The sequence below is a fragment of the Triticum urartu genome, chromosome 5, assembly GCF_003073215.2.
Source record: "Triticum urartu cultivar G1812 chromosome 5, Tu2.1, whole genome shotgun sequence".
In the NCBI taxonomy this organism is placed as follows: domain Eukaryota; kingdom Viridiplantae; phylum Streptophyta; class Magnoliopsida; order Poales; family Poaceae; genus Triticum; species Triticum urartu.
The window spans coordinates 654,173,536-654,244,951 of record NC_053026.1 but is presented as its reverse complement, the minus strand read 5'-3'; the positions used below and the strand labels follow the sequence as shown (position 1 = coordinate 654,244,951).

Here is a 71,416-nt window from a genome sequence, read left to right as displayed (position 1 = left end):
TGGAGAAAAAAATCAAATAGAAGGATTCATCGCGTTTTACGATACGGAGCCGCCACCACCTCCTGTTCTTCATCGGGAGGGCTGATCTGGAGTCAGTCCGGGGCATCGGAGGGTGGAAATCATCGCCGCCGTCATCATCAATCTTCCTCTATCACCAATTCCATGATGATCACCGTCGGGAGTGTGTAATTCCATCGTAGGCTGGTTGGACGGTGATAGGTTGGATGAGATTTATCATGTAATCAAGTTAGTTTTGTTAGGGTTTGATCCCTAGTATCCACTATGTTCTGCGATTGATGTTGTTATGACTTTATTATGCTTAATGTTTTTCACTAGGGTACGAGTACCATGATTTCAGATCTGAACCTATTATGTTTCATGAATATATGTGTGTTCTTAATCCTATCTTGCAAGTTGTAGACACCTATTACGAGTTATGATCGCATATCCCAAGGTGACAATAAATGGGATTCTTTCCGGTGATTAGCGTAGTTTGAGGAGTTCATGTATTCACTAAGTGCTAATGCTTTGTCCCGATCTCTATTAAAAGGAGGCCTTAATATCCCTTAGTTTCCTTATGGACCCAGCTGCCACGGGAGGGTAGGACAAAAGATGCCATGCAAGTTCTTTTCTATAAGCACATATGACTATATATGGAATACATACCTACATTACATTGATGAATTGGAGCTAGTTCTGTGTCGCCCTAGGTTATGGCTGCTACATGATGAATATTATCCAACACAATTATCCATTGCTGACCCAATGCCTACGAGCTTTTCACATATTGATCTTTGCTAAGTTAATTTTCTCATTGCTACTGTTACAATCACTACAAAACTATTGTTGCTACTATTGCCACTGTTACCGTTACTATCATACTGAAGGAAATATGCCCTAGAGGCAATAATAAAGTTATTATTTATTTCCTTATATCATGATAAATGTTTATTATTCATGCTAGAATTGTATTAACCGGAAACATAATACATGTGTGAATACATAGACAAACAGAGTGTCACTAGTATGCCTCTACTTGACTAGCTCGTTAATCGAAGATGGTTATGTTTCCTAACCATAAACAAAAGAGTTGTTATTTGATTAACGGGATCACATCATTAGGAGAATGATGTGATTGACATGACCCATTCCATTAGCTTAGCACCCGATCGTTTAGTATGTTGCTATTGCTTTCTTCATGACTTATACATGTTCCTATGACTATGAGATTATGCAACTCCCGTTTGCCAGAGGAACACTTTGTGTGCTACCAAACGTCACAACGTAACTGGGTGATTATAAAGGAGCTCTACAGGTGTCTCCAAAGGTACATGTTGGGTTGGCGTATTTCGAGATTAGGATTTGTCAGTCCGATTGTTGGAGAGGTATCTCTGGGCCCTCTCGGTAATGCACATCACATAAGCCTTGCAAGCATTGCAACTAATGAGTTAGTTGTGAGATGATGTATTACGGAACGAGTAAAGAGACTTGCTGGTAACGAGATTGAACTAGGTATTAAGATACCGATGATCGAATCTCGGGCAAGTAACAAACATACCGATGACAAAGGGAACAACGTATTTTGTTATGCGGTCTGACCGATAAAGATCTTCCTGGAATATGGGGGAGCCAATATGAGCATCCAGGTTCCGCTATTGGTTATTGACCGGATACGTGTCTTGGTATGTCTACATTGTTCTCGAACCCGTTAGGGTCGCACGTTAAGGTTTCGATGACAGTTATATTATGAGTTTATGAGTTTTGATGTACCGAAGGAGTTCGGTCCCGGATGAGATCGGGGACATGACGAGGAGTCTCGAAATGGTCGAGAAGATGTAAAGATCGATATATTGGACGACTATATTCGGACATCAGAAAGGTTCTGAGTGATTCGGGTATTTTTCGGAGTATCGGAGAGTTATGGGAATACGTATTGGGCCTTATTGGGCCATACGGGAAAGAAGAAAAAGGGCCTCAAGGGTGGCCGCACCCCTCCCCTTGGTATGGTCCGAATTGGACTAGGGAAGGGGGGCGCCCCCTTCCTTCCTTCTCCTTTTCCCTTCCTCTTTTCCTATTCCATATGGGAGGTGGAATCCTACTAGGACTAGGGAGTCCTAGTAAGACTCCACACTTGGCGCGCCCCCTCCTAGGGCCGGCCTCCTCCTCCCTTGCTCTTTTATATACGGGGGAAGGGGGCACCTCTAGACACACAAGTTGATCCACGTGATCATATTCTTAGCCGTGTGCGGTGCCCCCTTCCACCATAATCCTTGATAATATTGTAGCGGTGCTTAGGCGAAGCCCTGCGATGGTAGTACATCAAGATCGTCACCACGCCGCCGTGCTGACGGAACTCTACCCCGACACTTTGCTGGATCGGAGTCCGGGGATCGTCATCGAGCTGAACGTGTGCTAGAACTCGGAGGTGCCGTAGTTTCGGTGCTTGATCGGTCGGGCCGTGAAGACATACGACTACATCAACCGCGTTGTTATAACACTTCCGCTGTCGGTCTACAAGGGTACGTAGATCACACTCTCCCCTCTCGTTGCTATGCATCACCATGATCTTGCGTGTGCGTAGGAAAATTTTGAAATTACTACGTTCCCCAATAGTGGCATCCGAGCCTAGGTTTTATGTGTTGATGTTATATGCACGAGTAGAACACAAGTGAGTTGTGGGCGATATAAGTCATACTGCTTACCAGCATGTCATACTTTGGTTCGGCGGTATTGTTGGACAAAGTGGCCCGGACCGACATTACGCGTACGCTTACGCGAGACCGGTTCTCCCGACGTGCTTTGCACAAAGGTGGATAGCGGGTGACAGTTTCTCCAACTTTAGTTGAACCGAGTGTGGCTACGCCCGGTCCTTGCGAAGGTTAAAACAGCACCAACTTGACAAACTATCGTTGTGGTTTTGATGCGTAGGTAAGATTGGTTCTTGCTTAAGCCCGTAGCAGCCACGTAAAACTTGCAACAACAAAGTAGAGGACGTCTAACTTGTTTTTGCAGGGCATGTTGTGATGTGATATGGTCAAGACATGGTGCTAAATTTTATTGTATGAGATGATCATGTTTTGTAACCAAGTTATCGGCAACTAGCAGGAGCCATATGGTTGTCGCTTTATTGTATGCAATGCAATTGCGCTGTAATGCTTTACTTTATCACTAAACGGTAGCGATAGTCGTGGAAGCATAAAATTGGCGAGACGACAACGATGCTACGATGGTGATCAAGGTGTCATGCCGGTGACGATGGTGATCACGACGGTGCTTCGAAGATGGAGATCACAAGCACAAGATGATGATGGCCATATCATATCACTTATATTGATTGCATGTGATGTTTATCTTTTATGCATCTTATCTTGCTTTGATTGACGGTAGCATTTTAAGATGATCTCTCACTAATTATCAAGAAGTGTTCTCCCTGAGTATGCACCGTTGTGAAAGTTCTTCGTGCTGAGACACCACGTGATGATCGGGTGTGATAGGCTCTACGTTCAAATACAACGGGTGCAAAAAAGTTGCACACGCAGAATACTCAGGTTATACTTGACGAGCCAAGCATATACAGATATGGCCTCGGAACACGGAGACCGAAAGGTCGAGCGTGAATCATATAGTAGATATGATCAACATAGCGATGTTCACCAATGAAACTACTCCATCTCACGTGATGATCGGACATGGTTTAGTTGATTTGGATCACGTAATCACTTAGAGGATTAGAGGGATGTCTATCTAAGTGGGAGTTCTTTAGTAATATGATTAATTGAACTTTAATTTATCATGAACTTAGTCCTGGTAGTATTAGCATATCTATGTTGTAGATCAATAGCTCGCGTTATTTTCATATATTTATTTTGATATGTTCCTAGAGAAAATTGTGTTGAAAGATGTCAGTAGCAATGATGCGGATTGGATCCGTGATCTGAGGTTTATCCTCATTGCTGCACAGAAGAATTATGTCCTTGATGCACCGCTAGGTGACGGACCTATTGCAAGAGCAGATGCAGACGTTATGAACGTTTGGCTAGCTCAATATGATGACTACTTGATAGTTTAGTGCACCGTGCTTAACGTCTTGGAATCGGGACTTCAAAGATGTTTTGAACATCATGGACCATATGAGATGTTCCAGGAGTTGAAGTTAATATTTCAAGCAAATACCTGAGTTGAGAGATATGAAGTCTCCAACAAGTTCTATAGCTAAAAGATGGAGGAGAATCGCTCAACTAGTGAGCATGTGCTCAGATTGTCTGAGTACTACAATCGCTTGAATCAAGTGGGAGTTAATCTTCCAGATAAGATAGTGATTGACAGAATTCTCTAGTCACCATCACCAAGTTAGTGGAACTTCGTGATGAACTATAATATGCAAGGGATAACGGTTACAATTCCCAAGCTCTTCGTGATGCTAAAATCGACGAAGGTAGAAATCAATAAAAACATCAAGTGTTGATGGTTGACGAGACCACTAGTTTCAAGAAAACGGCAAAGGGAAGAAGGGGAACTTCAAGAAGAACGGCAAGCAAGTTGCTGCTCAAGTGAAGAAGCCCAAGTCTGGTCCTAAGCTTGAGACTAAGTGCTTCTACTGCAAAGGAACTGATCACTGAAAGTGGAACTGCCCCAAGTATTTCGCGAATAAGAAGGATGGCAAAGTGAACATAAGTATATTTGATATACATGTTATTGATGTGTACTTTACTAGTGTTTATAGCAACCCCTCGGTATTTGATACTAGTTCAGTTACTATGATTAGTAACTTGAATCAGGAGTTGCAGAATGAACAAAGACTAGTTAAGCGTGAGGTGACGATGTTGGAAGTAGTCCCAAGATTGATATGATCATCATCGCACACTCCCTATACTTTTGAGATTAGTGTTGAACCTGAATAAGTGTTATTTGGTGTTTGCATTGAGCATGAATATGATTTGATCATGTTTATTGTAATACGGTTATTCATTTAAGTAAGAGAATAAATTGTTGTTCTGTTTACATGAATAAAACCTTATATGGTTGCACACCCAATGAAAATAGTTCATTGGATCTCGATCGTAGTGATACACATAATCATAATATTGAAACCAAAAGATGCAAAGTTAATAATGATAGTGCAACTTATTTGTGGCACTGCCGTTTAGGTCATATTGGTGTAAAGCGCATGAAGAAACTCCATGCTGATGGGTTTTTGGAATCACTTGATTATGAATCGGTTGATGCTTGCGAACCATGCCTCATGGGCAAGATGACTAAAACGCCGTTCTCCGGAACTATGGAATGAGCAACTGACTTATTGGAAATAATACATACTGATGTATGAGATCCGATGAGTGTTAAGGCTCGCGGCGGGTATCATTATTTTCTGACCTTCACAGATGATTTGAGCAGATATGGGTATATCTACTTAATGAAACACAAGTCTGAAATATTTGAAAAGTTCAAAGAATTTCAGAGTGAAGTGGAGAATCATCGTAACAAGAAAATAAAAGTTTCTATGATATGATCGCAGAGGTAAAATATTTGAGTTACGAGTTTGGCCTTCAGTTAAAACAATGTGAAATAGTTTCACTACTCACGCCACCTGGAACACCACAGCATAATGGTGTGTCCGAACATCATAACCGTACTTTATTAGATATGGTGCGATCTATGATGTCTCTTACCGATCAACCACTATCGTTTTGGGGTTATGCATTAAAGACAGCTGCATTCACGTTTAAAAGGGCACCATCTAAGTCCGTTGAGACGACACAATCTGAACTGTGGTTTGGCAAGAAACCAAAGTTGTCGTTTCTTAAAGTTTGGGATTATGATGCTTATATGAAAAAGTTTCATCCTGATAAGCTCAAACCCAAATTGGAGAAATATGTCTTCATAGGATACCGAAACGAATTTGTTGGGTACACCTTCTATCACAGATCCGAAGGCAAATTCGTTGCTGAGAATGGATCCTTTCTAGAGAAGGAGTTTCTCTCGAAAGAAGTGAGTGGGAGGAAAGTAGAAAACTTGATAAGGTAATTGTACCTGCTCCCTTATTGGAAAGTAGTTCATCACAGAAATCTGTTCCTGTGACTACTAGACCGATTAGTGAGGAAGCTAATGATGATGATCATGTAACTTCGGATCAAGTTACTACCGAACCTCGTAGGTAAACCAGAGTGAGATCCGCACCGGAGTGGTACGGTAATCCAGTTCTGGAGGTCATGTTACTTGACCATGACGAGCCTACGAACTATGAGGAAGCGATGATGAGCCCAGATTCCGCGAAATGGCTTGAGGCCATAAAATCTGAGATGAGATCCATGTATGAGAATAAAGTATGGACTTTGATTGACTTGCCCATTGATCGGCGAGCCATTGAGATTAAATGGATCTTCAAGTGGAAGATGGACGCTGATAGTAGTGTTACTATCTACAAAGCTAGACTTGTCGAAAAAGGTTTTTTGACAAAGTTCAAGGTGTTGACTACGATGAGATTTTCTCACTCATATCGATGCTTAAAGTCTGTCCGAATCATGTTAGCAATTGCCGCATTTTATGAAATCTGGCAAATGGATAACAAAACTGCAATCCTTAATGGATTTCTTAAAAAGGGGTTGTATATGATGCAACCAGAAGGTTTTGTCAATCCTAAAGGTGTTAACAAAATATGCAAGCTCCAACGATCCATCTATGGACTGGTGCAAGCATCTCGGAGTTGGAATATACGCTTTGATAAGTTGATCAAAGCATATAGTTTTATACAGACTTGCGTTGAAGCCTGTATTTACAAGAAAGTGAGTGGGAGCACTACAACATTTCGGATAAGTATATGTGAGTGACATATTGTTGATCGGAAATAATGTAGAATTATTCTGTAAAGCATAAAGAAGTGTTTGAAAGGAGTTTTTCAAAGAAAGACCTCGGTGAAGCTGCTTACATATTGAGCGTCAAGATCTATAGAGATAGATCAAGACGCTTGATAAGTTTTTTCAATGAGTACATACCTTGACAAGATTTTGAAGTAGTTCAAAATGGAACAGTCAAAAAGAGTTCTTGCCTGTGTTACAAGGTATGAAATTGAGTAAGACTCAAAGCCCGACCACGGCAGAAGATAGAAAGAGAATGAAAGTCATTCCCTATGCCTCAGCCATAGGTTCTATAAAGTATGCCATGCTGTGTACCAGATCTATTGTATACCCTACACTGTGTTAAGCAAGGGAGTACAATAGTGATCTAAGAGTAGATCACTGGACATTGGTCAAAATTATCCTTAGTGGAATAAGGAAATATTTCTCGATTATGGAGGTGACAAAAGGTTCGTCGTAAAAAGTTACGTCGATGCAAGTTTTGACATAGATCTGGATGACTCTAAGTCTCGATCTAGATACATATTGAAAGTGGGAGAAATTAGCTAGAGTAGCTCCGTGAAGAGCATTGTAGACATAGAATTCGTAAAATACTTATGGATCTGTATGTGACAGACCCGTTGACTAAAATTATCTCACAAGCAAAACATGATCACACCTTAGTACTGTTTGGGTGTTAATCACATAAATGATGTGAACTAGATTATTGACTCTAGTAAACCCTTTGGGTATAGGTCACATGACGATGTGAACTATGGGTGTTAATCACATGATGATGTGAGCTCTTAGTGTTGAATCACATGGCGATGTGAACTAGATTATTGACTCTAGTGCAAGTGGGAGACTGAAGGAAATATGCCCTAGAGGCAATAATAAAGTTATTATTTATTTCCTTATATCATGATAAATGTTTATTATTCATGCTAGAATTGTATTAACCGGAAACATAATACATGTGTGAATACATAGACAAACAGAGTGTCACTAGTATGCCTCTACTTGACTAGCTCGTTAATCGAAGATGGTTATGTTTCTTAACCATAAACAAAAGAGTTGTTATTTGATTAACGGGATCACATCATTAGGAGAATGATGTGATTGACATGACCCATTTCATTAGCTTAGCACCCGATCGTTTAGTATGTTGCTATTGCTTTCTTCATGACTTATACATGTTCCTATGACTATGAGATTATGCAACTCCGTTTGCCGGAGGAACACTTTGTGTGCTAACAAACGTCACAACGTAACTGGGTGATTATAAAGGAGCTCTACAGGTGTCTCCAAAGGTACATGTTGGGTTGGCGTATTTCGAGATTAGGATTTGTCACTCGATTGTCGGAGAGGTATCTCTGGGCCCTCTCGGTAATGCACATCACATAAGCCTTGCAAGCATTGCCACTAATGAGTTAGTTGTGAGATGATGTATTACGGAACGAGTAAAGAGACTTGCCGGTAACGAGATTGAACTAGGTATTAAGATACCGACGATCGAATCTCGGGCAAGTAACATACCGATGACAAAGGGAACAACGTATGTTGTTATGCGGTCTGACCGATAAAGATCTTCGTAGAATATGTGGGAGCCAATATGAGCATCCAGGTTCCGCTATTGGTTATTGACTGGAGACGTGTCTCGGTCATGTCTACATTGTTCTCGAACCCGTAGGGTCCGCACGCTTAAGGTTTCGATGACAGTTATATTATGAGTTTATGAGTTTTGATGTACCGAAGGAGTTCGGAGTCCCGGATGAGATCGGGGACATGACGAGGAGTCTCGAAATGGTCAAGACGTAAAGATCGATATATTGGACGACTATATTCGGACATCGGAAAGGTTCCGAGTGATTCGGGTATTTTTGGGAGTACCGAAGAGTTACGGGAATACGTATTGGGCCTTATTGGGCCATACGGGAAAGAAGAAAAAGGGCCTCAAGGGTAGCCGCACCCCTCCCCTTGGTCTGGTCCGAATTGGACTAGGGAAGGGGGGCGCCCCCTTCCTTCCTTCTCCTTTTCCCTTCCTCTTTTCCTATTCCATATGGGAGGTGGAATCCTACTAGGACTAGGGAGTCCTAGTAAGACTCCACACTTGGCGCGCCCCCTCCTAGGGCCGGCCTCCTCCTCCCTTGCTCCTTTATAAACGGGGACAGGGGGGCACCTCTAGACACACAAGTTGATCCACGTGATCATATTCTTAGCCGTGTGCGGTGCCCCCTTTCACCATAATCCTCGATAATATTGTAGCGGTGCTTAGGCGAAGCCCTGCGACGGTAGTACATCAAGATCGTCACCACGCCGCTGTGCTGACGGAACTCTACCCCAACACTTTGCTGGATCGGAGTCCGGGGATCGTCATCGAGCTGAACGTGTGCTAGAACTCGGAGGTGCCGTAGTTTTGGTGCTTGATCGGTCGGGCCGTGAAGACGTACGACTACATCAACCGCGTTGTTATAACGCTTCCGCTGTCGGTCTACAAGGGTACGTAGATCAGACTCTCCCCTCTCGTTGCTATGCATCACCATGATCTTGCGTGTGCGTAGGAAAATTTTGAAATTACTACGTTCCCCAACACATACTACTTTGCTACTAAATATTTTGCTGCAGATATTAAGTCTTTCAGGTGTGGTTGAATTGACAACTGAACTACTAATACTTGTGAATATTCTTTAGCTCCCCTTATGTCGAATCAATAAATTTGGGTTGAATACTCTATCCTCGAAAACTATTGCGATCCCATATGCTTGTGGGTTATCAAGATCTTTTTCTGGCACCGTTGTCGGGGAGCATAGCTCTATTTTCTGAGTCACTTGGGATTTATATATGTTGATCACTATGACAAATCTTAAAGATACCAGAACCAAGATCGTTCCCTCTGAGACGAGGGGAGGTAAGGAACTGCCATCTAACTCTGTACTTGATTCACCTTCTGTTTTGAATAAGCTTGAAACACCACCACCTGCTATTAATTATGATATGTCACAAGTAATTGATGATGCTACTTATTCTATGAATGATGCTTATGATGATGCTAGTACTTTGCTTGATAAGACAGTTCCACTAGGTGAATTTCTTGATGATCAACTTGCTAGGGTTAATGAAATTGAGAATACTGAAACTGGTGATATTTCTGAAACTGATGAAATTATTGAAACTGAAAACTTTGAAACACCTATTAGATCTAGCACTCCTAGATATGAATTCCCCGTTATACCTGAGGGTTATGTTATGGATGGAGAGGTAGCTAGAGACTTTCTTGCTTGTAAGGATAGAGATGATCTTAAGAAATTACTAGTCAAATTAAAAGAAAAAGCTTTGAATGCTAGAATGAAATATGATCCTAAGTTTGCTACTTCACCTATCTTTGTTACTGATAAGGATTATGAATTATCTGTCGATTCTGAGTTAATTACTTTGGTTGAATCTGATCATTTTCATGATTATGAATCGGAAACTGTTGTGGCACATCTTACTAAATTAAATGATATAGCCACCCTATTTGCTCACGAGGAAAAAAATTCGCTATTACTATTTTTTTAAGTTGTTCCATTTTCTCGTTAAAGGGTGATGCTAAGCATGGTATAATTCTCTTGCTCCTGGTTGTGCGCGTACTCCCCAGGATATGATATATTACTTCTCTGAAAAATATTTTCTTGCTCATAAGAAACAAACTTCTCTATAGGAAATATTTAACTTTGTGCAAATTGAAGAAGAGAGTCTCCCACAAGCTTGGGGGAGGCTTCTCCAATTACTTAATGTTTTGCCTGATCATTCTCTCAAGAAAAATGAAATACTTGATATCTTTTATAATGGACTAACTGATACTTCTAGGGACCACCTAGATAGTTGTGTTGATTATGTTTTTAGAAAAAGAACTGTTAAACAAGCTGAAGAACTATTGAATAATATATTGAGTAATGATAATGATTGGACTGTCCTCGAACCACTGCCCAAGCCAACTCCAAAGAAAAGAGGTCTTTTATATCTCAGTCCTGAAGATATGCAAGAGGTAAAGCAATCTATGAAAGAAAAATGTATTAAATCTGAAGATGTTAAGAATTTACCACCTATTAAAGAAATACATGCTCTTAATACCCCAACACGGGTTTTAATTTTTTTTCCTCTTGTTTATCTGGTTAATTTGCTCTTTTTTCCCTTTAATATGATTTTTCCTTTTGCAATAGTAGAAATACATTTTTTTTGTGTATATGAATATTTTAAACAAATACATGTTCAAGTTTTTTTCAAAATAATTGGAGAGCACTTTTCCAATATCCGGTGGAAAAAATTTAGTACGCGATGAACAATTTTTCATGCAATTTTTAATAAAAGGTCATTTATTTTAGAGAAGTTTTAGTTTTTTTTTAAAATATTTCTTTTAAATGTGTCCATAGAACTTAAAGCTCTTCACATATTCTTAAAAAATATTCATCTAATTTTTAGAAAATGTTCGCACAATTTTCTGAAGAAAAAAAATCATGTAACAAAAATGATGTATATACTATATACATGTGTGTGTATACATGTGTGTGTGTGTGTGTGTGTGTGTGTGTGTGTGTTGACCTCTGTCCTTTGGTAATTGTTTTTTGGGAATTTTCCTTCGCTACTTTAACAACCTCACGCACCAAGTTCATAGCTCGCCAGCAAGCAATAGCCCAACCCAGATCCATCGAGGGAGACAGAGAAAAGACAGCAATGAACAAGCAAGCCCAGGCCTATGCCCAAAGAAGGAAAACATGCTACAACAGCTAGTAGGGATGACGTCAGCCCGACTAAGACTTTGCAAAGTATCTGAGACCTAGACATACCTTTTTTTTAAACTAATATGATCGTGTGCAGGTTGGATTCCTCATATACTTTCTAGAAAAAGAAGAGGCTCTTCATAGAGGTGTCAATGTGTACATACTTTATATTTTATGTAACGTTACATATATCTACTTTTAAATCTCAATGTCAATCTTTATGGTTATCACAAAATCAACGGATATAAGATGGATGCCATATAAAAAACTATGAAAGCCTCCTCCATTTAATATTAGGTAAAGATAAAGATTAGCACTTCTACACCATCAACAAAAAGTCCTACGTGATAATTTCGTCAATTGCAATATCTGTCGGCTCAGTCTTTTAAAGGTGATCATAGGAATAGAACGTGTTTGTGCGCGGGCACGTGTTCATATATAGAAATGAGTGCATGTGCATGTGTGAACATTTTCATCTCGGACAAAAGACCAGGGTAGAGTGAGAGCGCGCACCGGGCAAACAACTGGCGCTCAAGCATCATCATTTTCTTTTATATATCTCAATTTGCATCCGAAATTCGTTCACAGAAAAAGATGAGACAAAATATTACAATATCAAACACGCCAATTATCTTGGTTATTGTGGGACGCGTCCACATTGCATCCGCCGGTCGATAATGTTCACGCATGCACGTAGACATCGAGCTCCAGGAGAACGTCGTTCCCATGCCAGTTCACCGTCTTCATCAGCACGTACCCCGTTGCCATCCTGAATCTCCCCATACCGCCGACCACCGGGAGCTCCCGCACCGGCGCCAAGACGTTGTCGCGGCCCGTGACGGCGAGCATGCTCCCGCTGCAGGGCCCGCTGGTGACTACCAGGTCCATGGAGATGTGCAGCGTGGGGTCGCCGCTTATGGAGGACGACGCGATGTAGAACCCCTGGGCGCGTCCGAGGGCCCTGGACGTCGTGTTAGGGCCTTCGGTGAGGGTGTCGTCCATGACCACCACGTCGCCAAAGCGCCGGTCACTGGAGCCTCCAAGAAGCGGGCCGGTGCCGTGGGCGACCACGATGGCGCTGGCGTTTGGTCCGTTGGAGAAATCGTGCATGTAGAAGCGCAGGTGGTAGGATTCTCGCGCGCCCACGCCCCGGAAGGCACAGGCGGCAGGGGGGACGATGACAGCCACAGCCATGGCCATGAGTAGAGGAGCTAGAGCTGCAAAGGTGATGAGTTGGCGAGCCATATCGATTTACCGATCTTGCATGCCAAGGTGATGGACCTAATGGTGCATGGACGTCCTTAAATAGCACGAGCTCCAGCAAGTGGTCGTCATGATAATGATGATGGATGCACGAAAGTAGAGTAATAGTGCTAGATCACTGCTCAGCTTTTGCAAGTGCGATCGATGCATGGCAGAAGATAATGAATTAATTAATTAATCGAGGGAGCGCATTTTTCTGCGTGTAGAACTAAATAAAAGATGTTTCTGAGCTGGGCGATAACGTGATGCTGCAAAATGATTTTTTTAGGGTGAAAGGAGTTTTATTCCATAGATATAGAGTTACAGTCGAGAGGCAAAAAATCCTCGATACATGATGGTCCTTAGTAGTACTTCCTTTGTAAACTAATATAAAAGCGTTTAGATCACTAAAACTAGATAATTTATAATAAAATAAAATAAAAGAACTACCATCGTTTATTTGTTTCGTCTGGTGGGTGTTATTAGCTGCCAGAACCATTTCAATGCATTAGCTAGCCTGAACTATTTCAAACCCCGGGATACACCGACGTACAATGGTACGTGGTAGTATAGCTCTTTTTGGATGTTTTTTTTTCTTTGAGAATCACTGATACGGTGGGGGAGTTCTCTTTAGGCTTTCATTCAATTTATAAGAAAAATCGAATTGAAAACCTTAACAAGTTCATCCCGTTTATGAGAAAACTGGGCCGAAAACCATACAAATATCAAAGTTAAAGAAGAAGAGAAGAAATGGACGCCCAAGAGAAGGCAGGACCTAGCAGCACGCATATGACCATCACCACGAGAGGCACATATAGATGAGGTGGTTGTCGGAACCGCCTCGAATGCTCAAAGCTCCGTAGGTGGTTCCTTATGATTAACTGCTTCTAATGCGCACTGTCACGGAGGCGTTTCGTTAGAAAACGCCTCCATTCTTATCTTCAAAGCTGTCAAATTCCTTCAATTTAGTACACAGGCTTGCTACTAAAATAAACATAAAACAACATACTTTTGAACACTTAGAATACACACAAGGGCTGCCTCTAAGTTCCATAAAACATCACACAATTCACATACAATGCCACTTAAAACATCACACAAGTTCAATAAGACACAAACAAAAGTTAAACATAGTGTTAAACATCACACAAATTTCAACACTTAAACATAGTCCTAGGGTTCAAGCAACAGAACAACAGTTGCAACAACACTGCCTCCAGCATCTCTGGCACCTGTAGCACCATGTCGATCGGCCGATATGGCATGACAAGACAATGGAGAATGGACGATCTGATGGCGCTTACATGGATGCCCATAAATAGCATGAGCAGCTAGCAAGTGGACGTGCCATTAATGGCAAAAGGCGTTGAGGTGACCTGGCTGGCCAAAAGCCTAATGAAGTTGTCGGTCTGCGTCGAAGATGATAAGAGCAAAGCGCATGCGTGCTGATAGTGGCTTCAGTCAGTACATAAAGGATGGCCACAAATAAAGGTAGAAGTAGTGCTCGAGTACTGCCAATTTGCAACTTTTGCCCAAAATAAGGAATTAGTTTAGCTGTACGCATAGGTTAAACAAACAACACATAGTAAGTGAATAGAAAACCAGGGAATTTATGCCCAAAAAAACAACCGCACATAGTACGTGCTGTCTTAGGTGAACTATGGTGGGCATTTGCCGATAACCATTTCAAGTAAATCAACAATCACACATAGAACCACAATAAAAGAAGGGTTGGTAAGCTCACCCCACGACATTTGTGTGTCCTCGCCATGTTCACAAGGGAACGGCCGGCCGAGACGACACCACAATACCTCTTCTAGCGTCGATCTGATCTAAAGGCCAATAGCAATCGAGTCCACACACAACATTGATATGTCATTGCGTGAATGAAAGACATACATAATGTACCGAGACTACACCCCAGAACACCCCCACCACAACACCTCATCTGGTGTTGATCTAGTTTAAATACATGAAAATCTTTGAAATTCATGAACATTTTTCAAATTCAAAACCATTTTCAAAATTCGTCTTTAAAAAAACAACAAACTTCAAATCCATGATTTTTTTTGGAATTTGGGATCTTTTTAAAAATTTGGTAACATTTGTTTTAAAACTCCTGAACATCTTTAAATTGATGAAGCTTTTTATGAATTTGCAAAAAAAATTAAAATTTTAGAAAGTGCATAGAAAACCGTCAAAAGTAAAAAAAAACAGCCGAAAAAATACGTTGGTCCTGTAGTTTTTTCCATTTTGAATTTTTTAGGGGAATTTTGTTCTTTTAGGACAAACAGCCAAGCTTAACTTATCATTGTTTAGCAAAATTGCGACAGTGAAATCATTTGTAGACAAGCTAGTCCTGTAGGTTGAAGGCACAACTATATCATTGTTTAGCAACGTCCGTAAATGGGCCGGCCCAGCCCATGGGAGGCCACAACCCACTGCCTTGTTTTTTCTTCTGTTTTTAACATTTTTATTTATTTTTATTTTCTGTTTATAATTCCAAATATTCTAAAAAATTAAATCAAGGATTTGAAAAATGTTAAATGAGTATAGAGTAGATATTTCTCATGTATACAAAAAATATATACAACGTGTCTGAAAAAAGTTGACAATCTATTTTTAAAATATTAATTAAGCATTTGAAACAAAATAAAACAAGTATTTGTAAATGTTAGTCAAGCATTCGAAAAAGTTAATATGTATATAAAATATGTTTATCATGTATAAGAAAAATTATACAAAAGAATACAATGTGTATAAAAAAATCATGTTAGAAAATATTAAACGTGTACACACTAATGTTCCTAGTGTATACGGAAAATATAGGACGTACATTAAAAAAGTAGACATCAGAAAACATATATTTTTAAAAATTTGATTGTATTTGTATTCAAAAAATGTTAATCATGTTTATAAAAAGATGTTCAGGATGCATATATAGAAAATGGACATTATGTGTGAAAATGTTTATTGCCATTAATAAAATATTCACCGTGTATTGAAAAATGTTGACCATGTATTCAAAAAGTGTTAATCTTGTATTTGAAAAATCTTATATGTGTATTAGATATATTCCAAAAGTGTACAATGTGTATGAAAAAAATAGATATATAAAATATAAGTTTTCAGAAAATGTTAATCATATATATCAAAATATTAAACATGTATATATAATATGTTTCCGATGTATATGAAAAATGTTGAGTGTGTATTGAAAATAGTTGTCATGTGTTGAACAAAAAGAAAACCGATGAGAATCAACAAAGAAGCAAAGAAAAAGGAAGAAGCCCGATAAAAACCATCCTGCTCATCTCCGCAATGAGCCCCCGTCTAGTCATTCCCAGAGACCAGGAGCCTCTGCAACATCTCCTTTAGCTATTGGTTCTCACTAGAAAACATTCCCGTGTGTTGTAATAGGAGAAAAAATATATCATGACTCTATTCCAATAAGCATGTGTTAAGACTCCTAACAGATCCACGTCCTCTAATTCGACACGACACCTGATTGTGTCACTTCTTATCCTTCTTCCCACCCTCACGGACGGTGACCATGATGCCCACCTGATCACAACGCGTCAAATGTGGTCAATCCTAAGGCGATGGGTTCACCACCGCATGTCACAGCAATCATTGTGTCCACGCAAGGAAATGTTCAAATCTTCAACAACTAATCTCGGCGAGCTAGACATGTGGGCTTCCCTTCTCAAGCTACTCCTTGCACCTGGTCCATACATCTCCCCTCATACTTATACTCCCTTTTGCATGATCAAACAATGATTGCCATGAATCAGGGTTGGGCCAGGCGAGGAGGTGGTCGCGGCACATCAGTGAGATCACTAGTAGAAAACAGGGCTTTGGTTCGGGCCTGGCCAGCCCATTAGTCCCGGTTCAGTCACGAACCGGGACCCATGGGGGCATACGTCCCGGTTCGTGAGCACAGGGGGGCGGCCGGGGCCTCGTGGGCATTGGTCCCGGTTTATCTGGGCTCATTTGTCCCGGTTCCTGGCACGAACCGGGACCAATGGGCCTCGCTCCTGGCCCACATACATTGGTCCCGGCTCGTGGCTAGAACCGGGACAGAAAGGGGAGCTTTAGTCCCGGTTCCAGCCATGAACCGGGACAAATGAGTTGACTATATATACCCCATCGCCGCAGCAGAGCAGTCCACAGTGCTCTGTTTTTTCTGGCCAGCGAAGGGAGGGCATTTGGGTGCTCTAGCTCACCTCCTATGCACATGAGGTGTTCGATGAAATGCCCGAGCCACACTAGTTAAGCTTTCTGCTCTCGAAGCTCGACCTCCAAGCTCTATTTTCCTCGAGATTTGCATAGGTTTAGCGGTCCGTCACGTCCCGTCTCCGTCTTCACCGCTGTCAATCGCCTGCGCCAATCTCGTCGCCAGCACCACCGTGGTGAGCCTCTTGTTCTTGTCTTCTTTATGAAAGAAAAAATATTCTTACTTTAGATAGATACTTGTCTATTTTTCTTACTTTTATTATTGCTTGTTATTATATAGTGCTATGGTTTTGGTATCCGCCCCTGTCGGCCCTCGTCCTGTCTATGATTCGGATTTGGTATGTATATTATCTTTATAACTATTGGTTCATTTATTGTTTATGAAAATTATGCCGACCAACGTGACATAGATTTTATTTATCTAGGATGTATGTGAATCGGAAATGCCAACCGACCCTATTGTCGAGAGGTTAAATTTAGTTGAAGAACAAAACAATTTGTTGAAGGAAAAAATAAAAAAATTGAGGAGGAGAAGATGATATTGGAGTTGCATGTTGCGGATGTCGTCGATGATCACAAGATCAAGATGGATGCAATGCGGTTGAAGATGAGAAAGATTAGAAAATATGCCATTCATACCGAGGCTTGGTATCATTATGCCGTTGGATCAATTGTTACCTTGGTTGTGATTATGATCGCATCTGTTGTTGCATTAAAGGTTTTAATAGTTTCAATGTATGGTTTAAGTAGATGCTCTAGAGAGTTATATGTTGTTCAGTTTGAACTATGTATGTACTTTGGTTTTAATGTGATGATGAACTTCTATTAATTTGGTCACTTATCTATCCATGTGAATCTGTAATGGTTTTTGACACACATAATTATATATAATGCAAGCAGATGAACCGGCAATGGATGTACGATGACACACACATATAATTATGTTTCTCGAAGTGGCTGAGGCAAACAAGTAGAATGATTGCATGAAAAATAAGAAATGAAGTCAGAAAGGGTTGAAAACCGGTTCGTGGCTTTGAACGGTGCATTTTGAACACACAAAAAGTCTGGAGTTCAAATAAGTTCAAAAAAATTAAATCCCTTTGTAGCAGATGAGTTTTCGTCTGAAACCCTGATACTTCGAAAGAGATTGTCCATTTTGTACACGAAGTGCATCTAGTTTTTTGCCGTAACCATCTCTACTTTTTAGCACATGCTATGTGGGTGAAATGATGATACCATGCCAACTTTCAACATTTTCAGAGTTTGTTTGTAGTGCTTTTCAATTTCGGGGTCATTTAGTGCAAACAGAATGAACTAATAGCAAAAATAATGAACTAGGAAACATTTATGAAACTCTGATAGAAAAAATAATAAACTAAAAGAATGAACTAGAAAACTTTAATGAAACTATAATAGAAAAAACAATGAACTAGAAAACTTTAATGAAACTCTAATAGCAAAAGGAATCAACAAAAAAGCTTTCATAAACCTCTAGTATTATTGAAACTAAAATCATATAAAATTTGTGAAACTAAAATTATCAAAGTATTTTCTGTTCAAAACATTATAAGCAAAAAGAATTTTCAAAAATAATTTTTTTGTTAGAAACTTTAATAGAAAAAAGAATTATCATAAAAAAATTGTTAGAAACTAAAATAACAAAAACTGTTTTTGAATATAGAGATAAAACACAATAAAATTAAATAGCAGGAAAAAGAATCACTCCAAAATCTATTTTTATAGTAAAGTTAATCACAAACTAGTGATTCACACAAATTTCAAAGAATTCAAATATAAACTATTCAAATTGGAAAACTAATGGCACTAACAGAAAGTTTATTATTTTTATTACCTAAAATCAAAAAGAATCACTAAAAACGGTAATTATTTTGTTTTTATAGTAAAGTTAATCACAAACTAATGATTCACACAAATTTCAAAGAATTCAAATTTAAACTATTCAAATTGGAAAACTAATGGCACTAACAGAAAGTTTATTAATCACTGAAAATAGTAAGTATTTTGTTTTTATAGTAAAGTTAATCACAAACTAGTGATTATCATAAATTTCAAAGAATTTCAATATAAACTATTCAAATTGGAAAACTAATGGCACTAACAGAAATTTTATTATTTTTATTACCTAAAATCAAAAAGAATCACTGAAAAACAATAAGTATTTCATTTTTATAGTAAATTTAATCACAAACTAGTGATTCACACAAATTTCAAAGAATTCAAATTTAAACTATTCAAATTGGAAAACTAATGGCACTAACAGAAAGTTTATTATTTTTATTACCTAAAATAAAAAAGAATCACTGAAAAACAGTAAATATTTTGTTTTTATAGTAAAGTTAATCACAAACTAGTGATTCACACAAATTGGAAAATTAATGGCACTAACAGAAAGTTTATTAGTTTTATTACCTAAAATCAAAAAGAAATCACTGGAAAACAGTAAGTATTTTGTTGTAAGTAGAAACAAATAAAATAAATAAAGCAACAAAGATAACAAAAAACTAGAAAAAAATAAAAAATGCCACCTACTGGGCCACCACGGCCTGAATACGACTAGAAACCCACCCATGGGCCAGGATTCAAGCCCGCATTAGGCCCAGTAGGCCCACGGGGAAATAAAGTGACTTTAGGCCCGTAAGGCTGCATTAGAGAGGAGCTCGAAGTGGTCAGCACAGCAGCGCTTATAAACCACTGCCAAAGCCTCTCGGCTAGCGAGGTGGGACTAAACATCCCACCGCACCGCGATAGTTCCAGCACAAGACCATTAGTCCTGGTTCGTGGCTCGAACCGGGACGAAAGGTGGCCTTTGGTCCCCGTTCGTGACACCAACCGGAACTTTAGTCCCGGTTGGTCGCACTAACCAGGACCAAAGACCTCTGCTTCCCGCCCTTTAGGCTACTGAAAAGAGACCTTTGGTCCCGGTTGGTGGCACGAACCGGGACCAATGCTTCGTGTATATAAGCAAGACTTGTGAAAATTTCCACTTCTCATCTCGCAGTTGCCGCCTCGATGACATCGACGCCGCCAGGCTGCCGCCCCCGACTGTCGTCGCCGTCGCCCCTGCCCCGGCCTCGCCGCACCCTGCCCCGACCTCGACGCGCCCTGCCCCGACCTCGCCGTCGTCGAGCCCTGCCCCGACCCCGCTGCGTGCTGCCCCGACCTCGCCATCGCGCATGCCGAGCGCCCTGCCCCGACCTCGCCGTCGCTCGCCTGCACTGTGAGCCTCACCGCGCCGTTCCCCCTCCTCGCCCCCCCCCCCCCCGCCCCAACGCTGCCGCGCGCCCGCCCCGACGCCGACGCCAAAGGCCCTGTTCACATATATAGACTTTTTTCCATATTGTAGTAGTAGATGATGACGATCATGATGTGTGTATGTTCATATGCAAAAGTTAGGATTTTTTTCTGTTCATAGAACTTTTTTGGTGATATTATTGTAGAATATGCAAATGTTTGTATGGTCATATGCAAAGAATATGCCATTTTTTATAGAATTTTAATGATTTTTTTCTGTTGTAATTTTGTTCATACAATTTTTATTGTTTTTCTCTTGTAATTCTGTTCATAAAGTATTTTTTATTGTTTATGTTTAGTTTAGGAAGAAGGAAAAGAAAAAGGAGAAGAAGAGGAGAGGAAGAAGAGGAAAAAAGGAAAAAAAGAGGAGAAGAAGAAATGCATAGAGGAGAAGAAGGAAAAAAATCTATTTTTTCTTCTTCTCCTATATTCCTTTCTTCTTCTCCTCTTTTTTTTCTTCTTTTTTTCTTCGATCTTCTCCTCTTTTTATTTCTTCTTCGTCTTCTTATTTTTTATCGGGTGTGTCATTGTCGATATACCTCCTCCCGATAACTTCAACACGACGGGGGGTCGATATACCCCCTCCCCGATAACATTATTTTCCCATGTATCCACCTGTCGTTGTCGATATAACCCCCTCCCGGATAACTTCGACATGAGGGGCGGTCGATATATATACCCCCTCTCGACCGTGATAACTTATACCACGGGAGCACACCCCCCCCCCCCCCCCGGCCCTCTCACTCGACCAAAACTCTCGAGGACACCCAAACCCTAGAAAAAAAACGATGTCGGTCTCCTACCCCCTCCCGCCGCACCCCTACCCGATAAACTCTCCCGAGGCCACGCAAATTTACCAAGTTAAAAGAGCGTTGTCGTCGAGGCCACCCCAAACCCTTGATGTGTTGCCGAGACCACCCCAAACCCTAGAGAAGCGTCGAGGCCACTAATATGATTCCTTATTGTGATTAGCTAGCTAGTTCTACGTTTGCCACTAATATATCCATCTGTCATGTTTGAATAATAATTGCCATCTTGTAAATATTTGCAGAAACTATGGAGCACCCGCGAGACGAAGCAACAGAAGCGGTGTTGGGGGATATAATCGCAGCTGGAAGTGATGTCGTCATGTCGTTTCTCAACAAAACCGATGGTCTGGAAGGACAGGGTGAAGAAGCAGGCTATGGTGATCGAACAATGGAGGAGGAAGGACATGATTATGATGTCTCCAGTGACCGAATGCCGGTGGAAGAAGGACACCTTGATGACGGCTTCGGTGAACGAATGCCGGTGGAAGAAGGACACCGTGATGACGGCTCCGGTGACCGAACGGAGTCCGGCCAGGTATATATATTAATTAAGCATGTGCTGACTATAGCTAATTTATGCATTAATTGTTTTTGGTATGTACACATATTAATTAATAACTCTCGTATTTTTTATTTTTTCTAGCCCTCCAGATCGAACACAACTTCGGTAAAGAGACGAGTCCCGAAGAAAAAGTTGCGCTCGGATGAAAGGTTTGAGATCACAGCAATCGCGCGCGATGGCCAACCGATTGAACCCATCCGGACAAAAGAAGCATTTGCTGCTCAGTGCGGGGTTCTTGTTAGGGACAAGATCCCGATCACCATCCACCAATGGTATAAGCCGGCTAAAGATGACCCTAAGGTGTCTTATGTTAACGATATGCAGAAAGATGATCTCTGGACCGCGCTGAAGGCAAATTTCACCCTACCGCCACAAGAGGATCCGGAGAAGCCAGTTAAAGAGCAATTGATCAAGTCTCATGCTCTTAAGAAGATGGCAGAACTATTCAGGAGGTGGAAAAATGAGCTGAAAACAACGTTTGTCGACGAAGAAGAGACACCAGAATTCACCGGTCGGTATGAGAAGATCGGAGATCAGTGGGACGAATTTGTGGCCCACAAGACATCGGACAAGAGTAAGAAGATGTCAGCGACAAACAAGAAAAATACTGCGAAGAAGAAGCTTCACCATCGCACGGGGTCAGGTGGCTACCTCAAAGCCCGGCCGTTGTGGGCCAAGGCTGAGAATGACCTGCAAGATAAAGGGGTCGAACCAGAGACATTGAACTGGCCAGACCGTTGCCGAACTTGGTTCTTCGAATACCCGTATCAGGGAACCTTGGACCCTGTATCAGGGAAGTGCCGTTGGACGAACGAGCAACTGCGAATACCTGTCACGAAGCTTCGGCAGTATATCGATGCAGCGCAGCAAGGGACGTTCGTTCCAAACAGAGAGAACGATGAGCTCACAATGGCCCTCGGGAATCCTAAGCACCCTAGACGGACACGAGGCACGCCAGGTGTAACACTCCGAGAATCATGCTACAGTAATCTCATGCCTGATGATGCCTTTTCATCATAATGAAGTTGATAATCCTCACTTGTTTCAAACACAGGTCAAATTCAGATTCCAAAAAACAAGTCAAATTCTTGTTTCTCCAAATTGTCGAGCAAAAATGTTCGATGGGTTGAAAATATTCGCTAACTAATTTTAATGAATGGTTCAACATCATTTGAGGTATTTAATTTCCTTTGGAAATTAAAATAGTTCCAAATCAGCTTTTTCTTATACTTTTCCATTTGTGAAAAATTCAAATCAATTCAAACTCCTCTCAAACTTTTTGTGGTAGTGCCAAATATTGCAATGTATTTATGTGGCCAAGTTCCACATTTTTACAAAGACAAATTGGCAGCTCAAAATATTGCAAGCAGATTCTGCAAACAGAATAAAAATAAAACAAAAAGAGAAAGGCCAATACCCCTCCTTTCCTCACCGGGCCTCAACCCTGCCGGCCCAGTCGCCCCCCCCCCCCCCCCCCCCCCCCCCCTAATAGGCCGGCCCACCTCTCCCCGCTTAACCCCCCACGCCTCCTCGAACCCTAGCCCGATCCACCACCACACACCCACTCCTCTCCCCCACCCCACGATCCCTCGCTCCTCTCCCCCACCCCACGATCTGATCTGGATGGGGGCGCCTCCAGCCCCGCCCGAGCCGGCGCCCCCATCGCTCGATGCCGTCGCCCGCCTCCCTCCTCCACGCTCCACGGAGCCCATCCTCGCAGCCATCGCCCGGCGCTGCCTCGCAGTCGTCCTCCTCGCCCCTCCACTTCCTCGTGCGACGCCCGCCTGAAGCCGCGGCCTCGCCTCGCCACCGACCCGACGTCGTCGCTCGCATCCCTGTCTCCTCCTCGTACGGCTCCTTCGAGCCTCGCCGGTGTTCCCCTGCAACGGGGGTGAGCCGCCGTCCGTCCTCCTCTCCCCCTCGTTTCACCAACGTAGGCCATCGTTCGCGCCGCCCGGTCTTCGTCCAGTGGCCGCGGTCACCGCGACCATGACCGCGTCCTGCACCGCGTCGCCGCTCCCCTACCTGCGCTCCTCGCGGCAGTGGTGTAGCCAGCCCAATAAATCAGGGTGATCTATCAATAGAAATATTTACATAAGTTTATTTATTTTTAAAGAAATATTTTTTTACTACACTATATACAAGCTATGGGAAAATTCCAGGGTGATCCATGGACCACCCTGGCCACCCCCTAGCTACGCCACTGCCTTGCGGTCCCGTGCCCCTGCTCGTGCTTGCCCGCGTCCTGTGCGCCCCGCCACGCCCGGAGCCCGTGTGCTCGCTGCTGCGCCCCTGCCCCCAAAGCCGTTGCTTCGCTTCTGTCCCGCACCGGCCTTCGCTCTGCAGCCCGGCGCCGCGCCTCGCCACACTCCCGCCTGTCTGCTGCAGTCCGCCGCGGCCCGCGCTCCCTGCTGGCCGCCCTGCGCGCGCCCCCACCCGCGCCTGGCCGCCGGAGCTCTCTGCTCTGACCCGTCGGGTGCCCCTGCCCGCGCCCGTTGATTGCCTGCTTCGGTGGCCTCCTGGGCCACTGGCAACCAGGGCCCACAACCCCCCTGTTCTGTTAAAAAATGTGTTAATAAAAATAAAATAAATACTAAAATAATTAATTAATTAATTAGTGGTTCAGTTAATTAACTTAATTAATTTTGCCTAATTAGCTAATTAGTTAGTCAGAGGACTCTATGATAGTGGGGCCCCATCCCTAGTTAGCTTAATTTAGCCCCCCCCCCTTTAAAATATGTGGCACTGACAGATGGGCCCCATTGACCCTGTTGACTGGTCAACTTTGACCCAGTCAACGCTGACTGGGCACTGAACGGCCCCACACGTCAGGGTTGAGTGCTGACGTCATAATGACATCATGCTGATGCAATAACCCCATTTTAGATTTAATAATAATTCTAGAATAGTGTTTAAAACTTTGAAAAATCATAGAAAATAATCCGTAGCTCGGATGAAAAAGTTTTCTACATGAAAGTTGCTCAGAACAACGAGACGAATCTAAACACATGGTCTGTTTACCTGTCAGATACCTCTAACTATCTGAACATGGAACATTCCCCCTCCGATCATCTGTCTGACACAGGTCTGGAACCGGAAAAACATTCCCGGTTGTTTTCCCCCTTCACCTATATCATGGAGCCATACGTTAAGTCACACCCGGCACAACATATTGCCACATTATGCTTTGTGATGCTATGTTTGCTTTATATTTACTGTTTCTTCCCCCTCTTCTCTCTGATAGACCCCGAGACCGATGCTGCCCCTGTGATCGACTACGTCGACGACGACCCCCCCCCCTTGCCAGAGCAACCAGGCAAGCCCCCCTTTGATCATCCCGACATCGCCCATTCCATTCTCTCATGCTTGCATTAGATTTTGCTACTGTTATTGTTTGCTCCTATTCTGCTGCATAGCCTGTTTATTGTAACCTGCTATTGTTACCTACCCGCGTATCCTAAACTGCTTAGTATAGGTTGGTTAGAGACCCATCAGTGACCCCCCCCCCCACTTGACCCGACTACCCCGCTGGATTATCAGAAGACCCGATCAACGGGATCGAAGACCAGGCCCCGACACCTCACGTCACATCACGCCCCTTTGTTGCTCGACTCTGCAGAGTTACCATCGAGTGCCGAGGGTGGAACCTCATACATCACTCCTGATGAGATCTCTGTAGAGTAGCTATTCGGTCGTGGTCATCGAGGGTGATTTCCCCCTTAACCACTTCCGATACGACTCTGTCGTGCAACCCCTCTAGTGTGAACCTCGAGGGTGGTTCCTCTTACGTTCACCTTGATGTTTACATCGAGTGGGAATCCGACAAGGGTGATTCCTCAGGTTTTCCCCCTTGGTGTTAGACACACGGTTACTATGGTTACTATGACTTTACACTGGACCCTGTTACTAAAGACGGGTTGGCCCTGAGGGGTACCCGCGCGAGCTTAATTGCAAGTGATGTGGAGTCGGGTTGACCTGGAGGGTGCCCGCGAGATAATTACGAGGCGTGGCCGGGCATTCTTAGCCCTTGCCGCAAGTACTCGAGACGGGGCAACGGGGTCACATCTTTCGTGAGTCTCTGCTTGTTACCGCGCGTTCCTAATCCACTACGATTTGGATATTTGATCCGAGGGGCCTCTGGCCTGATAGCACTAACCATCACGTGGGCATAGTATGGGCGTTCTGCGTCATATACATCAGCTGAAGCTTAATAGACGTCAGCGACTGAGCGGCGCGCGCTGGGTTGGTGCGTAAGCACCTGCCTTGTTGAAGGAGGTAGCTAGGTCTGCTCACCGGCCGCGTACGCAACGTACAGGAGTTCCCGGGGAGATGGCCCATGACCCCTGGGGGCATAGGTTTAGTCCGGCGTGCTGGCCTCTCTATTAAGCCTAGGTCGGGTTGCGGCGTATTGTTTGGCCGAGGCCGGGCATGACCCAGGAAAGTGTGTCCGGCCGGAGTTAATCGAGCATGGTGGGTAAGTTGGTGCACCCCTGCAGGGAAGAAAACATCTATCGATAGTCTGTCCTACGGTAACAGACACTTGGAGTTGTATCCCGATTGATACAACTAGAACTGGATACTTAAGATGAGACATTGAGATGAGACTTGGATATGAGATGATAACTGGATAGTATGGCTCTCGGATTGCTTTCTCATAGGGAGTCGAGAAAGGATCTCTGGCCGAGGTTGATAACATTACTACTACTTTACTTTATGCTACTCTACTCCCTCCTGTTGCTGCAAGATGGTGGTTTCCAGAAGATGCTAGTCTTCGATAGGCTAGGCTTTTCCCTTCCCTTCTGGCATTCTGCAGTTTAGTCCACAGATACAACCCTTTCCTTTGATACGGATGCATACTTAGTTTAGATCTGATGTAAGTCTTGCGAGTACTTTGGATGAGTACTCACGGTTGCTTTGCTACTTCTTTTTTCCCCATACCCGATCGTTGCGACCAGATGACGGATCCCAGGAGCCAGACGACACCACTGAAGACTGCTACTACCTCGAGGGTGCCTACTACTACGTGACGACCGCTGACGACTTGGAGTAGTTAGGAGGCTCCTAGGCAGGAGGCCTTGCCTTTTCGATCAATGTTGCTTTTGTGCTAGCCTTCTTAAGGCAAAACTTGTCTAACTTATGTCTGTACTCAGATATTATTGCTTCCGCTGACTTTTGTGTGTTTGAGCTTATGTATTCGAGCCCTCGAGGCCCCTGGCTTGTAATATAAAGCTTGTATTATTTTCATTTGTGTCTAGAGTTGTGTTGTGATATCTTCCCGTGAGTCCTTGATCTTGACCGTACACATTTGCGTGTATGATTAGTGTACGATTGAATCGAGGACATCACACCAGGCTCCGTTTCGTGGAAGGTGGGTTTCCGGACGCAGGCGGATACAAATGCCAGGAGAGGAGGAAGAAAGTGGAGCAGACCCAAATGCAGGCGTTGCACGCAAGGGTACAAGCGATAGAGGAACAAGAAGCACATCACAGCAAGTGACTTGCCGAAGCTTCCCCCGAAGCTACCCCGCCATCTCAGCGGAGAAGCAGTGTGTCTTTCATCGAGCTGCTTCAGCTGGAGCCTGTCTTCACGGCTCCTGCTAGCTATCCCGTGGACTTAATCACATAGTCTCAACATTGCTACCTTATGACGCAATGGATGAAATTGAAAGTCAAGGCGGCTACTGGCTCTGTTGCACCTCCTGAACCTGGCGCAACTTCTCACTACCGGTCGATCCCAGAAGGATATGCTAGGATGATGGTGGATAAAATAACTGACGGATTTGAGGACCTCGAGTTTGACCACCCTACGGGTGAAGGGGAGACTCGGCTGGGTTCTTCTCTGAAGACTCCATGCCTATGGCGGAAGGAGCTCATCAACCTTCCGAACTGTACGCCTTCGCCTCCTCCTCCTCCTCCTCCGGCGAGTCAGGACACTCCGCCTCCTCCTCCGGCGAGTGGTCAGGGCACTCAGCCTCCTTCTCCGGCACGTGGTGGCACTCCGCCTCCTCCTTCGCCTACGCCGGCGCGCCCGAGCCGCCAGCAGCCTCCTCCTGATCCGCCTCGCCGGCAAGGGCGGAAGAGACCCGCCGCCGCTCCGGCTGCTCCGGCGCGTCGTAGTCCTTCTACTCTGCCTCGTAAGCAACAAAAGAAGACAGCCGCTCCGTCTGCTCGGCCGACGTCTAGCAGTACAGCCAGAGGCGGGAGACAATACAAATTCGGTCAATCTCTCAAGCCTCTAGAGAAGTTACCATATGAGAGGATCGTGGAGGAAACCACGAAGATCGTGCAAGCAGAAGTGAGGGACTTCTTTGAAGTGGTGAAAGCAAAGAAACATCCACCTCTGGAGGAGAAGATAGATCCGGTGAAAGCGAAGCGCACTCTGGCTGCCCTGAAGAAACCACCAAAGTCTCCGCCAAAAGGCAACTATGAGTGCATTATTAAAGGTTATTTATCGAAGCGGAGCGGTCGGGAAATACTATCAGTGATCAAAGGTTAAAAGAACGACGAGCTAGGAAAAAATTGCCCAGCTCGGCGAACAAGCGAACCAATCGTGCCCCCGCTCAAGGTGTCTAGCGATATCGTCGCTAATGATCCGAGGATGGTGCCCGGTTATACCAATCTTGGAGATTACCTGCCCGACAATGTAGATTGTGATTTCTTGGAGGTGGACGAACACAGATACCATTACGGGAAGCCTCTCGTCAAAGATGAAAGATCTCTAACAACGATGATGCGAAGATTCCATGATTGATACATGAAAACCTGCAGAGAGTCTGGGGGGTGAATATTTTGACGCTGAGAGTTAAAGAGGAGCATGACCTCGTTGGATTTGATCTGTTGAATGTTCCATTGAGGAGTTCTTCCAGTTTTTCAATCAAAAGGCCCATTATAAATTAACGGTCACTTGCTACTGTCTGTAAGTACTACTTCTGTCATTAAGTCTCTATATATAGGTCAGCTCTTTCATTGCATGTATATATAATTATCCTCACTATATTATGCAGATTGAAGATCGCCGAATTGAATAAAAGACAAATCGGTGATATTGGGTTCATTAACACAAATCTCATAGATGCATATACGGTTGAATTTAAGGCCAGAGAGACCAAGGCCAACTTGCTACGATCGTTCGTAATAAATGAAAACAAAGATATAATACTCTTTCCTTACAACTTCAAGTGAGTGTTACTATCTTGTGCATATTCGGTTTCCCTTATTAGTCTAGGTTATATTAATGTAATTGATGAGTTATGCATGCGTGCGCAGGTTCCACTATATTCTCCTAGAGATTAAGCTTGGGCAGGGATTAGTAACCGTCTTAGACTCGAGACGAAAAGATCCCCAGGAGTATGCGAACATGACTGAAATGCTCATTTGGATCACGGCACGCCCCTATATAGACGACGCGATTAACATGTTTCTGAAATCCCGAACCAGTCGACCGAAGAAAAAACACACCTCCTACGCAAATAAAAGACATACATAATGTACCGAGACTACACCCCAGAACACCCCCACCACAACACCTCATCTGGGGTTGATCTAATTTAAATACATGAAAATCTTTGAAATTCATAAGCATTTTCAAAATTCATGTTTAAAAAAGGACAATCTTCAAATCCATGAATTATTTTTTGAAATTTTGGATCTTTTTTTCAAATTAGGGAATGCTTGTTTTAAAACTCCTAAACATTTTTAAATTGATTAACCTTTTTATGAATTTGCAAACATTTTAAAAAAATTAGAAAGTGCTTAGAAACCGTCAAAAATTAAAAAAAAACAGCCGAAAAATACATTAGTCCTATAGTTTTTTCCCGTTTAGAATTTTTTTACTATTCTTCTAGGAAAAACAGCCAAGCTTAACTTATCAATGTTTAACAAAATTGCGATACTGAAATCATTTGTTGTTGGCTAGTCCTGTAGGTGTAAGGCACAGCTATGTCTCGCTAGTAGCAAGACGTAGGGTACACTCACGTTAGCTACCTCCGTAAATGGACCGGCCCAGCGCATGGGAGGCCACAGGCCACTGCCTTGTTTTTTTAACATTTTTAGTTATTTTTATTTTATGTTTGTACTTTCAAATATTCTATATATTAAAATTATATTATATATCCAAAATAGTAAATCAAGGATTCGAAAAATGCTAAATGTGTATAGAGTAGATGTTTCTCATGTATACAAAAAATATATACAATGTGTCTGAAAAAAGTTGATCATCTATTTTAAAAATATTAATCAAGCATTTGAAAAAATGTTCAACAAGTATTTGAAAATTTTAGTCAAGCATTAGAAAACATTAATGTGTATAGAAAACATGTTTTTCATGTATACAAAAAAAAAACAAAAGAATACAATGTATATCAAATTATATTTAATCATGTTAAACCAATATTTAACGTGTATACACTAATGTTCCTGGTGTATATGGAAACATACAACGTACATTAAAAAAGTAGACATGAAACAAATATTTAAAAAAGTTGATTATCTACTTATTTAAAAAATGTTAATCATGTTTATAAGAAGATGCTCCTGATGTATATATAAAAATGTACATTATGTGTGAAAATGTTTATTGCTGTTAATAAAATATTCACCGTGTATTGAAAAATGTTGACCATGTATTCAAAAAGTGCTAATCTTGTATTTGAAAAAAATATGTATTAGATATATACCAAAAGTGTACAATGTATATGAAAAAATTAGATATAAAAATATTAGTTTTCAAAAAATGTTAATCATATATTTTCAAAATATTAAACGTGTGTATAAAATATGTTTCCGATGTATATGAAAAGTGTTGAATGTGTATTGGAAATATTGTCATGTGTGAAGAAAAAGAAAACCGATGAAAATCAACAAAGAAGCAAAGAAAACGGAAGAAGCCCAATAAAAACCATCCCGCTCATGTCCGCAGTGACCCCCCATCTAGTCGTTGCTGAAGACGAGGAGCCTCTGCAACATCTCCTTCAGCTATTGGTTCTCACTACCAAACATTAACGTGCGGTTGCAATGACACAAAAAAATGTCATGACTCTATTCCAATAAGCATGTGTTAAGACTCCTAACAGATCCACGTACTCTAATTCGACACAACGCCTGACTGTATCACCGTTTATCCTTCTTCCCACCCTCGCGAACGGTGACCATGATGCCCACCTGACCACCGCATGTCAGTAATCATTGTGCCCACACAAGGAAATGTTCAAAACTTCAAGAACTAATCTCGGCGAGCTAGGCATGTAGGTTGCCCTTCTCGAGGTATTCCTTGTACCTGGTCCATACATCTCTCCTCATACTTCTACTCTCTTTTGCACGATCAAGCAATGATTGCCATGAATAAATGTTGTGCCGATCAAGGAGGTGAGTCGCGACACATCACCGGAGGTGAAAAAGGCTCGTCGATGACGAAGTGACAGAGAAGGATGTAGAGGCCGGACGTCACACGTGGAGATATGCTGCTACCCTTTGTAGGAGAGGATGAGTAATGCCACATGGACAGCGGCATAGTGAGTGCCAACCATTGTTTATGTGTGTATAATGCATGGCAATGTATGCAGCGGCGGAGCTAGCGAATTTCCGAAGCCTGGTCACAGTTTAAACTAAAGCACTTCAATTTTTTTATTTACCAAGAAACATATTTGAATAAATATCATGTATTACCTCTGTCTAAAACTAGTTTTTTTAGATTTGTCTGGATACGGACGTACCTAACCCAAAAAGGTGCCCGGGCTCGGTTTTCACGGGTTTCAATGGGTTTCCTTTTCTTTCTTCCTTTTTATCTGTTTCATTCTTCCTTTCACTTTTTTTGCTTTTCTTTGTTTTTTCATTTTTCTTTGTTTCACTATTTTTCCTCATTTCTTTCACAGTTTTCACATATTTTCTTTATTTTCTTTTTTCTTGATTTTCACTGTTTTTTTATTTTTTATTACTTTATTCATTTTCTTTGGTTTTCCTTGTTTTTCTTTGTTTCTTTATCGGCTTTCTCTGTTCTCATTCTTGTGCAATTGTTTTCTTCAGTTTTTATTTTCCTTATGAAATTATTGTTGATATAAGGAAAATAAAAACTGAAGATTCAAATTTTCTGAATACATTGTTGATATTACATTGTGTTGATAAAATTATTTGTGTTGATACAAGATTCAAATTTTCTGAATACATGTTTAATATTTTTTCCATACATATTTCATATTTTTTAAATGTTTGATTAACAATTTTCAAATACAAGATTAACATTTTTTTAATACATGGTCCACATTTTATATATGCACATTTAGCATTTTGCAAATGCTTGATTACCATGTTTCAAGTACTTGTTTAACATTTTCTAAAATGCTTGATTTTAAATGTGTGATAAACTTTTTTTACACAAATTATATATTTTAATATAAATATTTCGTATACATGAGGAACATTTTTCTATATACATGTAAGAATTTTTATCTAATGTGTTATGTAATATGTTTTTTGTAATATCCAATTTGTTTAGAATATCTAAAAGTATAAAAATTAAAACATAAAACAATAAACAGGAAGAACATTTTTTAGACAAAACGAAAAGAATGTAAAAGAGAATACAAAAGAATGTAAACCCGAACATAATGCATGTTCAGATTCAGTCTTTTTTTTCCTTTTTGCTTTTTTGGTTTTCTTCGTTTCTTTTTCTTTTTCTTTTCAAGACTTTTCTTATTTTTCAGAAATGGGCAGATAATTTAAACCAACGTTTGGCTTTGGAAAACAATTGTTCATCTTTTCAGAAAATGTTTCCATTTCAAGATTGCTCATATTTTTGAAAAAATGTTCATGTTTTGGACGAATGTTCCGAAATTCAAGAAATATGTGGATATTCAGAAAATATTTGTGTTATTCAAAAATTGTGAAACAACAGACCAACCCCCGGTGCATAATTCCAAAAGCGAGGCGAGAAACGGGTTGGAAGCTGAAAAACTGCAGGCCCAACGCCAACAGTCGTCACTTCATCGACGTAAACGGAAAACCATATTGCGTCCAACCGTATGTATAATGTTCCCTTCGACGTTGCTGATTGCAGCATGTATGGACACAAACAGTACCAACACATACATACATACATACATACATACATACATACATAGACGTAACCTGGAACTCGAGACATGAATCATGGTCATTCTTCAGTGGACGTTGTTGGCCGTCGTGTCCCTGACTGCCCTGTGCTGCACCCTCACCTTGGGCCTCCTCCTCTTGTGCACCGCGAGCTTCCTCTCCAGCGACTTCACCTTGTCGCTCAGCTCCGCGATGATCCCCATCTGGTCGTTGCCGGACACGAGGAGCTTCTGCAGCATCTCCTTCAGCTTCTGGTCCTGTTCTTGTCGTCGTCGTCGCCCTTCGGACCGTTATCGTGCGTCGCAGGGGCCGTAGCTTCTGCTGATTCTTCCTCTGGAGGTGCTCCTTCAGAACCGTCTTCCGGCTTGCCCGCTTCTGGCACAGGTACTGCAGAATTTGCCCCTGTTGCACATGATACAGTCTCTGCAGGCATGGTGTCATTGCCCTCTGTTGCTTCAGAAGCACCCAGTTTACCTCCATCGTCATGTTCCTCCGTTTGAAGGTCACCTTGGCTCTTCAAGGGCAACTTGGAGTCAGGATTATCACCGTACAACGTGGCGCCGCCGTCGTGTTCACCGGCTAGTCCGTCCCCTGTACCTCCAGGCAGGGCAGGTTCAGGGCTAGTGTTACTCACCGATCCTGAATCGTTCAGTGTATCTTCCATGGTCTTGCCTCTCGTTTCCAGTGGTACGGCTTCGGGCTCCTCCCCAATTGCATCATTCAGAGTATTTTCCATGGCGGTGCCTTCGGTTTCCACTGGTACGGCTTCAGGCACCTCTCCAAGTGCATCATTCAGAGAATTTTCCATGGGCTTGCCTTCGACTTCTAGTGGCACAGCTTCAGTCTCCTCTGCAATGGCAGAGCCACCTGCTGGGTCCTCCACAGGAAGTTCATTTTGCTGATCCACAAGTGTTGAATCAACCTTACCAGAAACCCCTTGATCTGATTCTTCAGTGCCGCAGTTTTGATCAGCAAATCCTTCACTGCATTGTTTCAACGCCGAGCCATCCAGGTAGTGCCTTGATAATCCTTCACTCTTCGCTGCGGCTTCCTCCTCCTCACATTAACAATGTTAACATCCAATCCCTGAACTAAGAGATTATCTTATTAACCAATGAGCAAATACTATACGCCAACCAACAACATAAACAGAAATACAACTTACTTCTTCAGTACATCCTTCCCTCAAAATGCCTGGCTCTTCCATTTGTTCATAAAATTGCAACTTTTTGTTCATCAATTTCGAAAATACTCATCAAATTCAAAATTTATTCATCCATTTTTTTTTCAAAAAATGTTCTTGAATACAAATTTTGTTCATCAAGGTAAAAAAATGTTCATCGAATTGAAATTTAGTTCATCAAATACAAAAAAATGTTCAACATTATTAGAAAATACTCATTAAATATTGTTAATCAAAATAAATAAATGTTCATTTAAGTTCAGGAAAGGTTTAGTCGTTTGAAATCGCAAACATTTTTTGAATGAAAAACTGTTTTTGAATTTGGTAAACATTTTTTGAATCAAGAAATATTTTCGAATTCAGTGAATGTTTTTCTAAATCTGTTCAATATTTTCTGAAAATCAGAACCTTTTTCTAAAACTAAAAAAAACAGGGGCACCTCGCGCTCCACATGGGCCGGCCTAGAGAGGTGCACGGGGGGGGGGGGGGGGGGGGGGGGGGGGGGGGGGGGGGGGGGGTGTATTTGGTGCGCCGGGAAAATTGGTGCTACTGGTGCATCAGACCTGTTGCACATTCAAAAATGTTCGAAAAGATCCAGAAAAACTTAATGCATTGACATATGTTGTCACAAAAATTCAAATTTGACATCAATGTGCCAACAGGACAAAACTAAAGCCGAGCTTGTATTACGTAGTAGTATTTAGTGTCAAATTTGTTGTTTTTGTATCTTGACCAATGTTTCAAATTTTGATTTGAATTTTTGTAGAACATACATTGATGGTTTATCGATGCACTATTTCTTTTTGCGAATTTTTTTGAACATTTTTTAATATGCAACGGGAACCTGTGCATTGGTAGCACCAATTTCCCGCTGCACCAGAACCTTCTAAAAGAACATTGATGTTATGTCAATAGGATTTGGCAGGCCAAATATGCTTCCACAGAAACTGGCTGGCCCGGTTTGGATACTCTAAATCAGTTAGAGGTTAGAATTAGATTTTAATCTTAAACTAACCCTGAACTAACTCTAACCAAAGAATTGTTTGAATGGCAGAGTTAGATGAAGCGTGGATATGACAAGACGCCTTCATGAACGGCGCGCGAGTGAGGAAGAGAGAGGACAAGAAGCTTCGAGGAAGTGGGGAGAGATCTGCTGCGGCGAGAGCAAGAAAAAAAGTGTTTTTTTAATGGTTCCAAGAAGAACTAACCCAAATAAGCACCTCTTGAGTGGGTCAGAATTTTTGAATGAGTTAGATGCATCTAACCCTTCTGTTTGGATATTTTTGGGTTAGTTAAGTCCAATCTAACCCAAACTAACTCTAACCTATGAATCCAAAAAGGACCGCAAACTGAAAACTATAGCAGAGGAGGAAAGACCCACTAAAAAAACAGAGGAAAGAAATACAGCAGAGTATCCAAGACACACAGATACGAAGCATCCTCTTAAACTGTACAATGTTCCTCACGACCATGTGAACCGCTGAACGTACACTGCAGCATAGTACTAGCATATACAAAGTACTACAGACAGTAGTGATGGAACTTCCATCATGGAAGCATTACAAATTTACAGACATAGCCAGCTTCAGAGATCAACCATGGCCGTTCTTCAGAGGACGTCATTGGCCGTCGCGTTCCTCGCTGGCCTGTGCTGCACCCTCACCTTCGGCCTCCTCTTGCGTGCGAGCTTCCTCTCCAGTGACTTGACCTTGTCGCTCAGCTCCGCGATGACTCCCATCTGGTCGTTGCCGGACGCGAGCACCTTCTGCAGCATCTCCTTCAGCTTCTGGTTCTCGTCGTCCAGGCCCTTGTTCTTGGCGTCGTCGCCGCCCTTCGGACCATTATCGTGCGCTGCCGAGGTTGTAGCTGCCGCTTCTTCTTCCTCTGGAGATGCTCCTTCAGCACCTTCTTCCGGCATTTCTGCTTCTGGTGCAGCTACAGGCACAGCAGAATTTACTCCTGCTGCACAGGCTAGAGTTTCTGCCGGCTTGGTGGCAATGACATTGCCTTCGGTTGTCTCAGAAGCGTCATCACCATCCTGCTCCTTCTGCAGGTCACCTTGGCTCCCCGATGACACCTCCGAGTCAGCACTATCACCGTGCAGCGCGCCACCGTCGTGCTCACACGGAGGTGGTCCGTTGGTTGCGCTTTCAGGCAGGGCAGGCTCAGGTTCAGGTTCAGCACTGCCGTTACTCGGCAGCGATCCTGCATCCTTCAGAGTACTTTCCATGGTCTTGCCTCTGTTTTCCACTGGTACGGCTTCAGGCTCCTCTCCAATTGCATCATCCAGAGTGTTTTCCATGGTCCCAACTCTGCTTTCCAATGCTGCATCTTCAGCCTCCTCTCCAATGGCATCATTCAGAGTATTTTCCATGGTCCTGACTCTGCTTTCCAGTGGTGCAGCTTCAGGCCCCTCTCCAATTCCATCATTCAGAAAAGTTTCCATGGGCTTGCCTTGTACTTCAAATGGTACAGATTCAGTCTTCTCTAAAATGGCAGAGCCGCATTCATTCTGCTGCTCCATGAGTGCTGAATCGTCCATATGAGAAACCTCGCACTGTTTTGTTGCTTCTTCCGATCCTACCAAGACAACATTTTCTTGCGTGGTGTTCTCTGCATTTGCACCGGTATCATAGTCCAGATTCCCAGTGTCGGCAAAAGGAGTTCCATCTAGCTCTTTGCCTGAATCAACCTTGGCGTCTTCTACTTCTTTCTCCATGTCGGCATTGATGACCTCTGCTTGTTGATCTCCTGCATTCACTATTATCGAGTCATCTGCAAGAGGTGGATCATTTCCATGTGGATCTGCAACTTCTGAATCCTCCAGATGAAGGGATGGTGCACTTGGTACGTTGCACTGATCTTCAGCAGGAGCAGCATCATGTTTCCGCCGCGAGCTACCAATGGAAGCAGATTCCTGCACCTGACCTCCTCCTTCAACCAAACCGTCCTGCTTTTCATCATACACAATGTTTGAGATTCTCATTACAAACTCTATGTTGCTAATATTGTTTTTTAAACACATCTAGAAAATAATAATAAAAATAAAAACTCACCTTCTTGACGGCCACTTCGCTGTCCGTACATGCTGCAGTCATTGCAGTTGTACCATCCTCAGTTGTAGTAGGAGAAAAACCTTGATCTGATTTTTCAGTGTGGCAGTTTTGCTCAGCAAGCGTATAATGCAATGGCTCGATGTGGTGCGTCGATGATTCTTCACCCTTCTCTGCCGCTTTCTCCTGCTGACATGAACACTATTAACATCCACTTCATGGACAACAAAGTATCTTGAAACCAATGAACAAATACTGTACGCCGACCAAAAACATAAACAGGAACACAACTTACTTCTTCAGTACATTCTTCCCTCAAAATGCCTGGCTCTTCAATTTGGTGCTTCTTCTCAGTGATAAGTCCTGATAAAGCTGCATCAGGCATCACATCCATCGCTCGTACTCCTTGACATTCAGTAGGTGCTGCAGCTTTCCCCTATTGGATCACGGTGCACGTCAGATATGCTACTTCAAAGCACAAGTGTTTGCTATACTAGGATACATAACAATCGGAAACACAAATCAACTCACTTTGTCTTGTGCTTCTTCATTTGCAGTACTTAATTCTTCCATTTGATGTTTCTGTTCAGTAGAATCTCCATCTTCATTAAACTTCAAGGCAACTTCAGATGAAACGTCATCATGCATAGGCTCGTTGGAGTTAACTGAGGAAGGCAATTGTTCTTCCTGAACTCCAATGAGACTTTCTTCCTCACTCTTAGGGTGATTAGGTTCAGCAGACATTTTCTTGCACAAAGAATCGAGCTTCTCCTGCAAACAAACTAGCTGTCGAGCAACAGACTTCCTAGACTCCCTCACAACTGGATGCAAGCCCTGTGCAAGTATATAAAGTGTTAAAACCAACATAGTTCCAAGGATCAAGTAGATAGCATGGGTTTATTTGCATATAATAAAGTGAATCAAATAAAGCTGAAAGATGCAATACCTGAATGGTGTCAAGGTTCAGGAGTAAATTCATGATGGTCTCATTAATAGCGACGTGCTCTTTTTCTGTTGGCTGCTTTGAAGAAGCTTCAAGGGCTTGCAGCTGCTTCTCCACATCTTGCATCTGCATATGGACATTCTTGATCTTCCGTAGTTTCTCCAAGGGTTGCCATCTTCGTACATGGTACCCTCTGTATGCAGACTGAATACGAACAGCGGCATCTGGTTCTGATAACTTGATTTCAAGGGCTAAATTAGGAGCTTCGCCTCGGATCTTATACTCATCCTCCTTTCTGTTTTTGTCACACTCCTGCAAGCTCTTTGCACTGACTTTTTCTTGCGCTTCAGCACTGACGGTAGGTTGCACCTTCTGATCAGCCACACTTGTGGAAACTTGTTCCTCTTGCGCATGCTTCACAGAAGCATCTAGCACTGTTACATTCCTAGGCCCTGTATTTGTGGCAATCTCATCAGATGATTTCTCTTTAATCGGCATCTTACCCTCTTTCTGATGTTCTGATAGCTTTGTCTCCTGGTTCTTGCCTTGGGCCTCTTTTTCAGATACCTTCCTCGTTGCTGGGCTGGATGACCTTGAAGATGTGTTTCCTGATTTCTTCTTTGGCAATGGATCCACTCGCAAGCATACGGGGGGTAATTTTGAAGGTTTAGCCTTGGATGATTCAGCATTGTTGCTTTTCTTATTTTCTCCCTCCTTCTGAACCATAATGGCCTTCTTTTCCTCTTTGTTTCCAGCCATGCAGGATTTCTTCTCATCACTCTCTTTCTGAGCCATAACTGGGATGGTCCTGCAGGTATGAACCTTCTTCTCAACATCCTGCTTCTCCGGCACAACTGAAATAGCACGTTCGTCCCCACTGTTTGATTTCTCCGGCACAACTGAAATAGCAGGTTTATTCCCACTGCTTGGTTTCTCCGGCACAACTGGGATGGTCTTACAATTTCCATCCGCTGTCGTGTCATGCCGATGCTCAGTGCATGCAGGCTGGTTCACCGCTGATGATCGTCCATTTTGTTCTCCAGAGCCATCCCTAGCAGCAGGCTTTTGATCATGATGATCATTACCAAACCAAGACAAGGGAATAATCTTGATCTTCGGCGAAGGCGGATCTTCTTGCGTGTTCTTTGGACTCTGCTCGGTCTCCTTCAGCTCTTTTTTAGCTTCTGGTTTGGTCTCAACGCCATATCCTGGTGGCATCCAAACCATTGGCCACTGATGTTGTTTCGCCTTCTGACTGTCATCAGCTGGCTTCACATCCTCTGTCCTCTCTCCACTCTGAGGAAACCACTTGCTGAAGAACTGAGGTGGAAACTCAAAGCTTGTTCCATTATTAGCCTTGTCCTTCTTGTCACCGGACGGTAGCCACATCACCGGGTACTGGTAGTTTGGGTTCCGAATTATTCTGGAATTGTCTGCATCCTTGTGCTTACTGTCATCCTTCACTTCAGGCACATGTTCTTCGATTTTCACGTTGCTCTTCTGCCCTCCATCTCCATGGCAAACATGGTTCGGACACCCGCAGCAATGGCTCTTGAACTTGTCATATAAACCATTGTATGCTGTCTGATCAACAGGATAAGGTGGGAATGGGCCAAAGTACGATGATGAGTAGGGGTTCGGATGATGCGGTGGAAATGGACCATGGTAATATGGATAAGGTGGTGGAAGTTCTTGGGGAAATGGGGGTCTGAAACTGTAGTAACCAGGAGGGTATGTGTGGCTGCAGCAGCTGTGGGACTCTGGAAGGCCTGAGTGATTCATGCTACCACTGTATGGCCAAGGGCCATATGGTGGTCGACATGGCGAGCAGTCCGCATCAGGCATCCCCTGGCGTCCGGCTTCCCAGGCAGGAGGGGGATAATATGGATAGGGAGCATGGTGCCTGTAGTATGAGGAGTATGGATCCATGTAGTGATTTGTTGGATACATGATTTACTTGCTTTTTTTTTATACAGATAGGAGAAATGGCTGGACCTGTTTATCAGAGACTCTGCTCTTGTGATACCTGCAACACTGAAGAAAAATACAGATAAGTCTCATGCTGAACAGGATTCAAGTCTGTATATATACAATAAAGGCTAACAGCTCACTAGTAACCCTGCCCTGCAGTAAGATCACTGAAAGTGCGTATGGAAAAGCAGAGCACCTGCTAAGTGACATGGTAGGTTGGATGAAAGATGAAAGGACTTGGCACTTTGTAAACAACAGGGTGCAGTGCATGTAATATTCAGAGCTTATCCCTAAACAAACAAGAATTGGGCAATGCAAGAGTTTGCAACCTTGATTCATTAGTTAATTAGTGCCAAGATATCCAGGTGAGACGCATTACTACACAAGTTGCTATAACAGCCTGACGCTGCATCTGAAACAAGATACAGTAGTTATTGTTGCGAGTGAAGATGTGGTGAGTTAAATTTGCATGCCTGAAACCAACCCAAAGTAATCAAAACCTCCATTTGGCTGGGTTGAAAAGCAATTGATTGATGCAGGATATGGATATGATTGTAGCGAGGGCAGTTTCCCTCAACCAACAGAGGGACGGAGTACTGTAAACCTAGAAACATTTGACTGAATCGAAGTTCCTTCAGACGCATCCCGCACGGAAATACTAGTAGCTAGGTAGCAGCATTTCATTCATTCAGAGATATATAAAATGGGGAAGCAGGGGGTGGGTGCTTACAGTTACGGTTGAGCGCGTCGTGGGGATCCAATCTGATCTGATCCGGGAGAAATCTATCAATGGTGGGTGCGGGCGAATATGCAGCCTCTGTTCGGGCGACGCGCGAGCGCTCTGATTCTTCCTCCTCTGTTGGTTCTCTGTCGTGTCAGCGCGGAGGGGAAGCAGGTGGGTAGGTAGGTATTTATGCGTGTGCGCGGAGCCGAAGGCGGGAGAGCATTCGGGAGATTTCTCGGCCCGGGTGGCGTTTCTTCTGGGCGGTTCCACCAGCGTCTTCCTTTTCTTTCTTTTCTTTTCTTGGCTACGCGTCCGCGACCACACCCGCTCCGCTCGACTCGACTGCCCGTGGGCCCACGCACCGTGTCTTATTTATAATCTTATACTAATAACTGGATAATCTGGATAATTGCTCCTGCGTTGCGACATGAGAGTGAATATTCTACTAGTAGAGTGATCCGTGATTGCACATGTAGTATTTCCACATAGTACAATTTTAGAAAGTTTCTATACGCAATCACCGTGATTTCGTACCTACTCACATTGTTACAAACAATTACTCCCTATTTGGTATAACAACTTACCGACTTATCAAATAACATCTATACCTACTAATAAAGCAAGGTATATTTTGCTAATTTTTTCATCCGTTCACAGCTGAAAATAATTTTGTTCGATCTGAGGTGGTACTAAACTATTATGCATTCGTCTTCTACAAAAAACAGTTTTTTTTTCCAGAATTTCATACGTGGGCCGTGCGCTAGAGCCCAGCAAAGCCAGCCAACTTATTTTTCTGCCCATGCAGTTGCGAAAATTCTATTTTACGCACAGGGCGAAATATAGTGAGAGCTTCGCACAGGACAACCGATAATGGGCTGGCACATTTTTCTTTGTTTCTGTATTTACTTCTATTTTTATTGTCATTCCCAATAAATTCAAAATTCTCAATAAACTTTCAGAATAAAAAAAACAAATTAGACAAAATAATCAGAATTTCAACATTTTTTTGCTATTTTGAAAAATATTCGGAACTTGAAATTTTTTCCCATTTTAAAAAAAAACTTTTATTTTTTTCAAAATTGTTCAAGATTTCTAAGAATAAAACGGAATTTTAAAAAATGCTTTAAATTTGAAAAATATTCTTTCTTTAGTGAAATTTTCACATTTCAAAAGAATGTTAGAAGGTACTAATTTTCAAAAATATTATGAATTTTCAAAACATGTTCCCGTGCTAAAAAGATCTTCACAAATTCAAAGAATATTCATGTTTTTATAAAAAAGTTTGATGTTTTTAGAAAATGTTTGTGAATTCTAAAAGATTTTCATGTGTCAAATTTTGTTCACGTTTTTCTATAATTAAAAATAATGTTAACAGATACACATTTTTGAAAAATGTTATGAATTTTCAGCACATGTTCCCTTGCTAAAAAATGTTCACAAATTCAAATAATGTTCATGTTTTTTTTAAAAAAAAATGGTGTTTTAAAAAATGTTAGTGAATTTTCAAAGATGTTCCTGTTTCAAATTTTGTTCGCGTTTTTCTGAAAGTGTACATAATTTTCAAAAAACTGTTCAAAATTTACAAAATGGTTCACGTTTCCTAGTTCGGAAACTTCATAACTTAAAATCTCCTCGATTGAAATGAAAAGTAGATTGAATAATTCATGGGTCTTCTCTGACGTACAATGACGTAATAAACTCTTAAATGCCGTTGATCAATGAATAGAAAAGTAGCGGATTGATTACTTCGCACCCGGCGAAATCGAGAAGCTAGATATTCCTTTTTCACATGCACACAGGGTTTTGCATGCACATATAATTCTCACTAATTTTAAATGCATGTTATTTTTTCTCCCGTTGCAACGCACGGGCATATGTGCTAGTATAAATAAGGACTAAGATGAAGAAAAACATCCGAGAGAATAAGATCCCTTCTTCTCTCTCTTCGGTCTGATTTTCCCTTAACGGCAGCTGCCGCTGAGCAATCAGGTCGCCACTGCCGCCCATGTTGTGCTCGTGCCGCACGTATATCAGCAATGCGCTGCCTTCGGCGCCACCTCCTTAGGCAGCCCTGCAACAAGAAGTCACGCCGGTGGAGGCAGTGATGGCAATGGTAGGGTATGGGCGGGTACAAGCTCCTTCTACCCAAACTCATACCCATGAAAAATTTCAATATTCACCCACTTCAATATCCGTGGGCATAAATTGGCACCCATGCCCATACCCATCGGGTATACTATACCCAATGGGTATCCAATGGGTACAATATACAACATTGTTTTTAAAGGTGGAGATATGAGTTTAAATTCAAGTGACGATGGGCGAGCAGTATAGCACTGACGTGGCCTCCTCTGATGGGTGGCCTCTTGGAGGCATCAAGGGAGTATAATCAGCTGTTGGTGGAATCCCAATGTAGTGGAAGGCGGTGGTGGGAATGGGGGATCGCTAGGTCGAGAGTTGGAAAACAGTTCAATAGCGAAGGGTCAAGATTTCATCTTTTTCAAGGAGTCACATACGACTTAGGATGAGTGGCAAGCAGGTGATAATGGGCCTATGAGCTATAACCGGTTTAAGGAATACGAGATTTAGGATGGGCCACAAGATTTGGAATGTTGACCTCACATGACATAGGAGTTATTTTCATTTGTTAATGTTTTATGGGTATCCGTTGGGTTACCCATGGGTATAATTTCATACCCATGCCCTATCCATATTTTTTGCGGGTATGAATACCCATTACACGTGGATACAAAATTTCTCCAAGTCTTGCCCATGCCCGTTGTTTTCGGGTAGGGTACCCGCGGGTACCCGTACCCATGGGCAAAACTACCATCCCTACGAGGCACGGCGAATGTGCCAAAAGTGTTATAGTTTATGGGTGCTTTTTCAAGTCAACAAGGTTAGACGCCATGACGTTTCGATGTCATGATAGCCGACCCTTATCTCATGAACGAGGAGAACCTCAAATGAGAAAGGTAGGAACTGCACGAAAAACTACCTTGGATTTCATGGGACATAGCGTCTGATATGTATACATGAAATATTACAATTAACGCCTATGTAAAGTGCAATTAAAGCACCTTCATATAAAATAGAGACTTACCTTGTATAATCACTTCGTCATGGTGGCCGGCAATGGAAAATTTCAGAGTCGAATGGAATCATGGACATGCACATTGGATCTCGGAGCCTAGCTAGAAAAATAACAATGGTCAAGATCTGATTGCTTGCCAACCGACAAGTGTAATTCATTATTCTATACCAAGGAAAAGATCCAATGATAACTTACACTGTAACAAATTCTTCAGAACTACACAATACGGTCAAATGTCCAATCTACCCAGCTCAATTTGTGACCTTCCTGAATGAAATTAAGAAAGAAAAAAATATTGCTGCTTCCTGCTCATCCTTTCTTTGATTTTGCTGCTTCTCTACATGTTTCTTTCCTGAAATTTCATTATCAGCATCATGTCCATGAGCCATGAGAGCAAAAGAGATGTGGTTTCCATCCAACACATAACAGATTGGATCACATCGGTAGTAGGAATTAGGAATTAGGGATGGGTGGACAAGGGGGAAATCAGGAAGGAAGGAAGGAAGGGGTCGTTGTGGAAGAACTACACGAACCTGTCGACAACGATGGCGAACTAGTACACCATCAATGCGGCAGCACATGCCAGAAGCTAGGGCTTCACAACGATTTGGCGTTCGCTGCATAATAGAGCGACATCAACGTCGTGCACCGGTAGCGCTGCTATACCACTTTGGCCTTTGGATGGTTGCATAGTGCGGCGCTTAAGGCACCCGTTTCTTTGATTCCTGCAAATAGGCGCATACCCCACATCTAGACTTGGTCGGTCATCTTACTCTTTTTTTCCTTTTTGGGTAAAACCTTTCATAAAAAGGTGCGTAACCACTTAGGACAACATTTCCTTTGTGCTAGGTAGCTTCCTTTATGCATCTTCAAATAACGAACATGAGCATGTGTTTGTTTTTTCATTTTCGTTGTTTTTTGGCCGAATTTTTTTTTCTTTTTTCAATTTTGTGAATTTTTCTCGACTTTGTGAAGTTTTTTTATTTCGTGAACATTTTTTGTGAACCTTTTTGAATTCGTTAACTTTTCCCAGATTCATAATTTTTTTCAAAATCGATGAACTTTTTTCGAAACTGTTCAACTATTTATCAAATTCAATGAACTTTTTGTTTTCAAAATTTGATGTACTTTTTTTCAATTTTGATGAACATTTTCAAGTTTGCTGCTCAAATTGATGGACTTTTTGGAAGTTTGTGAACTTTTTTTCAAATTTTACTTAACTTTTTTCCCAAATCAAATAACCTTTTTAAAATTCGTGAACTCTTTTCAGTTTTCTTGAAATCCATGTACGTTTTACAATCTGTGATCTTTTTTGAACCCATGGGCTTTTTTCAAATTCGTGAATTATTTTAAAATTCGTAATGTATTTGGATCCATATTTGTTTTTCATAGTCAACCAGACATTGTTTTGAACGCTGCACAATGAAGCGATCGAGCGAGCAGCTCGATTGCTGGGACGGTTGTGTGAGTGCCAATTAGGACCCCCCCCCCCCCCCCCCCCCCCCCCCCCCCCGCGGGTGAGGCCTGTTTGCATGCATCTTACTTGTTATGGTCGCTCTTTTAGCTTCTGCTTTTATTGAACAAATATGTGATTTGATGAAGTGGCATGTAGTTATAGGCAGGCTCAACTGCTGCATCTATGGACTCTTTTTAGGTAGGTTTTGTTAATGGAATAAAAGATATTATATATGGTAAAGCATAGCATTCTTTGTTTTGGTGTAACAAACATATGTTCATTGTGCAATGATTGTATTATGGTATGACTGATTTTGTGGTGCCAACTACTTCCTTTTGTGGATGCTTTACCATAATATATTCCATAACTCGTGTCGGTTGTACAATTTGTAAAGTAATGGTACATTTTAATGTATTTTTTCACCCCGAATTGATCATAGGTTCCTGAAATGCAGTTGTTAAATGCACTTATTCGTGAACAATTTATGTAGATAAATATTTCTACAAGCATAATTTTTCCTAAATTTTTTGTATCTTTCTTTGATTGAGACATCCATAAAACCGAGATAATGCATACCTCTATGGTCTACCATGTCCTTAGGCCCACAATTCATAGACATAGGTGTCCTCTATACCATAGATGCAAGGGGCGTTCCTCTTTTCATTTTTTGCAGGTATATCGGTGTCTACAGACAGGGTGGCACTACCCCCTCCCCCTCCGGGCAACTTGGTGTCTATAGATGCAAGGGGCGTTCCTTTTTCCCGTGCAAGGTCACACGAGAATTGAATCTTTCAATAAATTTAGCATAGTAACATGTCTCATTTATTGAAGATTGGTTCGGATAAGTTAGAACATTACTACTCCAAACGGCATCGTAAGCAGCGGATGTCATTCATTGACCCCGTCGCAAGTGGCTAAACCAAATTTGAAGTATTCATATACCACACTATTCAAATGCGACAAAAATACATCTGTAATGACTGTATACCACTTGTCCTCTATCCACGTTGCCTGATGTAGATAGCACGTGTGACCTGTCACCCGTCAAATTTTGTCGCTAGCAAGTTCCTCGGCGTTGAAAATGAACGTCCACGCCTCAGAACAAATACATTATCTATCATCGTATCTTCAAGAAATCAAACCGCTATCTATCAATAAATCTAGATATCTTCTATGAAGATATACAATTTAATTGTCTGCAGTGCGCTCCGAGTTCTATATAAACGGGAAGTGAGGCCATTTCAATTCATCCCAAACTCCTCCACAACCATAGGAGTGTGCCATGGTTTCTCAAGTCCCAACTAGGAAGCAATTCTAGCAACACCACCTTGAAGTAGGTTATAGGGTAATCGAAGCAAGAAAGCCACCATATTCACTCTAAGGAAGGATTGCCCTATACTGTGTCACCCAACTCCAACTATAGTCAAATCCCAACCACTCTTCTTCCACCCTTTCTTTCCCAAAACTTCTACTCATCCATCCCCTCCATTTCGCCGGTCCGCCAAATCCCAAACCAAAGAAAACAAAATGGGCAATGGCATCTCCAAAAACACATGCTTCTCTGGCGAAACCTATGCGCCGGCTGTCTCATCGAACCCAGTACTCGGCGACATCCATGGACACTCCTTCAAGTACGTGCCAATAGCCGTCGCCTTCGGCAACTCCCCAATGGCTAATGTGCTCTCATCAAAAACACCCTTCTTCTCTTTATTCGGAGCGGCCATCAACGCCAATCAAGCAACATCATCATCATTACCGTCGTTCCGCATGCTTAATGAGTTGATGCTGCCGCAATCATCTGTGTGCACCGTTAAGAGCTCGTGCTCCTCCGCCACTACACCGGACCAGGCCCAACCAACTAGGTTTTCCTTTTCTGGCCACTTCTTGGATTCATCCGGCACCGTATCCACTATCTCCAACCAGCTGTCAAGGCGGCCCTTCATGTCAGGTATGCTAGACCACTCCTTCTCATCGTCCTCCTCTTTTTTTAGTCACCGGGACAGTATTTCTCATCTCATGATTGAACACGACGCCACAGGCTCTCGGTGTTGCAATGAGCAACCTCTCAAAAAATCCTTAGCCATAGCCGGCTCCAGGCTCGATTTTAGTGTGCCACGCAACAACCTCCTATCAAAGGGTCCTATTGAGGTGTCAAATATGGATTCCTTTGCCGATGGGGATCACCGCTCGCCACCAAGAGACAATGTGCAGTGGGCTCAAGGCATGGCCGGCGAGGACCGCTTCCAGGTGGCGGTCTCAGAGGAGCGTGGGTGGGTGTTCGTGGGGATTTACGACGGCTTCCTCGGTCCCGATGCGACCGACTACCTCTTTGCGAACCTCCACGTCGCTGTGGACCACGCACTCAAGGGTGTGCTCTCGGACAACATCCAGTGCAATGAGCCCACAACCAATTCTAATAATCTCTTTTCTCTGAATGGAGGCAATCATAGCCCGGAAATTGAACGTAAGCCGGCGAAGAGGGGTCGGACAGAATATCCGGAGAAGAAAAATTCTGCCAGTTTTGGGGGCATCCCAACGATGCACCAGAAAGTCCTCGGGGCGCTGGATCAGGCGCTGAGGGAGACGGAGGAGGCATTTTTCAAGGCAGCGGAGGAGGCCGCGGCCGACAACCCGGAGATTGGGCTGATGGGGTCATGCGTGCTAGTGATGTTGATGAAGGGCGAGAACGTGTATGTGATGAACGTCGGGAACAGTCGTGCCGTGTTGGCGAGGAGGCTGGAGCCCAATCTTGATAACATCCTCGGCAAGGCGACAGAGAAGGATCTGCAGCAGTTGAAGGCCGAGATCATGGATGGCCTACAGTCCGTGCAGCTCAACACTGAACACAGTACCTCCGTTGAGGAGGTATGTACACACTCTCTTAATTAGATCATCGTTAATGTGATGCATTTATTTGTGTTTTTGACCATTATTAACTTGTGCTTGTTGAAATCTGGGCCATACAGGAGGTAAATAGGATCAAGACCGAACATAATGATTGCAACGCCATCATCCGCGGCAGAGTGAAGGGGAAACTCAACATCACCAGAGCATTCGGGGCTGGCTACCTGAAGGAGGTACACACCAATCAACAACAATGTCTCTTTTGTACTCGAGCATGCATGTTCAAGCACATCTCCGACCATTGTCAGTGTAATGTTTCTTCTAGACTATTATGATGCCACATTATGAAATTGTTAAATAATATACTTTGTGATGCATAGGAAAAGTGCACTTATTCTAAACAACATACTATCAGTCTAGCATTCAAGGACTAGAAGTCTGTGTTTCCAGTTAATTCCATGAGATAAGTTGTTCACCTCATGCGTAGGCCCTTTAATTCTTTCATATACTTGATTAGTGGTAGTCCAACATTAGCTCAACAATAGTTGTTCCCGCCATTGATGAAGAACCTAAAATTTGTGAATGTGACTTGCAATTCATGCATCACATCATGCAAATATGAAAGCCATTGACACTGTGAGCAAACATAGTTTGCTGCATGTTCCTTGCATATGCTAATATATGGAGAGTCATCAAAGTTTCCTGAAATGTCAATCTGCACACCTGATAATTCAAGGGATGCTCATTTTTTTACTTGGCAGCCAAAGTGGAACAGTATGTTGTTAGGGGCCTTCAAGATTGATTACATCGGGAAGGACCCCTACATCAATTGCATCCCATCACTGCGCCACCACCGCATCGGTCCAAATGACAAGTTCCTGGTGTTGTCGTCTGACGGGCTCTATCAGTATTTCACCAACAAAGAGGTGGTTGATGAGGTAGAGATGTTCACAGCTGCGTGTCCCAAGGGCAATCCCGCTGAGCATCTCATCGGTGAAGTGTTACTTCGGGCTGCAAGGAAGGCCGGTGAGCAACCACCTCCATACTTCACACAACACAAGCCTGCCCTGCACAAACCAGTTTTTTGAAATTGTTTGTAACTTCACATGCCTATTGATTTTCAGGTATGGAGTACCATGAACTGCTCAACATATCCTATGACAAAAGGAGGAGGTACCATGACGATGTTTCCATCATCGTGATCTCATTCAAGGGGAGGATGTGGAGATCCTCCGTTTAGGCATAGTGTTTGGTGGGGCATAGTGTGTCCTCGTTTCATAGAGTTTCAGAAGTTGGTTGCCTAGTGAGCAATTCAAGGTGTTTTAGAGTTAATAAAGACCTGAATAAAATGCTTCCGATGGGCTAGTAGGGTATGGTGACATCGGAAAGACAAAACGAGCAGGACTGTCAAAGCACATGCACCATGAACAACAACCTTGTTAGGTCTTTGTTTTGCTTCTCTTAGAGAATAATGTTCCTTTATCGCCGAAAACCCGAAACTGATATGATAGTTCGGCAGGAGGGACTCTAGTTCTAGTAGTATGCTTATGTAATAAGGTTTCCCGGCAATGGTGTGATGGAAAGAATAGGCGAAACTATATAAGCTCAATAAGAATGTTATGTTTGTTCCTTTGCCTATACATGACCGAGATTGCTACATTCCAGTACTAGAAGCTGACACATGCTTCTCTGCGCCTTCAGTTTTACCCAATTAAAACTTCTCGCAAAAATCTTTATCAGGCACTAAAAAAAATTACACTCCAAGCTCATAATTCAGTTCAGATTCGGTTTTCCTTTCATAGACTATGCATACTGATTTTGGTGGGAGAAACATAGCCTAAACATTTAGTATATACATACATTGGTATAAATATAAAAGCCTCCTCACCTTCGGAAATCCAATTCGGCTCTTGGTCCTATGACTCATATTCATGTAGATGAAAAAAAAAAACAAAGTTTCTGACTGCATGTCACCAGTTGGCCATATCCAGAACTCTGTATTCACCATTTCCATGTTGTTCCAGTAAGGAAAAGCAACAATAACAATTATGTGGATTGAGAGCAGACATATAAGGGCTCAAAAAAGAAGATAAAAAAAATTGATACCCATTCCACAAACCAAAGAAAAACATTGTATGCCATACATCAACCAGGCATTTTTAATAAACTTAGTCAGCATACTTTAGCTGCAACCTCATTAATGGCCGGCACCATTTTCTTTTCTCATAGAGCAATACATTAAGATAGGGCATTCAGGTTTCTACTGATGGCATGCATCCTATTACGATGTATAAATGCAGAGAAATTTGCTTGTAGAATAAAAGGAAACAAGAGCAAGGAGACCTGCAAGAAGGGCAAGATTACCGTGCAATGAAATCAAGCGGAAGGGACGTAATAACAGAACGGGAATGACAAATCGCACGCTTTTTTATGGCAACTTTAGTTGACGCGAGGATGCCAAATTTAGTTGACAAGCACGGTAATTTTCTGGCAAAAAACAAACTAAGGGTGGAATTGCCATGCTTGCCAACTAAACTTGCTATCCCCCGCGTATATAAATTGCAAAAAAAACGTTCCATTTGCCATTGGCAAATCCCAAACGTTCAGACTTATCAGCGTCATAATAAAAAGAGGCAAATTAAACAAGCAATGTTCATCATGAAAACCTCACCTGAGTTGCCTCCATGTGACATAATAATGCCCAGAAAGTGTGTGTCATCTTAGAGTGTGCCCACCACTATGCCCACCTCGGTTACCGGCACTTTTTACTTAGACAAAAGAAATTCTTCTGTTAGGCATCAAAAGGTGTAAATGGAATACACCGCATACAACTCAAAACAGGTTCTCCCTTCCATGGTAAGAAATAAACATCGCTGCCTTTAATTTGTACTCCCTCCGTTCCATATTAGTTGTCGCTCAAACGGATGTATCTAGCACTGAAATACGTCTAGATACATCCGTTTCAGCGACAACTAATATGGAACGGAGGGAGTACTACATCACAACATCACGGTGCATATACAGCTAGCTGTTCTGCTTTGTACACAGCAAAAGGACTGTCAGTCATACCGCATAATTAGGAGGGCTAATCATCGCGAACTAAAGTTATGATGACTGTTGGACCCCTGCTGCCATTCTACCTATCTATCAACTCTGTAAACTTGCAACTTATCATCGCTCAGGCACCCAAGGTACCCACCTCCCACTCGACTTCCCGCATACCTTAGGTCGAGGATTGGCTGGCGGTGGGGTATCAGGCCAGAATGGACCCCAAGGGAAGGTAGTCGCCAGGTCAGGACCCCGCGGTGTGACTCGTCACCGTAGGCGAAGAGATGTTCGTCGTTCCCGCAAGGTACGATTGCTGATTTGCACATGCGCACTTCGCTTACGTTGGAGTGGCAAGTGCTGCCCTCGGCGAAGGATGCATTGCCTGTCCTCCTGATGACGGTGTGCTGCCCCAGTTTTCCTGCACCAGATTGTGTCGACGTCTGTGACAGGTACGCTTGAGATGGAGCACCGGCGTCTCCTGATGAGTAATCGGCCTTGGGCCGGTAGGAGGCCACCAACAGATCGCTCGATGGAGGGGCACACGCAAGAGAGAAGCAGACGCGTTGGTTATCATCCTCTAGTAGTAGCTTTGGACTGAGAAAAACCAACGGCAACATACATGAGAACCAAAACCGATTCGCGGATCGGCAAAGTTGCAAAGGCAGTTCTAGGCGAACACCAATCGACATCAGTAATGACAAGAAGCACATAGTATTGATGCTTTTTGAGCATCCCTGTGTCACATACCTGCTTTGATTGCCATCAGCATCCCACATGCAAGGCCCTATGGCAGAAGCTGAAAGAAGCTTTCTGGAAGCACTGTTATCAGTGACAGAGTGTAGTGTATGGACCAGATGTTTAGATAGCCCCGCCATGGAATGCAAGGGTCTTGAATGCTGACGAGTATCAAATACCAAAACCCTGCCATCCTGCAGAACACAACAAGGACATTCATGTAAATCTTGCAAAGGGTATCAAAATTCAATATGCTTAAGATCAGGATATGCTGAACCTGCAAGCCAGCATAAACGCGATGTGAATCAGAGTCATGTGCTGAACATGACCAAGCAGGAAGCTGCAAGGTAGTGTGATAGAGCATTAGGTTATGATGTCATTGTCTGAACCTAATTTGCCCATTCAAAATAGAAAACATTAGGTGTTGCAGATTTGGAAGGTCGGATAATTACCGGTAAATTACATTGAAGAACAACACTGTTGGTCGTCATGCTGGATTCAAATATAACGATTAGTGTTCAAAAGAAATAATGATAAGACTAACTTAGAGGCGACAGTAAAACAGAAGAACCACCATTTGTCATAAAAAAAATTCAAGACAAACCTAAAGAGTGAGAGCCTTCTGCCTAGTGATGCAAAAAGAGCAGAGCCACCAGGCAAGATACATATGTCCTTGACAACTTTAGTATCAGGAGGAAGCTGTATTGTACGTGCTTCATGGCTGGATAGCATGCTAATCTGTTTACATTGAAAAATCTCAATAAGGTATTTCAAAATTTTAGTGGTGATATCCATTAATTTGGGGGGAAAACGAGATCTAAATATACCTTTCTAAGAACATGTTCTCCACCCACACCAGGTGCCTTCCCAGAAGCAAGTATTATTTGGTTAGATGCATCTATGCCCATGACTCGAGCACCATCAAAAGATAATTCCTTCTGTATAGCATGGTTAAGAAATTACAAGAATGGCTAGATTAATTTTGGAAAGATATAAATCCAGCCAGAATCCAACTGCAAAATTGGTGGAAGAAATATGTTGGCAATGCACAGCGGTTTCAAACAAACAGATAATCCACGAGAATTAGCAGTCCAAATTATGAAGGTCCTTCGACACTAGCAGATAATCCACTTTGCTTTAATATATTTCAATTATTCACAAAAGGTACACATGGGATGGGACAAAACTGGAGTATTATGTACTGGGTGATAGATCACCTGATCAGGTGTGATGGTTCTAAGCCATAAAAAAATTAGACAGCCATCAGTTACACCAAGTTCTTTTTCACAGGGTTGGGGTGGGGTCAAGTTCCTATGTGCAGATCACACATTTTCATGACCAAGTGAAACCTGTTCTAAGATCTGACAATCAACACATCCAACAGTTTCAGCTTCCTTAGTGACAAAAAATAAGATGGGTACATATTATGAGTCTTAAGATTCTGTTCAACCTCCTAAACAGTAACATGCAAACAAGAAGGTTTATATGTGTTATTTGAAACAAAATAATCATAGTTAACAAAACATTTTTCAATTTACATATCTAACAGAAGCTGGGCCAGAATCATGAATTCCCTGCCCAACCCAATTTCTGCTTCGATGTTCCTTTTACTAAAACTAAAATGACCATATGTTTCAGATCAGACAAGAATACCAGACATCAATTATAAGTAAAACATGTAGTACATAGTATAGGCTGAATGTTTGCAGCTGAAAATAGCACTTTGTAACAAATATTTACCAGTAAAACAAAACGGCAACTGTTGACAGAAGCTGAGGCTGCACTGGCTGAGGCTGACGGTTCCAGATATGTTCTTCCATCTGAGTGCTCTGCTATTTTCTACAAAGCAGAGGAAGAAGATTTGGCATATACACTCATGTGGTGTCATTAATCATTGAAAAATTTAAATGGTATTACCTGTCTTTTTGAGACACCAACATCTGCTGACCTGTGATTCTGCAAGGCACACACATAAGAAAATGAAAGCATAAGTTTCTCACAAGTCTGACAACTATTGATCATTGCTACATAAATTTTCTGATGCAGAAACAATCGATGAATAAAGCAACATAAGAGATGTATTAGTTCAATATAAAGAACCTCTGATACCTTCTTTGTATATTACTACAGTACCTGAATAACAGGTGCAAACATACTATCTAGTGACACAATGCACTTGACACAATTTTCATCATTTAGAATTTGGGCAATGCAATAAGCAGCAAAGATTGCTACAACCTATAGTATACCTTCTCGGAAATTATCTCGTCAAGCAACTTTCCTTGTTTCAGGACCTTAAGAGAAGAAAAAAATTATGTTAGCAGGAACTTACTAATACAAACCAGAAAGAGAAAAGCATTTTGCACATGGTGAGCAACTAAAGAAGCTCACAGATAGCATAAGGAAATTGCTTACCACTTCCTCAAGGGATTCGAGCTTTTGCCTGCAAAACCGTAATTGCTGCAGACAAGCAACGATGTTCAGATCGCGGCCAAAACAAAATATACAGACAAAGTGGAGAAACAAAACCCAACCTTCTCAAGATCATTATTTGGAACAGCAACCTCCGGTGCATAGATGTTGATAATGTCCTTATGTTTGAACCTTCTTCCACATTGAGGGCACTAGCAAACAATACATTGGACAGTGTGCTCGGCTGATTGCACAGAAGGATATGTATGCACACGCTATTATTCCAAACGAAAAAACCATTCGGCACACATACCGTAGCACTAGCGTTACCACGCTGCGTTAACCATCTCTCCAGGCAAGATCTGCCGTAGACATGCCCACAAGGAATGCAACTACAGCATACAGTATATCACCTAGTTAGCATTTACACACCGTATCCCTAGACCAACCAAAATGAAATCTAGTACAATTTCAGTCAACAGTCATCTACACATCATATCCACAGAGCATTGGAAACAAAAACCAGGATTACATGAGGAACCAGCCATGGCCCATCAAAATTCAAGGCAACGTCGACCATGGCGCATTGGCGCTACCGTTAGAACATTGTAAGTTCCCATTTTCTTGCAACCCAGTAACCATTGTTGCTTGGAAACAAACACCCACAGCACCCCTGTTCTTGTGACAGCTAGTACTACCTAGCAGACGCAGACCAGGCAAGAATGAGCGAGCGATTCGGCCTCACCTGATGCGATGGTCGCCTTCGGAGGTCCAGGGCTCCATACACACGGGGCAAGTGGGGGCGTTGGTGGCCGCCCTCTCCGCCGCCGCGCCGCCGGGAACCCTAGCTTGCACGGCCGGCCCGCATCCCTCCGCGACGCTCTCCTCCTGCTCCTCCTCCTCCCCCTCATCCGATCTTTCGCCGTCCTCTACGTCCGTTCCGTCCTCCGGCTCCTCCTCCCCCGACAACGACGACGAGGAGGAATCCGATCCTCCCCCGTCTTCCCCGTCCTCCCCTTCGCTGTAGCTGACCTCGAAATCGAGGTCCTCGTCCTCCAGGATCAGCACCGGAGGAGTCGCGCGCCTGCCCCGGCGCGGCGGCATGACGTCGGCGGCGGCGGCGGCGGAGGAGAAGGGCAAGGGCAAGAGCGGTTTAAAGTTGAACGGGATTTTTCGTTTCTCCTTTTCTTTCTTCTTTCGATGTCGGAAAAAAAAAGACGAAGAGTAGGGGGAAAGGGGGGTCTTGATACCATCCATCGCACCGTCCATCGTACATCGGACGGTTACTTTTGTTTACTCCTTTTATTTACTTTCTTCTCCAGCAAACAGAAGTATGAGTTCAGCTAGTACCCATGGGACAAATGGATTTTGTGCGGTCAAGTTGGATATGCTTAAAGCATATGATAGAGTTGAATGGGTTCCTTCAACAGATGAGATAAGGTTAGGATTTCGGATATGATCATGAGAGTGTGTTTATTCTGTCACACATAGAATCCGGTTAAATGATACAGAGACAGATGATTCATACCCATTAGAAATGGGGATTGAGACAGAAAGACTCAGTATCCCCTTACATGTTTCTTCTTTGTTCTGACTTCTGAAGGTTTATTAGCTTGTTGGCTCGGGAGGGGGAGAGGTGGTATTGAGGCCAACTCCAACGCAGGCCCCCAAATCGTCCGGTTCTGTCCGTTTTGCCGTTTTGGCCCAAACAGACAGACGAGACGGCCCAACGCGCGACCCCCATTAGCAAAATACGTCTATTTCTGGTCCGGCTCGCCCTATCCTGGGCGCAAAATTGCTTTGGCTTTGCGGTCAAACGGGCACAGAACATACGCCCACGCAGCCTCTCGCCGTCCGTCTCGGGCCCGCGTGTCGACCTTCCAACTAACTCCAATCTACCGCAGTCAATGCACACGGATGGGCGGGCCCGCCGGTCAGGCAGCCAGATGGCCCCGACCACATCCTTTTTTATTGCGAAGCCGTGGACTTCCACTTGCCCACCATCTCCATTGCCCCCTCCCTCTTAGACAGCAAACCCTAGCATAGCGCCGCCGGCCATGGGATTCTAGAAGTAGTATCCCGGCAAGAAGACCAAGCACGACCACGAGGCGGGGTCGTCGTCCGCCTCGTCTGGAAGCGTGGCCAGCCACTCCACCTCGCTGGCATCCTTCTCCATCTCCCCTCCGGCGGTCACGCCACACTTTCGGCCCTACATCAAGGTCACCATCTGTCGCTGGTACTGGGAGACTGGCACCCCGCTGCCGTGGTCAGATGCCCACCTCTAGGAGATCGCCCGTTGTCGCGCCCGGATTCCGCGCCAGTACCTCCCTGATTGTAGGTACGACGTTGACTCGCCCCTCTGGGACACATGGTTCCAAGACGAGCACGACGTGCGTCAGCAAACTTTTTTTGCCGGTCGTGCTCGTGGCCCGCCCCGTGAGTCCCAGAGTGTGCCTCGTGTGCGCGCATCGAGCCCGTCCAGAGCTTGCGGCCGCACGCGGGTGCGCGGCCTGATGCCGAAGGCCTCTCCCTCCCCGTCGTCACCACCCCCAGAACTTCCCATCATGACAGCCAAGGAGGAGAATCAGCTGGTGCAGGCCGTCATGGAGGACTCCGAGCGGGAATACAGGCGCCACCAGGAGGAGGAATGGGAGGGGTTGTAGGAGATGTTGGAGCTGTCGGCCGCCGGAGACGGCTACGTGCCAGAGCTGGACGTCAATCAGGAGGTGAAGAGGGAGGTGAAGGAGGAGGCCATGGAGGAGAGTGCATGGGCGACGTGGTGACCACCACCACCACCACCCCCGCCGCTGCTGTAGCCAGCACAGCACTCACCCGCCCCATTCTAGGGGCCGCCGCCTCAGCTCTAGACGCCCCCACCCTACATCGACCTGACCAGCGACGACGAGGATGGTGACGCCTGAAGACGGCGACGGCATCGGCGGCGCGGGGCGGCGGCCGAACGACCTTTTTATGTTTTTTATTTCAACCTAAGTACTATGTGTGGGACGTGACTATCGTGGACTGTTTAATTAAGTTTGTTATATGTCTATGTTTCAAGCTATTTTGCAATGCCTTTTTAAAAATTTACAATGCTTTTTTGGGGTGTTTTTTTAAGTCCAACACGGACAATGTTTGGGATGCGGCCGCCCGTTGGGTGCACTGACCCACGGACGCCCCAAACCGAACATGGGCGTCCATTTTGCCGCCCCAAACGGACAAAATTCGGATCAAACGGACGTCTGTTTGGGGTCGTGCATTGAAGTTGCCATGAGGGTATTCGGGTTTGCAAGAATGCACCATCTATTTCTCATCTTCTTTTTGCAGATACTCCTTGATATTTATGAGAGCTAACACCCGGAATGCAAACACCCTCAAGAGAAATACTAGATACATACTGTGATAGTTCAGGACAGCGTGTAAGTACAACAAAATCTAGTTTTTTTTCAATCCTAATACAAGTGTCACGGTCAGGGAAGATGTTTGTAGGGACCCTGATATAATGACAAAAACTTTATTAGATAAATATTTAGGCCTACCGACTGTGGTCGGAGTGGATAGGAGTGATTGTTTTCAACACCTAACTGAGAGAATTTGCCAAAGGCTCAAGGGTTGGAAGGAGAAAATGTTATCAATGCAAGGAAAGGATTTTTTTTATTGAAATCTGTTGAACAAGCCATTCCCTCCTATGCAATGTCAGTATTTAGGCTACCAAAAGGTATTGGCAAATCAATTACTGATTAATTATCAGGATTTTGGTGGGAGACGAAGAAGATAAGAAAAAATGCATTGATTTACATGGTGGAAAATGTGTGTACCAAAGAGGAAGAGAGGAATGGGGTTTCGAGACCTTCACAGTTTTAATCTTGCTATGTTAGCAAAGCAGTGTTGGCGGCTTCTCCAGAATCCTGATTCCTTGTGTGCTCGAGTTCTGAGTGCAAAGTATTATCCAAATGGTGATATTTTAAAAGCTGGACCTAAGAAAGGGTCCTCATTTACTTGGCAAATTATAGTCGCTGGAATTCAGACTTTGAAAAGAGGTTGTATATGGCGAGTTGGTTCAGAATTGCAAATAATTTTTTTGGAAGATCCATGGATCTCATCTATCGAAACAAGGAGAGTCATTACACCAAGAGGAGGAACTATGTTAACATTGGTACATGATTTGATTGATCCTCATACGGGTCAATGGGATTTGGATCTCATTCTATCTTCTCACCGGTAGATGTCGCCAGAATTGTGCAGATTCCCCTTCGGATTGAGGCTGTGGAAGATTATGTTGCATGGAAATATACAAGATCAGGAACTTTCTCGGTCCGATCGGCATATTATGCGGAGTTCAATCATTAATTTGGGCGCAAAATGGACAGATCAGATGGCCAGGGCAGTATCTGGAAGGAATTGTAGCAACTTCGTATCCCAGGGAAATTTAAACATTTCGAATGAAAGGTACTAAAGCGTGTATTGCCATGCCTAGTGTCATGGCTGGACGACACATCCTGATTCTTTCACAATGCCCAATATGTAAAGTTGGGTTTGATGATATACAACATGTCATTTTTAATTGTTCAAGACCAAAGGAGGTATGGACCGAACTTGGCTTGCAGGGTGTTGTCCAATGTGCACTAGTACAACAACAACAACAACAACAACAACAACAACAACAATCCAAACAAGTTGGAGTAGGCTAGAGGTGAAACCCTTAAAGATCCCGCGTGTTTGAAAAGCACGAACAAAATTTGAAAACATCAACAATCTTTTGAAAAATTTCAAATAAAAAATAAATAAATAAGAGAACAAAAGGGGAAAAACAAATAAAAAATAAAAAAATAAAAAGAAAAGAAAAAACGGCCCCATAACTTCCAAAAGCAGACGGGATTCTTCTTAAACCTTACCAAAATCGGGCAGCTTGCGAGCACGCGTAACGCGATTAATGGGCCGGCCTACTGCGAGCGCGTGTAGGCGATCGAACGTTTAACGGTTACAGCGGGCGATACCCAAGTTGGGAAATTCCTATTTGCCGCTCGCTGCGGCAAGTAGTCGACGCGACACACAGGGGGATGGACGAGCGTTCGGATGGGCCGGCCCATTCATACGTTTGTGCGAATCCGGTTTTGGGAATCTTCTAGGTGGTTCCCAGCCGGTTTTTTCTGATTTTGGGAACCTTCTAGGAGGTTTCTGAACCGGTTTTTCTACTTCCCTTTTTGTTTCTTTCCTTTTTCTATTTCTTATCTTTTTTGTTTAAATTTTTATTTCCTTTTTCTATTTTCTTTTCTTTGCTTTGCTCTTTCGTTTTTTTTCCTTTTTCATGTTTCTTTTTTTTGAGAATTTCAAATATTTATTCAGAATTTTATAACTTGTTCTTGTTTTCAAAATTTGCTCTCAATTGCAAAAAATGTCCCTTTTCCAAATTTTATTAACAATTTCAAAAAATGTTCATGTTTCAAAAAGTCTATCAGGAATTTCAACAAATGTTCTTGTTTTAAATTTTGTTCACAATTTCAAAAAATGTTCATCTTTTAGAAAATGTTCAGTAAATTCAAAAAATGTTGTCCTTTTCAATTTTTTGTCATGTTCTTGTTTTCAATTGTTTGTCATGTTCATGTTTTTGAAAAAACATAAGTGGCTTTCGCATCGATGGGCCGGCCCAGTCGTGCGTCCCCGTGTGCGTCGAGCTTTTGTTTGACACAGAATGCGTCGTATAAGAGGTCCCACCCAAGTGCAGACATTGAGCCTGTTGGGGAGCGGTGCTAGCTTGGTTTGGTGGTGCCACATGCCCAGGCCAGCTGTAGGGAGGCTTCTTGTGGGAGCAAGCCAAGGTCTAGCCCGTTGTGGCGCAGCGCGAGCGGGCTTCTTTAGTGGGGCGCTATCGTAGGCCTAGCTGACGGTGGCAGATCAAGATGGGGAACGGGGATGAAACCCGTCGGGCTTTGCTTGCCTATGCCAGTGAGGATGAAATCCCGTCGGATGTTTTTTCGGTTGGGCCTAGTGTTTAGATGCAGGAGTGTGATGCGCTGGCGTTCATAAGAGAAATTTTCGAGGGAGAGAGGTGGGATGTGAGGGTTTTGGCCGGCCCAGGTCTATTCCAAGGCTTAAATGTCATGGGTTTCATGGGTTTGGCGGGTTTCGGGTGCGGGTAGTATTGGAATGAGTTTGCACCCGCCAAGCCCGACGGGTTTTAGATTTTACCCAGCAACAACCCTATAAGGATCGGATAGAAACTGGCCCATCCCCGTTGTCACCGATTAGCTAGTACACATGGCCGGTAGAGCCAACAAAGAGATAGCCTTAGAGTTGTTGCTGACAAACGCCATCACTAGGTAGCCATCTTTTTCTCACTCTTGTTCTTGTTCTAATCAACCACAGCAATGTTCTTCTTGTAGGCGTTTATATAGTTGTGTGACCGCTTTCCATGATTTTTTTTCTCATTCATGCTTTCCATATACATTTGTATACACGCATTATTTCAAACTATATCCTTTCTTTTACCGTAGCCATTGTAGACACTAGACAGTTTAATATTTTGATGCCCTTGCCCCTTGATCAATTCATACTAAAACAAGAATCATCCCATTGCCCCGCCAAAAAAACCAACAAGAATCATACCACTCTTAATTTGGATTTTATCTGATACATAGTTTCTTGGCGATGGTTCACAAAATTCTATAGTTAGAATTAGATTGTATTCATAACTTAGCTTCCCTCAATATCATAGTATGCGAATAATGAGTATATATACTACAAAAATGGTCATTTTTGGTCATCTGTCATCAGTCATAGTTGACCAAAACCGACTGGAATAGTGAATTAGTGATATGGCACTCGGTTTCAAGTAATCAACTTAACAAACGACTGCGCAGTTTCTTGTTTCATTGCTGCTTGGTTTTGTCTCAGCTCTTGGGTACGTTCACCCGGCAAAATCAGCATCCCTCCGTGCTTCCGTAGAAAAGAAAAGAGTGTAATCCACGTGGACGACATGTCACCATCCAATGCTAGGTGGATGCCATATCTGTCATCGATATGGTCCACCAGTCCGGTTAACCCTTTTGAACAAAGTTAAACCTCTTTATGAATACAATGTTCTGGGACCAACGGCATGCTTACTTTTTATATATTGAAACACAAGCATCTACTATTCCGATTAACCAATAATTCTGTATCATTCATCCTTACAAAAGAAAAAGATTTCAGGAAATGGCATCCTCAGCTGGATGTCATTATTTTCTCCTTCACGCAGCAGCAGAAGCCCTTGGGCCCAATCCCACCACAGCAGGCTTTAGACAGATCCAAACCATGGATTGCACACAACGCACAGCAAAGACAACAACCAGTTAGCTAGTATACATGGTGCACCAGATCCTTTTTATTTGTTGGAACATGAAAATATATGAGTACAATAATAAAAGGATCATTTGCAACAGGAAATAAAATACCTTTGCTGCACTTTGCTGCTGCTTGACAAGACCAAAAACTGGTGCACATGACCAGTAGAGCTACCAAACACATAGCCTTCTTGGTGTTGCTGATAAACGCCATCATCAGTTAGCCTTCTTTTTCTTCCTTGTTGTTCTATCTTATATACCACCACGTACAACGATGTTCTTTTTCTATGCGTTTATTTAGATGCATGCGACCTATTCTTTCATGGATTTTCTTCCCATTCATGTGTACTATATATAATGCATAATTAAATGGTAGTATTATGTATAAGCATTATTACTTACCAAAACCTTCCTTTTGTGATATATATTGATAGGATTGTTTTCTAGATTTTGATATCCTTCATATTAATTCATACCTAAACAAGAATCACACCATTACCTCGCAAAAAAAAAGGAATCATATGAAATCTTTGGATGTATATGTACATAGCTTGTTGCCAAGGTTCATGAAGTTCTTTAGATAGAATTAAATTTTATTCATAACTTATATTCCTTTCGCATGATATTTTGTGAATACTGCATTAAATTACTGCAAAAATAGCCTTTGCAACAGGTTCATTAGCCTCAGTTGATCAAAGATTGAAATGAATCGGACGAAATAACTAGTTAAGGGGGTACCCTTGCAAAGGTCACCCGAAACTCCTCTAGCTGTGCACCAATTGTCGCAACCAGAGAGTTTTGGTGAGATTTTTCCCATGGCAGGGGATGGGAGGGCTGATAGTACATGTTTTTTTTCTAAACCTATATTTTCAAAATGAAATTGTCCAAATTGCGAACCTTTCTCATGTTTGTGTTCATCTTCTCAAGATGTTTGAAACTAGATACCATGTTGAGGTTTTGATGAACTTTTTCTTGTTATAACTTGTGCTCCCTACTGTAGTGCATTTATGTTCCCTGGCGTAGTGCACGTGTTGCTCCCTAGCATCGTGCACTTGTGCTCCCTTCTTTTGCATTGTGCTCCTAGTGTAGTTTGCCCATGCTCCCTTCTGTAATACAATTGTGCTCCCCTACGTAGTGCCCCCTGTGCTCTTTGCTTTAGTGCACTTTGGCTCCCCACGTAGTGTACTCTGTGCTCCCCTTTATGTAGTGCTTCACCATAGGGCTACAATACACGCTACAATTGCTTATTAGAAAATGAATCCTGAAAAATTCTTTCCTTCATGGATTCTTCTCTGTTAGGTTCCAGTAGTTTTCTTGGTCTCCTTCTGGTGCAGGTATATAATAACGAGCAAAAGAGATAAAATATGCAAGAATTGATTGAATAAACATGATATTTGAGCAATTTATCCTCTAAATTTATTATTGAAACTGAACATAAAACCCCCTTATGATCTCGACGGCCGCCACCCCGCGCCATGAGAGTCGCCTCCTCTCTTCTCCTTTCCTCCCCAATCTGCACCTCTCCCTCTAATTTTCCGGGCCCAAAATGGCCGAAACTTGTGCCATCTACCCGATTATATGAAGAATCGTTTTAGCTCGGAAGTTTCAAAAGAAATCGCGCGGGAAGACCTAACATTGTCCAAAAGCTTGCGCACGGAGGCTCTGAACGTAAGTACTTTGGAAATTCCCAAAGGATTCGGAAGCATGCACGTGATTCATGTCCGAGTCAGGCTAGGGTTTTATAGTTTTCGTTGGGATTTAGAGTCCTTTTTCTTGTACGAAAAGTCCAGCGGCCTCATATATCGATTGGACTTACAGCCAATTGAACAACACACAATCATCAAACCCATATACTAGTTTGTTCATCTCATTTTACCTCTCCCTCATTCTTCATCATTCATTGTGTTGGAGAGCAGAGATCAATAGACTCTAGGGGAGGATGGGCCGACCTAGGACAACTTATAGCCGCCACACACCCTGACGGGGTTCTTCCTGAGCATGAGGGGTTTTGGGGTCCTCAAAAGTCCTTTGACTTGCAATGCATATCGCGCTACCGGCGAGGCTCCGCTGGCAATGTGTCTCGCGTACCACGCTCGATGTCATGGGTACACGGTGACGTGATCATGTGCGAACACACCTTTTGGACGGGGGACTGAAGATCCAGAATCATCATCATCACTAATATGTTCGACCATAACGAGCCTCCGAAGACCGCAGAGATTAGCACCAACAACATCATCCATCCCAATTTTGATGAACTATAGGAGGAAATCGCCAAGCTTTTGATGAGCACAAGAAAAAGCCGAAGAGGATGATTGCAGGATTTTCTCGCAAATTTCAAATAAAGGACCGTCGAGGCGTTGAGCATGGGTAATGATGATTGCAGGAGTCTCTCAGGTTGGGGACATCAAGTTCCATCCTCTCCTCAATGAACATGTTAAACTCTTTTTGAGTAGAATTTTGTCTCCTAAATAACTGGCTGAAATTTAAAGTTACATTAGTAAGGGTAAATATCTAGTGTATAATTCATTCACTAAGAATGAAAAAGCTCGGATGAATATGCCTCGCTCATCCAATGGTAATATTGCTACAATCACTAGTGAAAACCCTAACCCACTACTCTGGAGTCGTCTCCATCATTTCTGTGCCACCTGTCAGCCATCCCTCCGAGCCCGACCTTCTCCAGTATCGGCGACCAGACCATGCACCCCCACACCCGAACATATCAAGTTTTGGACATGCTCCCACTAGCTGCCATGGCCTCCCCATCTCAGGCTCGGGGAGGAAGAAGACATACTCTGATCGGTTCGTGTTTATCGAATAGCTCAGGTTGGTGTGATGATCGACTAACCCAATAGGCAACTTGCGGTTAGTCAGGCCCTTTTTCTTTGTGGATCTGTCTAGGGCACATCAAGATAATCTCTAGTTATTGTACATCTAAATAAACTAATATAAAAAACACTTCGACAAATGATGAATTTTATTACTCAAAATAAAGCATTAAGTGGATATAAATACAATGAGCACACACCCGACCTTTGCATAGTTAGGATGCACAGAGCCAACACTAACATACACACACAAAAACGCTGGCAAATAACAAAGTCATATAAGTCCAAAGCTATGCCAAAGCGAGAGGGGGAAAAACCGAAACGATCAAACCCACAATCGCAAACTACAACAATGATCATATTCGCACCAATAATCATCTCATAACACCACAAGAACAACATGATTCTTCAACAGCAACGCCTTCAAGAAGGGAGGGTCGCTCCAGCGTTTTCTTCCCGAAGGCCAAAATCTAGGTTTTCACCCTGAAGAACTAGTCCAAGCATATTCGAGCAATGCCTTCAACAAGATAACGATGTAAAAACATCACCATTGCCAGGTATAACCAAGTTGGGCCAAGCCTAGGTTTCACCCCGGAGCTCGAGACTGGGTACTCGAGAAGCCCCACCATCAAAGTCAATCTTGTGTTGTTGCCACCACTTTTTCACGATCCTAACAGCTAAATGCGCTGGGCTAGAAAACCCCACAAAATCAATGAGATAAGACCATGATGTGCAATGTTTTTTTTGAAAAGGAGGATGACTCCAGCCTCTGCATATGTGAGATGCATACAGCTACTTTATTAATTATTCACAAATACCTTAAAAAGTAATACATCCTCTGAAGCCGCCATCTTGGCAACATTTGTCGCTTCTCCTATCCATTGATGAAGGGGTGCAAAAGTGTGAGCCGAATACCTATACCTCTCACCTAAGCCTAACATCTAAAGTCGGAGACCCCAACCAAGCCACACACCAGGTCTGGGACACAAGCCGGCCCGACACACTCTCATAGGTTGTCGCCACCGTTTTCCATCGATCCATCTTCAGAGCAAATACTGACGCAACGACCTTGCCAGGCCTGCTGTCGAAGCCACCATGGCGCCAGAAAACACCTCCTCTCTACGCGCGTCCATCATCACACATCCATCTCCGAGGCCCTACCGGGCCACGCCGCCGAGACTCCATGTCGTCGATGCGTCACATGAAATGCCGCTCCACCGCAGATACCGTCCAATGGTCCTTCAAGCCTATGCATACCTTCAAGAATGACGCCCCAAGAGGGACACAACGGCACAAGAGCGCCACCGTCATCTGATTGAAAGATCTAGGGTTTCCCCCGAAGGTGGCGTATAGGGGTCTAGAGCTTCTCCACAACAATGCCTTCGGGAAGGGGACGACACAAAAAATGCCGCCATCGCTGGCCTTGGAAACGAGCCAAGAGTAGGGTTTCATTCGGATCCATTCGAGGAACCCTCCATCCAGCCTGGTGTGCACGGGGCCGCGACCGATCACCGCCGCCGTGCATGGAGCAGGCCACACCGGCCAGGCCATATCTGACCGGAGGCCAGACAACATGTACAGTCGATCCATCCACCAGGCCCTTCATGCCGTCGCCGCTAATCCGAGATCCGACCGGCCGTAGAGCTGCCCGCCGCCACCGCGAGGCAGGGCCGGCCGCTGCGTCGCAGGACCCAACCAGCCGCGCCTCCACACGCCGGGGCCCTCACCTCACCCCAAGCCGCAGGAGAGAAGGAGAGACCTCTGCCACCGCCATCTACCACTGGGCTTAGCCCGGCGGCGTCATGCAACGGCGACGGCAGGAGAGTAGGGAGTAGACCGGGGCTCGGTGGCGGCTAGGGTAGCGGGCCGCCCGAGTCGCCCGACGCGGGAGCGACGCGGCAAGAGGAGCCTTGCCGCGAGTCGCCCGATGTGCAATACTTAGACATGTCTAGATATGCTTTAGGAAAACCCGTTTCTTTTATAGTATTTGCGTGAGCACAAGTGCCATCTTCACGTTCCAACGTAATACACGTCGAAGAGGCACTTGTCACCAAGTGTTAATCACACGTAGTGGGTGGACGGAGCCGGGACAGGTAGCTAGCGACATCATGCATTTGACACTAGCGTTAATACAGCAGTAGGTAACCCCTAAAAAAATACATCAGTAGGTAGCGCCATATATGTACACACGACAAACAAGAAGAACCAGAACCACGAGAGCTAAGCTAGCCATCCCCAAGAAATGGCCACCACAAGAAGCTGCGCGTCCTGCTCATCCCCTTCTTCACCACCAGCCACACGGCCAGCGCAGACGTAGCCGTGGAGACCACCGTCGCCGTCAGGCTGGCCAACGTCCCGCTCGTTGAGTCGCTGCTCCTCCAGCGCGCCGCTGCAAAGGTCAAGGTGGCGACGTACCCGTTCACGGCCGTGGACGGGCTCCCGGAGGGCGTCGAGAACCTTGGCAAGGCTTCCCAATATTTTGTTAAGAACTTGGTACGAATTTGAAGGGGAGGGAAAAAGCAGGACAAAAAGTTTGCACATTTAGTAGTTATTAAGAAAATCAGTACACTAAAAAAAGAGAGCCTTGCGCTCTACCAACTGAGCTAGACGGGCTAGTGCATGAATGTTTTCCAAGGTCTTAACAGGTCTGTGGTGAATTAACAGCACCACCAATGAAGTACTCTGTAGAACACTAAGTAGCTGAGTATAGCAAACTGAAAGTATCTTCAAAAGATGGTGATCAGTAAGCTGCTACCGCAACTCAATGAGTACCCTACCACTGAAAGCATCACCACCATGAAGTTTATTGGAGGAACACCATCAACCGACAGAGGTATCGGCCATGAACTGGCTAACCTCAACATCTAAAAGTTCAAGCTAATTGTTTTATACAAATGACCTTACATATTCTAACAGCTTGAAGTCTCCTCCTTGGTGCTTTGTTTCCCGTCTCCAGAATCTACTAAACTGTTTTTCTTTTTCAGTTTCCCAACAAATAGCAAAATAGTATTATTTGAAAAAGGGCTAAACCGAAGAGAATCACATGTTATCCAAATCATGTCGCTTAAGAGTCTACCTTCATGTGCTTGATTGCCCTTTTTCGAGTCTTCGGGAAATGGAGGTGTTGCACCTGGAGCATATTTGTGACACCATGTAATCAACTAGACTACATGGTTGAAAAAAAAACTAGACTGGCTGTTCAGAATTCTGTTCCCGATTGTACTAATAACGTGACCCTGGGAGATTCTGAAATTACAACTTCTTTGTATGGGAACTATTCTTGAATGTCAATTACGCTTCTTTGCAAATATATCCCAGCAAAATTATTAACGGTTGTGCAATTGGTATGCATGAAACAAACATGACAAACGTTCCAAATATAGTGTTTGTGAACAAACCACAAGAAAATTTTAATTCTTAGCGGAACTTTCACCTTCCATATGTGAAGTGATCTCGGAATTGGCCCATTATCAATAACATCCATGTACACGGACTTGACGGAGAAACTACCATTCGCTGATAATTTCCAAAAATGGTATCTGCCTAGTCAGAGAGTTGAACTGCCATCAATCTACAGACCAAGTGCAACCAAGAAGTCCACCGTTCCCCCACCAAAGACCTCCTAAATTGGATATTAAAGGGAACCGAATTCAATACTGTAGCAATATAATCTTCCTTGCGTTGTACAATATGATATAGAGTGGGATATTGCAAGGCTAAGGGCGTCTTCCCTAACCATGTATCCTCCCAAATTCTGATCGAAAGACCATTACCAACAATGAATTTAACCCTCTGAAAGAAGGAGATTTTCATCTTCATCAACCCTTTCCAGAAAGGTGAGTCATGAGGTCTAACAGTGACCTGGGCTAGAGTCTTAGATTGAAGGTACTTGTTACGTAAAATTTGAATCCACGTACCCTCGGTCTCGGTGGATAGACGGAAAAGCCATTTGGAGAGAAGGCATTTATTTTTAACTTCTAAATTATGAATCCCTAACCCACCTTGATCTTTGGGTCTGCAAATAATATCCCATCTGGCCAACCTGTATTCCTTCTTATCCTCATCAAATTGCCAGAAAAAGCAAGATCGATAGAAGTCCAATCTTTTCCATACCCCTACTGGTACCTTAAAGAAAGATAGGAGGAACATTGGCAAACTCGTTAGCACCGAGTTTATTAAGTACGAGGCGACCTCCATAAGACATAAGCTTACCCTTCCAGCAGCTTAGCCTTTTTTCGAAGCGATCTTCAATGCACTTCCACTCCTTATGAGTCAGCCGGCGGGGATGAAAGGGAATCCCTAGGTAGCTAAACGGTAGCGAACCCATTTCACAGCCGAACAATTGTTTATATGCGTCTTGTTCCTCTTTGGCTCTCCAAAAGAAAAACAATTCACTTTTGTTAAAGTTAATCTTAAGGCCTGACAACTGTTCAAATAGACAAAGCACTAACTTCATATTTCTAGCTTTAGCAATATCATGTTCCATGAAAAGAATCGTGTCATCGGCGTATTGTAATATGGACATTCCCCCATCCACAAGATGCGGGACTAGCCCATTGACTTGGCCATTCTCTTTCGCCCGACTAATAAGGACTGCCAACATATCCGCTACTATGTTGAACAGGACAGGACACATCAAGTCACCCTGTCGTAATCCTTTATGTGTCTGGAAATAATGACCAGGGTCATCATTTACCTTAATCCCAACACTACCTTTCTGAATAAAGGAATCCACCTGTTTCCTCCAGGCTTCATTGAACCCCTTCATCCGTAAGGCTTGTCGGAGAAAGGGCCATTTGATTTGTCATACGCCTTCTCAAAATCCACTTTAAAGATAACCCCATCTAGTTTCTTTGAATGGATTTCATGAAGAGTTTCATGTAGGACCACAACCCCTTCTAGAATGTTTTGTCTGAGTTGGTTGTACAACAGAATGGGCAATCTGTGTGAGCCTGTTCGTGCCAACCTTAGTAATTTTTTTGAAGCTCACATTAAGCAAACATATCGGTCTGAACTTCTCAATGCGCACACCCTCCTCTTTCTTTGGCAACAAAGTGATTGTTCCAAAGTTTAGACGGAATAGCTGCAGATGATCATTAAATAAATCATGGAACATATGCATAAAATCTCCCTTAATGATATGCCAACACTTCTTATAAAATTCAGCTGGAAACCCATCTGGTCCCGGAGCTTTATGGTGCTTCATCTGTGATATCGCTTGAAAAACCTCTTTCTCAGTAAACGGGGAAGACAAAACCTTGTTCTCGTCTGAATTGAGCTGAGGTATGTCATCGATTGTGTGCTCATCAAGCGACACAATTTTTTTTTCAGGAGCTGCAGCTAAAGATTCCTAAGAATCAGTAACTAGATGTATGTTTACTCTGTGTTGGTTAGCTTTTTAGGAGTCGAGGGTGCTGTGAAACGGCAGTAACGTCCAATTTTATCATACTAATGTCAATGAACAGAAAATTGAGACATCATACATGCCACTGATTTTAGATGAGCAAATCCATGCATCTCCTGAATATGCATACGCACTTATGCCACTATCCAAAGAATCCATTTTAGGGAGAAAAACGTGGCTCATCAGTCCTCACATGGTTTGAGGCTTGGGCAGCGCAGGTGGAGTCGGGGGCCAATGTGGACCTCCAGTGCGTGAAGCTGGACCTGGGGAAGAGAGGGTGGTGGAGCCACCGACAGAGATCAGGAGCAGCGGCGGATGCAGAGATCAGGGGCGGCACGGCTCAGGTGGAGCAACGGAAAGGGCATGTAGCGGAGCTTGTGGTTGGAATATGTAGAGGGGCAAAGGTGCCGGGATCCGCACGCTGTCGTGCCGACGGGGCTGATGACAGTGGCAGCGGCCAAAACCCTAGAGAGACATCGTCTCTCTGTTCTATCTCCTGCGTGGTAGTTTGATCGTAATAATGGTGAGAACTTGGCCTATTTTTTAACCTGGGTAAGTGGCAGCTCGGATTGCTGATTCCGACTTCCAGCTGCTTGTAGTGCATCTTCCAGAATTGATTCTGGAAAACTAATGTGAAAAATCTGATTGTTTGAGATTCGGATTTTGGATGGCCTAGAATCTGAGAATCTCTAGCTAAAGCGCAAATAAAGGCCACCTCAATAACATTAAGTATGAGACGAGACCGATCATTGGGCTGTGGAGATGCCCTAAGACACCCAGCCCCTACATCTAGTAATGTATACGGCCCTCCGCTATTCAATTCAAAGGTTTTACAGTATCCAGGCATAGAAAACGACATAGGCACCATGCGAAGGTACACAAGGTGACAGACACAACCTTTTATTGTGGTTGGTCACAACTACATGTATTTGTCACTACTATATGTTTCATACACAATAGGAATGCAAAATAAAACATCTCAGCTTCAACTAGCGAGTTTATGAGGCCGGAGGAACGAAATAAAGTTGAGTTCTGTTAGAGAGAAGGAGAGTTGTGCTTCATATGACCAGATCATACTGCGGAGGATGCATGAAGATATACAACAGAAGGCCATTGGTGTCAGCATCATTGCTTACAGTATCATATATCTTTCTAGCATCATTGCTTACAGTATCATATATGTTTCTAGCAACGAACAACAATAAAGACTTATATGAATGATTAACAAATTTCATTAGGTTTAGTTGAGAGTCACCGATGGTTATACTACCAACACGGCCAATGATGTTTCCACAAATCAAGAATACTGGGAGGATATGGTATTTTGTTTGTTGGGAGCACATCGGCGTAGCAGGGGTGGTAAGGAAAGGCACCATCGATGCCACTACCATGTTCCTCGGGCTCTCTTAAAAGCCACTGGCTTGAATACTACATTCTCGAGGTGTTAATGTGGTATGCAACTGCTCTGTCGGCACTTCTTCTTCTTCGCTATAGGAGGAGAGACCTCTGCAGCATGAGAGACCTCTGCAGCGGGAGGTGAGGCGACGACTGTAGCGGGACG

The 71,416-nt window shown here is 43.2% G+C and overlaps 4 protein-coding genes and 1 pseudogene across 6 annotated transcripts; 1 reads left to right on the top strand and 4 right to left on the bottom strand.

Moving 5' to 3' along the window:
- Positions 1-12,118: 12,118 nt before the first annotated feature.
- On the bottom strand, positions 12,119-12,860 carry LOC125506524 (dirigent protein 1-like). Its single transcript, XM_048671323.1, has one exon. It carries the CDS (start codon positions 12,836-12,838, stop codon positions 12,275-12,277), a length of 564 nt encoding a protein of 187 aa, XP_048527280.1. The 5' UTR covers positions 12,839-12,860; the 3' UTR covers positions 12,119-12,274.
- Positions 12,861-32,906: 20,046 nt separating this feature from the next.
- LOC125507640 lies at positions 32,907-34,045 on the bottom strand (annotated as a pseudogene).
- A 1,333-nt stretch (positions 34,046-35,378) lies between these two features.
- Positions 35,379-40,883, bottom strand: LOC125511638 (BAG family molecular chaperone regulator 6). 2 transcript variants are annotated; one of them, XM_048677064.1, is made up of 6 exons: positions 40,719-40,883; positions 38,021-40,051; positions 37,606-37,908; positions 37,370-37,510; positions 37,078-37,263; positions 35,379-36,971 (listed from the first exon to the last, which is right to left on the bottom strand). In XM_048677064.1, the coding sequence occupies exons 2-6, from the start codon at positions 39,965-39,967 to the stop codon at positions 35,631-35,633; spliced, it is 3,918 nt and encodes a 1,305-aa protein (XP_048533021.1). In that variant the 5' UTR covers positions 39,968-40,051; positions 40,719-40,883; the 3' UTR covers positions 35,379-35,630. The 2 variants fall into 2 exon arrangements, with proteins under 2 accessions (XP_048533021.1, XP_048533022.1); XM_048677065.1 differs by having other exon boundaries at positions 37,078-37,260; positions 40,719-40,882.
- A 5,645-nt stretch (positions 40,884-46,528) lies between these two features.
- On the top strand, positions 46,529-50,800 carry LOC125511636 (probable protein phosphatase 2C 31). 2 transcript variants are annotated; one of them, XM_048677062.1, is made up of 5 exons: positions 46,529-47,210; positions 47,301-48,127; positions 48,229-48,339; positions 48,868-49,132; positions 49,231-50,800. In XM_048677062.1, the coding sequence occupies exons 1-5, from the start codon at positions 46,790-46,792 to the stop codon at positions 49,344-49,346; spliced, it is 1,740 nt and encodes a 579-aa protein (XP_048533019.1). In that variant the 5' UTR covers positions 46,529-46,789; the 3' UTR covers positions 49,347-50,800. The 2 variants fall into 2 exon arrangements, with proteins under 2 accessions (XP_048533019.1, XP_048533018.1); XM_048677061.1 differs by having other exon boundaries at positions 46,529-48,127.
- A 286-nt stretch (positions 50,801-51,086) lies between these two features.
- On the bottom strand, positions 51,087-55,494 carry LOC125511637 (E3 ubiquitin-protein ligase RFWD3-like). The gene is made up of 13 exons (XM_048677063.1): positions 55,047-55,494; positions 54,615-54,693; positions 54,424-54,513; positions 54,305-54,349; positions 54,139-54,183; positions 53,807-53,845; positions 53,630-53,728; positions 52,717-52,827; positions 52,494-52,627; positions 52,342-52,381; positions 52,167-52,229; positions 51,902-52,083; positions 51,087-51,748 (listed from the first exon to the last, which is right to left on the bottom strand). Exons 1-13 carry the CDS (start codon positions 55,403-55,405, stop codon positions 51,247-51,249), a joined length of 1,788 nt encoding a protein of 595 aa, XP_048533020.1. The 5' UTR covers positions 55,406-55,494; the 3' UTR covers positions 51,087-51,246.
- Positions 55,495-71,416: the final 15,922 nt, after the last annotated feature.

What these genes read in the sequence shown, in the direction of transcription:
- LOC125506524 (XM_048671323.1), bottom strand. Translation starts at nt 12,838, where the DNA reads ATGGCTCGCCAACTCATCACCTTTGCAGCTCTAGCTCCTCTACTCATG.
- LOC125511638 (XM_048677064.1), bottom strand. Translation starts at nt 39,967, where the DNA reads ATGTATCCAACAAATCACTACATGGATCCATACTCCTCATACTACAGG. An exon ending in GGGAAGAATGTACTGAAGAA is followed by an intron (nt 37,264 to 37,369) that starts GTAAGTTGTGTT and finishes TGTTCATGTCAG; the next exon opens with CAGGAGAAAGCGGCAGAGAA. An exon ending in GCGAAGTGGCCGTCAAGAAG is followed by an intron (nt 36,972 to 37,077) that starts GTGAGTTTTTAT and finishes GATGAAAAGCAG; the next exon opens with GACGGTTTGGTTGAAGGAGG.
- LOC125511636 (XM_048677061.1), top strand. Translation starts at nt 46,790, where the DNA reads ATGGGCAATGGCATCTCCAAAAACACATGCTTCTCTGGCGAAACCTAT. An exon ending in ACAGTACCTCCGTTGAGGAG is followed by an intron (nt 48,128 to 48,228) that starts GTATGTACACAC and finishes TGGGCCATACAG; the next exon opens with GAGGTAAATAGGATCAAGAC. An exon ending in TCGGGCTGCAAGGAAGGCCG is followed by an intron (nt 49,133 to 49,230) that starts GTGAGCAACCAC and finishes ATTGATTTTCAG; the next exon opens with GTATGGAGTACCATGAACTG.
- LOC125511637 (XM_048677063.1), bottom strand. Translation starts at nt 55,405, where the DNA reads ATGCCGCCGCGCCGGGGCAGGCGCGCGACTCCTCCGGTGCTGATCCTG. An exon ending in GAGAACATGTTCTTAGAAAG is followed by an intron (nt 52,628 to 52,716) that starts GTATATTTAGAT and finishes CAATGTAAACAG; the next exon opens with ATTAGCATGCTATCCAGCCA. An exon ending in AGAAGGCTCTCACTCTTTAG is followed by an intron (nt 52,382 to 52,493) that starts GTTTGTCTTGAA and finishes ATTTGAATCCAG; the next exon opens with CATGACGACCAACAGTGTTG.